Raw genomic sequence first — 72,089 nt, 5'->3', positions numbered from 1 at the left:
TTTGTTTATTGTTTTTGCATTTAGATAGGTTTTATAGTGTCTTAAAACTGTTCGGAACCAAAAAAAATTAATTACTAAATTAATGAAAACTTATGTTTTTATATTAGTCTTTTTTAATATATTAATACAAAATTTTACATTTAATATCGATGACTAGTCATAAGTGACAACTATCATACCCAAATAAAGTTTATGATTAGAAATAAAGGTCCTTTACTAGTTATTTACCCCTAATAGCCATAATCGCCCCCAAGAGGTTATTGTCCACTTTTAAAACTTATAACCCAACTTTTACAATAGATATATGATGTTTTCTGATTGTTTATATATTTTTACTAGATACAGCTATGAAGCAGAAAATATAAAAAGCTGTCCTTTTAATAAAAAATCCTTAGTTGTACAAAAACTAAAAATAATTTCAGTTTATACAGTCTGCTGTAAAATACTTAAAAGTTAAATATAAACGTAGAGGTTTTAGGTTATTTTTTATTACATAAATAAGAACTCATTTAACGACTAAAATATGTTATAAGTAAAAGCAATCCATAATTTTCTTCTTTTAAATGTTAATTTAAAGAAACTTTGTATTTAATTTAAGCGTTTCTGATTCTAAATATAACTCACTATGTATGTGTCGTAATCATAAACTGTTCTTATAAAAAATTAAAGTAATCAGAGACCTTTATGACATCACTAAAACATTGTAAAAAAACTTTTGATGATTTATGTTTAAAAGTAAAGGCCGAGCATTTGCTGATTATTATCGGCAGTCTAATGTTTAATGCTTATTAGTCAGCATAATTTAGCTCTATTCAAATTCTTTTCGTTGTTTGAACCTTTGACATATCGATTAATCAGCTAAGTTTTACAAAAAACAAAATTTGACCTCTGTTATGTTTACTTTAAGTTGTTCGTAATGACGTCAAAAACATAAATGCTATGTAAAAAAATATTTGTATGTAAATAAATGAAGTCAAAAAGTCAAAACGTTAGTGAAATAGCGCTAGAATGAATACTTGCAAGTTAAAAAAAAAAATCATTACAAATAATTTTTAAATGAAAAATGTTACAACTTTGAAGTATGAAATAAAACAAAAACTTGTATAATATTTGTAAAATTTAAATTAACATGGTTTTCTGAAATATACTTATAAAGTACATCCATTTTTTTATTTTAGAAATTTAAGAACTGTGTTTTTGAAAATATTACAGTTATTTGTAGAAATATAAAAAATATGAATTATTAAAAAATCACATAAAATTGAATTGAAAATAAAAGTAAAATAAAAGTGTAAAGTACTACAACAACTCGTTTAGTTGTTTAGTTTGATTCTTTTTTTATATGTAGCTAATACATAGTTATAATGACTAATTAACTACTAATTACTTTCTCATTACTTGATCTTACTAGGTATGTTTGTGTGCATCATGTTATTTTATTGTTACTTAAAAGCTCTGAAGATCATTTTAGGTGAATCAGTGTCAGCTAAAGTGACAATCTTTGAATAAACTTTTAATAACTAAGCTCTTTAGTATTTAGCACTCTTATGCATGCTAATAATCATACTTTTAGAATTAATATAAATTAAAGTATTATTTTTCATAATAAAATATACTTTTTAATTAAGCATAAATTTAAAACTGTAAAATAAAAGGCTCGTTAAGATTCTAATTTAAATTAAATTGTAAATAACATAATGTTGTTTTGACATGTGTCACTTATAAGAGTTAGCTAATAATTATATCTAAAAAGTATTTATAAATTTGACGAAAAATAACCAATGGCTATTAAACAAACCGTTATCTCAATAGCAAAATGACAAATTTAAATTGTTTAAATTTATTTTAAGAGATTGATTAACTTGGTTTTTTGTGTTTTGTTCAATCTACCGCTACTTATACATTAAATCAAACACGGTAAACTTTCAATCAACTGATAGAGCTAAACAGTTAATTAAGGTTATTCTAAGGACAAACAAAGTGCTTAACGTATACAAGTTTCTTTATCTGTAATCTTCAGTGAGCATTGTTTGTTCTAAATAGTAAATCTAATGTGTGAAGCTACTTAATACTAACATAACATTAAAAAAAAAAAAGCATTGAAAATAAAAACTGATAATACGTTTATTGTTACAAATAGTTTTTATTATTTTTCCTATTTTTCATAAACACAAAACATATGTATTCCTGATTATAAGTAAGTTTTATAGAAAAAGTTCCCTTTATAATTTTGATTTTTAGTTTTCTAACTTCTTTAATACTTTATAGATTTTTAAAATAGTTTTAAAAAGTATTGTGATTTACAGAATTTGTTATAAATATATAAACTAACATTACTTTAAAACATATAAAAATATTATCTACACAAAACTAATTGATTTTTTCTTATCTTAAAGAAATCCATTGTTAAAACTTTTAGTTTAAATCTAAAACTAAGTATACATTAAGTAAACTACTTTTTTTCTGTACTACTTTGCAATTATTACTTATTCATTTTAATATGGTTTGAATTATCTATGATTATTTCTGAGACAGGTACAAACAAATGTAAAACATTAAGTCATGAAGTTATTAAGACTGTTACATTTGTGTTCATAACTAAAAAGAAGTATTTGGCTGATTTATTCTAAGCTTAACACTAAAAGGCGATTTATTAAAACAAAAAAAAATTGTTAAAATTAATATTTTTTAAACTTCAATTAAGCTTCAATTTGAACTTGCTCAAGATAGACTCTTTGGAAAGCTACAAATTACAGATTAAGTTTTTAAGTAACAAAGTAAGAGTATTTTTCTTTTGAGTTGCAAGTAAAAAAAAACATTACACTTAGGTAGTTTAAGTATTTTGTATTTTTTTCTGAAAAAAGAACTTTTTGTTTTTTTTATTATTCATTAAAGTATTTGTATTGTTATGTTTATTTATTAAAGTCATACTTCATACTAAAGAGTAAAAAGGTTAAGAGTTAGTAAGTTATATATTTTTTTAATGAAAACTGAGTTAATTAAAAGTAAGATGAGCTCAAAGCAATAATCTGCTTAGAGCAATTAATATAGTTAACGAAATTTATCAGATTACTGATCTATATCGAATAAATTTGTACACATTTGAAGATAAGTAACATGAAATACAATTGTTAAATAACATAGTTTTAACTTATCCTGTACTTTTTAGTTATACGAAAACATTTGCTGTTGTAATTAGTAAAGAGATATCAGTTTAACTAATTTTAATAATTTCAAAAATACATTGGCTCATCAATGTTTAAACTTAGAAATCAATTAACTCAAACTTTTAACTTTCAGTTAAGCAAATTATTTTTTTCCAAAATACAATTTTAAAAGTTGATAAAGTATTTATTTAGTTAATAGTCTACTTTCTCAAAATCTATAAAATTTGTAGTGTAGAGTCTACACTACAGTAAAACTAAAATTTAACTACAGTGTGTTTTATAGATTTTAAAAGCTTTGGCATAGAGTATTGAGTCTTTAGCAATATACTATTATAGTTTATTAAACGACAAAAAATACGCTCAAAATAATTGGTCCAAGACATGGTGCACAAAAAAACTTTTTCGTTAATTTTTGATTTTATATCGGTAACGATTCTGGCCCTAAACAGAAGAACGTTTTTCACGTCAAAACCTAGTTTTTAAAAAGTATTTCTCTTGTATACTATTTGATTTTTTTTTAATTGTTTTATTGTTTGAGATATTTAATACAAATATTTTTAGCCTAAACTATTGTTCCTTATTCAAAAAATATTACCAGTTTATAAAAGTATAATATTCATACTAATATTAGTTTAAAAATTTCTTTTTACTACCTAATTTGTAAACTAAATTAAAAATTTCAATATTATATATGTTGTTCATATTTTTTTAGTCGAAATGAAAAGTATCTATGTTTTAAAAAAGCTAAAACTTTTTATTGGAAGTTATTTGTTATCAATAATTGTAAATATTCTTTTATTACTGCTAAAAACATGATGCATAGTAAAAATTTTAGCAGTATAAAACATAAATAATAAAGCTTTGAATAAAATATTTAGTTGATAATAAAAAATAGTTCTATAAAGTTTTATTAACGATTTTTTGCAATCTTAATATTTCATATTTCTAACGTTGTTTGAAATTTGTTTTGTAAAATTTATATTTGATTTTTAAAAATTAATAAGGTTACAGTTATTTCTCTAAAAGTTTTAATGTACAAAAACAAATAAAAATCAACAATTAAAGAATAATCGATATCAATAATTATTAATTAGATTTTTCTTAATTAATTTATAAAATATATTTAATAAAGTTATTAATCTTGGCCATTATAAAAAAAGTTTTTTTAAGTTTGAAATGAAGTAACTACTTTGTTTTTCTAATAAATATCAAATGTAATTTCTTTAACGTAATTGTTTTTTCAATGTAAGATTCGTTTTGAAAAGTTTACACCTTTTATAATTTTCTCTTTCTTTCTATCTAATTTTTTGCTCTTAACAAAACTTAATCAATGGCTTTTTTAAATTTAGTAATCGTTTTTTATATTATCAAAACTAATATCATAGTATTTATTTTCTTAGACTTTCATCAGAAGTTATTTAAAGTGAATAAAATTTGTTTTTCATCATATTCTAACAGTGTTTTTTGGTTTCAAACGTTTATTTACTAAGTATTATTAGTTTAGAAATTTATAAACTATTCAAAGCAACTGTAGAAAAACAATTAGTATTTACCAATACTATAATTGTTTTGGTTACTTAATTTTTAATACATTTTAAAATGTATGAGTTACCAGCATAAAAGTCTTTTAAGGTATTAGAAATTAATCTTAAATATAATAGAACTAAAACACAATTAAATGTGAAGTAAAAATACTTATATAATAAAGTATTAGTTTTTACAGCTAAAAAATATCATCATGTTACGTATTTTTCGTTTAAAAAAGTATTAAAACCCTAAACTTTGTAATAAAATCTAAAAAAACAGTTATCATTGTAGTTTTTCAAATATTCATCTATCTTAAAATTTACAAGGAAAGTGTTTTATGCATTTATTTTTATTTTCAATAATTCACAGTTGTTGCACTTATTCATTTATACATCAAATAAAAACGGTTGATAACACAAGTTTTTTATAAAACTCTAAAAAAAACTGCAAAATTATCACTAAATAAATATAAAACTGGGCATTTAAAGTTTTATACACTGAAAAATAATTTTATAAAGTGAGAGCATTAGTTAATATAGTATATGAAAGTTAACATGAGTTAAAACAAAGAACTAAAACAAACTGTTATAAACTAATAAAATTTATTTAATTTAAAGCAATTTAATTTTGACTAAAATATTACTAAAAATGCTTAAAATTATCTAATCTTATATTAAGTTAAAACAGAATAAGTTTAAAAATCTGAAAAACATTTTTTTTAAAATGTTTAGTTTAATTTTATAAAAACTAAATTAAAAAACATGAAAAATAAAAGCGTTCACCTTCCAAGTAAGTTTGAACTTGAAAATACCTGTGCCACAAAAATTATTTAGTTAATTAGAAAAACAAAATAAATTTATTTATCAATTAAAAAAACTATTGTTAAGCTTAGCTTAAAGTTGGCTAATGTTTAAAGTAAAGCTAACGAGAAAGATTTTAAGAGCAGAAACTTTTTTTATTATTTATTGATTTATTGACTAATTTTTCTTAGTCTTGCTTTAGATAAAATTCTAAACAGCATAAGCTTTTAAAACATATAAATGTTTACGATAAACAAAAACTTTTTTGAGGTACGTTATAAAAAACACTGATACTAAAATTCGAGTAGTTAATTTTAACATTGACAAAAAAATAACCATATATTAAGATAAAACTGTTTTGAAGTAAAATAAAAAATATCTTAAAGTGATACTTAATACTTATTAAGAAAAAAGAAAAAGTTAGTTTTTTGTTTTTTTGTTTTGAAAACATAAAATAAGAGTATAAACATTTTATTTATAATAAGTTGAAAATTTAAAAACAAACTACAATAAGTTTAGAGTTCTAAATGCAATTACGTTTAAGCTACTGTTTTTAACTTCAAGTCCAATTTTGATACATTACATTTTATTCTTTTTAATTCTTTGTATGTTATATAAGGTATACTATTTTATTAATGTTAAATTTTTTAATTGAACAATTTTATTTTAAGTCGGTCTTAAAAATTGTTACAATACTTGTATAAATAAATTTAAAGTATAAAACAAATTTTATATTAAATATTAAACATAAAACAAGTTTCGGTAAAACTTAAAAAAAAAATTGTAATATTTATTATACTGTAAATGAAATACTGATAAACAGTAATATTGTTGTTTTTTAAATTGTTTTATATAGTCTTTTTTTTGTGCTCTTATTTCGCCGTTGCTTGTAACAATGACCTGTGACCCTTGAGACATCACAAATTCTGAAACTTTTAAGCGGATTACAGAAGATACGTTGGACTTAAATCGAGACTAAATATCTTGTTAGGGTTGCAAAACTCAAAACTGACTGGAAAATATAATTAGATAAAAGTTTTTATAAATAATATTATGATCAAAATAAATAAAAAAAAAAACTTAAGTGCACTTAGTTCTAGGAAAAAGTAACGTATCAGAACAAAAATATTTAAGCATTTTTAAGAAAGTTTTAACAAAATAATAGTTTTTTATATATTTTAAGTTTAAAGTTAATCTAAAAATATACATATAAAGTACTAAAGAGATAAATTCTGAATATAAATCTTAACGAAACAATAACAATTAGATAACTTTTTGTACTAATTTTTATGCACTTTTTTAAAAACTGACTGAAAAGATAATAGATATGTACATATTACTAAATCTAGTCATTTATACTAGATTTTTGTCTTTAAAGTGTTTAAACTGCAAAAAAAGCAATTGAAACTAGCTAAAAACTTTAAAACAACTAAATATCAAACAAAGTTACTAAATAGATATAATATTTATATAACCAGTTTTTAAATTTTTACTAAAATTATGACTGTTTTAATAACAAAACTTTAAAACAAAAAAAAAAAAAAATATAAAAGAACTGAATAATTCTATAGGTATTCTAAATCTTTATTCCTGGTAAATCAAACTAAACAAGTTTTAAAGTTTAACTAAACAAGCTTACAAACGATATTCACTTATAAGTTTATATTTAGAAAAAACTTTTGAAAGGTTATTGATTTAAGTAAAGCTTACATAAATTTTCAACAACATATTTAACTATATGTGTGAATATAAATACATAATGTTTTTAACTACATGCATTTTGTACCAATAAGAATAAGTAAAAAAAAAAACGTGTTATAACAATGTAACTAAACGAAAGTTTATGTGTTTAGTTGATTTTATATAATGTTAAAAACACACATACTTGTTTGTAAATACTTAACATTTTTAACATGACAATGAAATGGTATTAAAAAAATATTCTATTTACTAAGTTGTAATCAATTCTTAAACTTCGTTTATCCACACAATTTTTTATTTTAAAGGTTATTTATCTTAAAATTTATTAATAAGATTTGTTTTGTAAGTTAGAATTCTAGGGTATAGATATAGTAGATGTTAATCAATATCAATTTATTTACTTTGAGTTGATGTTTATTAGTGTCAAAATTAACAACTTTTAATTTTATAGTTATGACAACTAAAGAAAATAAAGAATTCTACAGTTAGTTTTAAGCTGTTTTACTTCCGCTTATTAAAACTTGACAAATATTTATATGTCAGCTATTAATAATGTTTTTTATCAAGGTAAGTGATTAAACTATAAAAAGTGATAGCAAGTTATTAAACGTTATTATTTTTGTGTATATACTTAAAAATAAAGATTAAATAAACTAGTCTAACGCTATATCGTTGTTTACTGTAAGCTAAACTATCTTTATTTATTACAAAATCAAATGAACGTTTTTTTAGTTTAATTAAATCCGCTTATTTTGTCAGATATATATGCTTTGTTATTATTAAATTTAATTAGTTTTTTACCTTAATGCAACGTATATACAATTACACGTTTTAAAGTTCTTAGAAGCAGTTTGAATTAAGATAAATTAAAACATAAAATCTAAGTGATAATTAAAGTGTTGACTACTTTTGTATGATACAAAAAAAAATTAAAGTTAAAGAAAATGTTTAGTTGTTAATGTTTAGTAAACCAGCTTCAACTTTTTTCTAAAAAAGTAGCTCAAAGTTATTCATCACGTAAAAAAGGTGGTTATAACAAAGTTCATTTAAGTTATCACCAAAATTAAAATTTTGTTTTACGTATATGAAAATTAACTAGTTCTTTTAAATACCAAGTCATTATTCTTTGAAGCGTTTATAATTATGATTGATGCTTGCAGTACGAATATAATCTTGTGGCGTCGTCAGGTCGTGTAATAGAACAACTGAATTGAGGCATGGAGATTGTCGTCTACAACTGCAAACTTATTTTGAATTTTAGAACTGTTCATTAAAATTGCTCAGTTAAGCAAACTGTTTTGAACTACTTTTTTAGTATTTGACAATTTTAAGTTTTGATGAGACTTAAAATAATAACGTTTTGTAGCTTTATAACAAAATAAAACTACAATAATTTACACTAATAGTTAGTGATTATCTACTCTCCAAACAGCCTGCAAACTTTAAATAAATCTATGTTGTAACTTCATTAATTTAAAACTAAAAATATGTAAATATGTTCAAAATTAGATACTATGCAGGAATTTTGCCTTTAAAAGATCCTTCGATAAATAAAAATTGTACTTTTGTCGGAACTGATCTGATTTTTAAATAACCATACCAAGTCATAAGTAAAACCATGGTAAAATCAAAACTTTAGACAAATTTATCTTAATACATTGAGCATTTATTTTCAAGTTTGAATTTTTTTGAATGAATAGTAAGATTAAAATATCTATCTGTTAATTACAAATTTTTACAACTAAATAAAGAATCAAATCAGATAACAAAAGTTAATAACGGTTTACTACTGATTTTTAACATTTTTTTATTCTTAGTTCCTAAAATCTATTTTTATTCATTTATTTATTTAGAACAATTCGAAAGCCTAATATTTATACTAATGATGTTTTTAATAAAAATAAAACTCTAGTAAGTACCACAGTAGTATTTGAAAAAAACTTTTAAACTTAATAAACTTAACTATAAAACATTTTATTAATTAAGTACCAACAATTTTATTATTTTTTCAATAGATCTCTATAAACTTTAACAAAAGGTAAAATAGTAAAATTGTTAAAAATATAGTTATGGATTTCCAATACTAAAGTTTTGTTACAACCGTTTTTCTTATTTATGTTAAATAAAGTATTTTTACAGTTATCAAAATTTTTAGATAACAAAAACTTTCATATACAACCATTAGGTTTTGAAATGTTTTACAAACTTATTTGAATATTTTTTTGTAATTTTTTTTTCTGTATTAGTATTTAGTTTTTTGTATTTTAGATTCAACATTAGACGTAAAATTATTCTCTTAAAGTGAAATAAATTGAAGGATTTCCATTTAATTTAATAATAAAATAACAATTTTTGTTTTATTTTATAACTTCAATTAAACATTTTATGATGACAAGTTTTTACTTTCTACTTAGGTAAGTTACAAAACGCTATTACATCTATTGTTAAACAATTGTTATTTATTTAATTATTAAGTCTTATGTCTATTAAACTTGTGCAGAGCTCGGCAAGATACAGCCCACCAACGGCAAAATTTCTGCTATGCAATCTGACGTGATTGGAAATTAATGCAGTAGAAGAAAAAACAAGTTAATAAACATATTGTTTTCTGTTTGCTTGTAAACTGTGCTGCCTAGTTTATCTTTATTTTTTACACGTACGCTGTAATGTATTTTTTAATTTAAACTTATTTTTTCTAAAACAATGTACTTTCTAAAACGGACATTCTAGGACAAATAAGGACTATTTCATTTTACGTGACCCATATTTTTTTTTCAGTAAATCTAGCTTGTTCTTCGTATAAGGCTACTGACCTAAACTCTAAAGTCTAGGTTTTATTAAGTTTAGTATTTGTTCAAATGTGAACACATACTATACACAAATAAATTAAAAATTAGTTTAACTTCATTTAATTTATTAGTAAAAAATTGATTATAAAAATAGATTAGTAGTAAAAGCATGTACTTTTTTTAGTATGCTGAGTTTATCTTTTAAAAGTTCGATACTTGATTCTTTTTTTTAGTTATTCTAGTTTTAATTCAAGTAGTCGTATCATTTTTTAAACTTCTTTGATAAACAACTTTATATACGTAGAATCTTGGCATAATCTACATAATTATTCATTTTTACTATTTCAAACTTTATAAAAATTAAAGAATTATAACCATCATAGAGATTTTGAACTATATTTAGAATATTTTTTATATTGGGGACAAAATTATCTATATACTTTCACTTAGTTTGAAATTTTTAATACCAACAAAAATTCAAACAAGTAAACTAAAAGTTTCTATAAGTGTCTAATATAGAAAATGCTTTTATAAATAAGTAATAAAAACGCACTTTTTAGTCTATAACATTCTACGAAAAAATTTAAGATTAATTTTTTTTTTATATAAAAACATAAATTTTTTAGAAGAAAAAAATAAAGAAAACTACATATAAAAAAAATTACGTCTACGGCACTGTTCTAGTTGTAATCAATTATTTAAAATACTTATAATTTTGTAATGTTTCCAGCTGGCAAAAACACTTAAATCATGAAATTAACTTAATCAACTTAGATAAAATTTGATTTTTTCATTTAAAATCAATCCCAAATGGAACATTCAACCTTTAAGCTTAACTAGAAGCCAAAAAATAGAATTTTTTAAGTGATTTTTTATTTTCGTTCCGTCGCTTAACTCTTAAGTCTTTTTGTATACTAAATGTAGTTATAAAGAGTTAAGTCTAAAATGTAAATAATTTTTCTACTTTTTCTATTATCAGGACAAAGATATAAAAGATAAACTTTTGTTCAAGAATTTAATTATCAAAACTAAAAAAATTCAAAATGAAAGCTTATAGAAATAATAATACCTATTAAGTTTAAAAATAAAATGTTGTTATAAAAGATTTTAAATACTTTTTGTAATATTTTCTAGACAAAAAAAGTACTGAAATTATATACACATAATTGTACTGTATAAATATATAGTTGGTCACTTCGTTTTGTGTTTCTTACTTTTAGCTACAGAAATACTTTTAGCTTAAAAGCTCTGCTAAGTTAACAAGCGATCATTTTCTAATCGATAAATATCTTAGAATCAAATACTTAGAAATTAAATATAACAAAGATAAACTTATCTATTTAAGTTTTAGTAAATTTGATGTTTTTATAGTAGTTTATTTAGTTTTAGTTTGTTTTAAAAAGATATAACAGTTCTAAACACTTTTAATATTTTGTATATAAACTTAAAATACTAAATAGTTTTAATACACAATAGTAAATATCTTTAGAATATCTTTTTATGTTATTGAGTTTTCAAAAACAAAAAGCTTTCAGATAAAGTATTGATGTCTTATAACCGTCAACAAAATAATTTATAGTTAAAATGTTATATTAAGTAAAAAAAAAACTTTACCTAAAGTATCTTACTTTTCTTTTTTACAAGTAACGAAATTTGTAAACATAAAACTTCAAACAGTAAAAAATATTTCAATGTTTTGAAATTATAATAAATTCAGCTTTAGTCAGTTTTTAAAACTTGTAATTAACAAGTGCAGCCCGCTAAAGGCTTTACCTTAAAACTGGCCCAACGACTAAAAAAATTAACCCACCCCCAAAACTGAACAAAAAAGTTCAGACTGGCTGACTACAGTATTTTGTATCATTTAGTACAAAACAGGTTTTTTTTTATTTTTTATTACAGGTATTAAATAGTGTTTTTCAAACAAAATACTTATAATTTATAAACATTTTTATTTTAAAACGACCATTAAAATCAACAATTCGTAAAAAACATTGTTGTATTACTTACAAGTAAAATGCAGAAAATATACTAAAAAAAACTTGAAGATAAACTGACAGCTGAAGTATGCACGAAAATTTTCCGGTAGTCAAAACTGATTATTCTGTGCCCTTCCTCCTGCCTTGTCAGCGATCAAGTTTGTTGTGCCGCTGCGATTTAACATTAATATGATGCTCCGTAAGACGGTAGCAGTGACCTGTGACCCTTGAGACGAATAAATATTTGCATAAAGTTTTAATCAGATTACTGAAAGCACGCGAGACTTGAATCGGGACCGAACTATTCAGTTACGGTTGATACACTGAAGTTTTATTGACAATGGTACATGAAATCTAAGATTTTTTTGGAGTAGTTTAAATTAGTGCGATGGAAAAAATATACTTTTTTTTCAGTTTTATACTAGTTTAATGTTTATATTTTATAATGTATACTGCAAAGTCTTCAATAATTTTGTCCACTGTTATAACTTTAAATACTTGTACATTAAATTAAGGGTGAAAAATTAAAGTTTGGCCTATACACTCATTTTATGATTAAGTAACGTTAAACTGTTTTGAAATCAAACTACTTTAAGTAAAGTAACACCCTATATTTAGTTTGTAAAAATATTTTGACTGTACTTTTATATTATATCGTTTTTGGATAGAACACTAATGACTGCACAAAAACGCCTGAGGCAATTTTTGAAGTAACACTTTTCTGGCCTACTTAAAGTGTTTAGGCATATTATTTGAATCCGTTAAACTGTTTATCTATGTCTATCAATGTTTAGTGTAAAGTAAAGTTAATTTAACATTTTAATAAGATAAAGACTTTTTTTTACAAAAACTTTTACAGTTTAAATACATTTCTTATTAAAAGTCCCATTTTCATGTTCCTCAAGTTTGTTAATTTTTATTGTTTCCTAAGTTTATAAAAGACAAAACTAATTTATGTTAAAAAGTAATAATTTAGCAAACAAAAGCAAATTTTGATATTGTATATAAATAATTTTTATTGATATGTTATCAAAGTTTGCCGTAAAATAAACTATTTGAATATCAACTTTTTTATAATATTTTTTAGTTTAATCATATCTTAATAAAGTACTACTATAAAACTTTACTAAAAAGTTATAACTGTCCTCGACATATATAGTATAAGTAATTATACTTTTCTTCATTTAATTTTTAGTTAAAACTAAACACATAGCTAACATTTTGATATCAAAAAAAAGTATAAAAGATATTTTTAGCAGCAAATGTTTTTTTTTTCTTTTAAATTTTAAGCCTAATACATTAAGTTATCAAAAATTTAAAAGTTGTTTTCGAAGCATAGGTTTAGAAAAAATATTTTGCAATCTATTGGTATTATACTATTAATTTTATATTCATAATAATTTTCAAATAATAAAAATCCTGTTATATTTAATAAATTTTTCATAGAAATTAAGGTTTTATATGCTTTTATTTTGTTTAAATTTAGTACAGTTAAGCGAAATAAAAGACTTCTTAGTAAAATATAATAATTTAGTTCCTAAATTTAGTCCTTAATAGTTGAGAAATAAAATAATAAACCAATTATACAAATATATTCATTCAATATAGTGTATACCTTGAAAAAACACAATTCATATTCAAAACTTTGTTATGTTATCTACTTCTACTTATTAATCTGAGTTTGTACAGTTTTAGAAATCTAACATGTTATATGCAAATTAATTTGATATAAGCACATAATAGCCTAAAAGCAAGTATTTTACAGTTATTATAACGGTCTTTTACAGAAAACACTATTAGTTTCATTTTCATTTACAAGGTTAGTTTACTATTTTCTATGTTAACATATTCACTTATAATAAACGTTTTATGTAATGTTAAACATTATAACTGTTACTGATTCATGTACTATGTTTTACTATGTTTGTTATTTAAACTATTATATACATCATTTAAGTTTTTTAAACATTTAATTTCTAAGTTAATGTTTTTTTTTCTAAAATTGTATACATTAAATTTTTGCTGAGAATCAGTACAAAAAATTCTTTTTTTTTTTTGGAAATAAATCTTTTTTAAACTGTTAAATAACTTAAAAAAGTTTTGGATATAGTTTTTTTTAAAGGTATGCACTATATTAAAATGAATATATTTGTACAATCGGTTTATCACATTATTTCTTATCTAGCGTTTTTTTATTCATTAAGTGCTAAAAATTGTTATGGAAATTAGGTCAAAAGCTGACTGATTTTAAAAAACTCAATTTAAATAGTTAATTTTTGTGTTTAGATTTTTATAAAAAAGTTTACTTTTAACTAAAACTAAACTTATCGTCATGCGTTTTAATGCGTACGACTAAGTTTATTTAAACAAAACGTATAAAGATAATTAATCAACGACGGTTGCACCAAAATGATAAATAACTTAACTTAGTGCGATTGACAATAAGTAAAGTGCCATAGTTCTAACCAGGATTTAAGATATTGACTCGAAGCTATTTTCTAAAATCTACCAACAATTAATCATTTGTGACTGAAGTTTGATGGGCCGAAGGAAACCATGTACTTAGCAGCTAATTAAAATGCAATTGAGTTGAAAGAAAACAAACCAGTCGGCCGGTTTAAACCGATCGGCTTAAATAAATCGGGCAATTATGTGTATAAAAACCTCATTGTTGCAAATAATCTCGCTCTTAAACCTTAAACGAACATTTATTGTTAATTGTAGAACACTGAGTTATATTTTTGTTCTCTCGGTACTTATCATAATATTTGCATTGTCATTTTAAATATGATCTCATCAAAGGCCTTTAAACTTTTTTCAAAGCCTTCAAAGACTTTTAGAGCATTGTAAGAGTTAATTAGTTCACTTGTTATTGTAATTACTGTAAATCTTTGAGAAACAATTAATATTTTGTTTGCAAACGAAAACAATATTACCGGGATACTTGCCAACTTCATTTATTGCCTATTTGGTTTAAGGCATTTAGTCAACTCTTAATAAAAAATAAACTTGAATAACAAAAAACATTACCAGCACAACATAAAAAAAATGAAAATAGCACTTTAAATAAACAGAAAGCATTAGAATATAAAATACTTGTTACAACTTTTTTATACTTATAAATTACTATAAACTATACTTGTAAAATTTATACTTAATAAATACTTGTTTAAGTTATTATTTAAGAGCAAGCTGGTGTACATGATTTTACTGCAACTTTATAATAAAAACATGAGCTACATTAAACAAACAAACTATAATATTTTAAATATTTTTCTTCATTTAAACTATTAGCATACAAGTATCTACAAAGTTTAATAAACATACAAAAACGGTTCTTAGTTATAATTTGTTAAGTGAAATTTTCTAAGAATGTAGCAAAAGTAGGTAAAACAATACCGTTAGTTAGTCAATAAAAAAGTGTTTTTTAGAAATACCTTTTAAATCATTAAAAAAAACTCGATGTTTTTTCTATGTGTTAGTTTATTTTTTAATTTTTCTATAAAAAAAAAGTTTTTCTTCATAGAATTAAACAGACTAAATTAGCTTTTTTAAATTAAAATATTTTTTTTGCTGCATGGTATTTGTTGATTAATCTACTTTTCTATTTCATTAAACTTTCTCACTACTGGTAATAACTTGTAAAATTTATGTAAGCAAAATATATGATTAATTTTGCAACTAGCAACACAGTTTTTAACTTGAATTAATTATCTAACCATTAATAACTTTAATTTCTACTCGATACGGTCTTATATTTACTCAAGTTTTGTCATTACCAGTCTGCAGTAACTTATATAATTAATTAATGTTTTATTACTATAAATTTGTTTTAAACTTTTACTAATTGCCTACATTTATCAAAGTTTTTACAAAAAACACTTTATTTTTTTTATTTTATGTTGAAAAATAATTTTATAGTGTAAATGGTCAGCTACTTAGTAATTAGTATCTCATAAGACTGTGGGAAAAATGTAATTATGATGTCATAAGTAACTCTCGAGTTTTGACGTGTACATTTTTTAACATCGATAAACTATTTTAAAACTATTCAAAATCAATACGCTATCTTAACCAAACCCTGGTTTTTCTATCGAAATTTCTTAAACTAAAAAGCCATAAATATCTCATGTGGTCGTATATCAAATAAAAAGGCAGTGGACGGATAAAATTTTATGATAGATAGCAGATTTTATGCCTTTTTAAGCTAAAAACAAAGGAAAAGCAAATATTTGCTTGACTACCTACCCACTGTTGAAACAAGAAAAGTAAATACATTTCGGCAGTGCGTTTGTTTTAGAAACGTTTTAAGCCTAAAGAAAAACTGACATCGTATTTACACAAATGCTGCTGTTTTAATCTAAACTACATATTTTAAAGTCTTAATCTGACTATTTCTAAATTAGATTTATTAAGCTAAATTGAACAAATAAAACTATGAAGTGACTTGAGAAAAACTAACCGCACTTAGTTAGTCTGATTTTTAAAACTGTTAGTGTTTAAGAAATGTTTTCGATTATGTTTTCTTAAATAGCAGCAAAAACATCGTATGGTTGTATACGTGCCAAAAGAATAAACAAATTAATTGTGTGCTTAAGCATCTACTAAAAGTAGTCTTAAGCTAACTTGTTAAAAATATAAAGTAATCATTTAAAAACTATACTTTTTAAATACTATGGGTAGCACTTTAGAAAACTACTTTAATTTTTAACAACTTCGTACTTTCTCTAAGACAATAGAACAATTTTTTCTAAGACATATCAAATATTTTACGAAAACTTTCATAGCTAAAAGTATACGCATAAGCTTAGATTTATTTTATAAAAAGCTACTTTCATTAAAGACAATACTCTTTTTTATTTGAAAATTAAGTCGGAATTTTTAAGCAGCTAAATAACAATTGGCGTCTTTACCGAAAATCCAATTAAGAAATTTCGCCGGTGCCGTTTCGACTACAAAAAGTTGCAGAAGTTTATAACAAGATCAAACAACAATAATGTTTGTTTTTGTTCGTCTGTTTATTTATAGTTTAATATTCTTCTCTTTACAACATCAGGCTAGTTTTTTTATTTTTATTCAAATCTAAAACAAGGCGTCATCAACATATTTTAGTTTTTTTCTTGAGGCTTATTATACAATAAAATAATAGTTTCTTGCGATAAAACAAATGTTATAAAATTTCTAAAAATATACATGTTAAGTTAAATCTTAAGTTTAACACAAATCTCATATGGTAAGATATTAGTTTATGTTTATTTAAAAGATTATATATGGCAATAGAAAATTTAAAGTAAAGTACTTTTGATTTACATTTTTATTGGATCCTACACATTAAAAGTTTTTTTTTACTTAAGTATTTACAAAATAAAACTAAAGTAGCTTGTTTAAAAAGTACAGTTAATTCACTCATCTTTTGCTAAAATAAAATTTTAATGAAGTTTTAGCGTATCTAAATAAGCTTTTTCTCAGTGCAAAATCTTTACAGTAAAATACTTTAAATGTTTTATAGCATTTTAGTTACTATAAGCACAGAAAAATTTATCCTTAGTAACTATACAACTACTTTTCTCTAATTTTTTTTACAAAAAAAAATTAGTATTAAACTTTATCATTTGCTGTATAAGTTCAAACTTACTTCAAAGTATTAAAACTCTCTTCTTGACTTTTAATTTATTTATATTAGTTATTTTTAAGCAAAATGAATTAAATATATTGGTTTAAAATTTAGTACATAACTGCCTTTTTTTAATTTTACCAAACGAATATTTTGAAAACCATTTTTCACTATTAATTTTACTCAATAAACGTCAGATATCTATATTCTATTTAACTTAGTTTTGCTTAAACTATAAGTTTCATAGCTTTACACTCAAGAACAAAAACTTTTAGCAAATGCCTTTTTATAAGCTGTTGGTATAGTTTTTACAAATAGTAGCTTACTGTATAACTTCGCATTTAAATGAGAAAATACATGGTAGGTGTAAAGAACTGTGGTAGGCTTTTAACTAAACTGATGCTTAGCAGGCCCATTTGTCATTTAATGTTTGTACAGTACAGCTTGTTAATACCATATTACAATCGAATCTTTAAGTTTGAAAACCAAATCTAAACTTTTTAAATTCAGTATTAAAACAAAGAAAGTAAAAAATAATAATTGAACATGATATAAATAGCATATTATAAATATGATTACAAATAGCATTAAATAGATATTATTTTAAATTAAAAAAATTATGAACCTTTTAAGTAGCTTTGGTAAGCTTATAAAAATATTAACCTAAAATTAAAGTTCAATCTTATAGTGCAGTTTTGTGTTCAGTTTTTTGATAAAAAGTTTCGTGTATATTATTTGAGAACAAAACGTTATATATCTTTAAATTGAAGTATATTAACTGTACTTTTTAACTTGGTATTTCATAAATTCTAACATAGTTTTCAATTCTATTGGTTTTCTATAGACAAAAACACTCGATATACTAAACTAACTAGTACTATTATCTGTGTATTTAAAAAATTTTTTTTGAAAATTTACAAGTTGTGTACATCTATTTCTTAGAACTGAAATTTCAAATATAAAAAAAAAGTTTTATGGGTTTTTTTTTTCATGCAATAATTAAAAAACGTAATTTATTAAATATATAAATATGCATAAATATACTTTAAAATACGCAAAAAACTTTATAAAAAACACTTCAACTGAAGTTATGTTTTACTCGAGGTTGATTTAATAAATTAAATATTCTAGATACTGATAACGCACTTAAGACAAAGTAATTAAACAGTTGCTTCTAAAAGTTTGACCTCAGTTTAAACTTTTTTATTAATAATTTTGTACTTTAAGCTTATACGTTGTTTTCACAGTTTCTAGTCATCATAAGTACTTTTAATAATAAAACAGTTAAAAATGTTGTTAGAATTTTTGTTATATTAAACTTTATTTTGATTAAACAAAAACCTAAATAAAAAACTTTTTAATATGCAATTAGAAACAATAATAAGCCAACGTAAGTATTTTTTTATTTTTATAATAAATTTTAATAGTTTATACTACATTAAAAGTTTCATATCAAACTATTTTACTTATAAAAGAAAAAAAAACCTTTATCGTTTAAGGTACCTAAGAAGCAGTGCTTAATTCAAATGATCGACCTCAATTTGTAGTAAGAAAATCTATAGCTGCACAAAAGTCAACCGGTGTTAAATGTTTACTTTATTCTTTTTACTTAACAAAAAATCTAGTTTTTGTGCTATTATGACATCATTTTAAAGCAGTTCAGCAAGAAGAGACCTTTGACCCTTGAAATGCCACGGGTAAGCCTATGCATAAAGTTTTAAGCGGTGTACAAAAGGCGGAATTATCTTATTAGACTGAGTAGTTCAAAAAGATTTTGACAAGGAAATATGATAAATACAATTCGACTTCTGTGACGTGTAGATAACGTAAATTTTTTAGAATGTAAAACCTAAAAACAATAATTCAAATGCATTTTGGTCTTGAGGGAAATATAACCATGTGTTGCCTTCAAGTATTGCAATCACTTATGATTTGCTTTAAAAGCACTAAGCTAATCTTGCAGCAACTAATGTAATAAAAGTGTTGTGATCAATATGTCACAAGTGTTTTTTTCTATATTAGATATCAACTTTTAAACTTCAGTGCAAAAATAATATTTAAAATCAATAGTTTTTTTTTTGTCTAATTTCTATTAAAATCAATTAACTAAAAAAATATTAATCAAAGTTTTTAAACATTTTAAATATTTAAGTTTTGGGTTTAATAAAACCTCAGGTAAACTTATTTCTATAAAATAACTTTAGTGTTGTCCATTCTACAATATATAAGTCTTTAATTTGTAGTACATACTCTTTATTTTGTTTAACTTTTGTTGAAATGTTTAAAAAGTAAATAGTTTAAGTGGTTAATAAAAGATTTTTAGTCGTAACAGCAATTTTTTAAGTATTATACACAAAAGTTAAATAATTTTTCTAAAGATACAAATGTTTTAAGAAGCAAGTAAGAGTTTTTAACTTTTAGATCTTATCAAAAAAAAACTAAATAACTATTACTTTGTTTTGTTCAATGATTAAATAATATGTGATAAATTTTAAAGCTTCAATTGTTTAAAGTTTTAATAAATATTTAAATTGAATTTCACAAAACACAAAAACAACTTTGGCTCTTGTTTAGTTTTAACCAACAGTGACAAGACGGATGGTCGATAGAATGTTGAAAAAAAAAAAACTTTTAGTAAACGCATAAAACGAATAAACATCAATCGATGCGCTGGTGCGATCAGAGCCAAATTGGAAAGTGACCAAAATGTGTCAATCGGTTGGCATGTCAACTAGTACGGGTCCATTTGAAAGTAAAAATCAATAAGTCGCTGAATACATGAAACTTAATACAAAACATAATTCAAAATACAAAACTTGAGCCTAGTTTCAAGAAATCATTTTAAATAATTTCCAGCAACTCGTTATTTTTATTCGAAGAAATTTACCTTTTCACAACCAATCCTTTTCTCAAATATTTTCATAACCGAAATATAAACTTTTATTTTCATTAAAAAGGTATTTACAAATAATGTTGTTATACGTTTAAGCTAAAGTCTAAAGTAAGTTCAAGTAACAAGGAAAACGGACAAAAGTTTAATCTCAAGTAGCAACCAAACAAAAGGTTACTTGCAGTTTTTTCAAGAGCTTTATTTTCTAAGTCAAACAGAAAGTAAAAGTTTTACAGATCTAAATTGAAAAAGGTTTTTCTTGCTCACAAAACTAAGTAAAGTACTAGTAAAGTTTCTTTGTAGCTTAAGCAATAATACAGTATTTTCCGCTAACGCAGTCTGCTTCCTTGTATTTTGGGAGTCAAAAATCGATGTAAGTCGAATTAAATTGAATGTCATTGAATTTTGGAAAGTTGGTATGTAGGGCAATTTAGATAGGGAAATCTAAAACTTGAATTTGAATGACTCAGAATTTCGCTATGTAAAAGTTTAGTTTTTTTGAATAGTTTAAAAGTTTTGTTACTACAATACCTTTTTTATTTATTAAATTATAAAGATAAAGGTTTAAATTTCTTAAACGCAATATTTAAAATACTTTAAAAACATTTGAAAACACTAGCTTTTCAAAAGTTGTCGAGTTTTTGCCTCCTTATAGTTTTAAAATATTTTATATTTTAAAATTGTTAAAAGAATGTTTTCAAATTTAAATACTTTAGATGTTTATACTTTTTATCTATTTTTTTTTTTCTGTTTTATGTTTTAGCTTCAAAGGCATTTTGTCTTACTACATTCTATAAATTTCTATCAAAGGAGCATATAAGTCTTACATTATTTATGTTTTTAAGATTTTCAACCAGTGTCTACAAACAAGCTTGACATAATCTTTTTTATTTTTTACTTCAATTCTGTATTGTAATCTTAACGAAATTTGAACTAACGTTTGTAATCAAAACTTCTAAGCATGGTAACAACTTACAAACCTATTTGCTATACAACCACTATTTACATTAAAAACATTTAGTGGGTACGTTGTTATTTACCGCTTATTAATCATTACTTTTACTTTGATAAGAGCCTGGTCATTGTTTGAACTTTTAACGGGGCAATTAATCAGATTAAGTTTAAATAAAAAGTTCCTTGTTACGTCACTACAGATGATTGATGCTGTGCAGTGGTGAACTAATTGCTTACTTTTACATAAAATATCGGCTGGTAGCCAAAAGTATGAAAAACAATAACAACCTGACAACAAATAAGCAAGAAAAGTATTATTCTAGAGAGACTACAAACCACAATTGATGCTTGTAAAATATTTCTTATGGTCAACTAAATTGCCGTTTTTTTTTTAAATGTCTATAACTTAAATTGTCTTTATAACATAAACATAATATTGTTGACTTGTCCGGGATTCGACAAACTGCAGTCCGAAAAGTAAAAACCTACGGCCGGCGATGTACTTATCAGCCAAAAACGCACTTTTTAAAAAATTAAAAAGTTGTTGTGACTAAACTAACATTTGTTAATTAATATTGATGACTTATCACATTTGTTATTAAAAACAGTGTTTTTTATCTACTTTTTTCTACTTTTGTTTAAGTTAGCTGCGGTCTGCGAAACACTTTTTCTATACTGCGCAGTCCACAAGCAACCTTTTTAAGAATAATTACGTTAAATGATGTAAAGTTAACTTGCTTTTGCAGTTAAATAACTCCTAAAGTTATTAAACTTTTTTGTTGTTTTAGCCCATAAACACAGCTTATTTAAGTTTTTTAAAAACGCTTTTTAAGTTAATATTTTTAAAACTTATTTTAGTATAGTTAGTAAAAACAATGCTAGCTCTGTAAAAACCTTATTAAAATAGGAACTAACTTGTGTAACTATTTTCGTCCTGTGTCGTTTTTTTCATAAGAATAAAAATACAAATGTGTTTTAAAGTATTTAAACAATAGACTGTTACTTTATCAATTTAAGCTCAAAATGTTTGTTTACCCTGTTGTCTTCATTTACTGTTTGGACAGTGATTGAAAATAACTCAATTATCGTGTAAGTTTAGGAGATTTTTAATTATGTGTCATTTACCTTGTCAAAACATTGATTCAAAATTTGTTTTTATATTATGACGATACACTTCTTTGTTTATATGGCACCAGTCGTTTTGATGATATTAAAAATTAGACAGGATCTAATATCTATTTTATTAATATAAAATACATCAAAGTAATATTAATTTTAATACTTTGCTTTTAAACTTTGAAACTTTAGAATAACTTAAATTTAATTAGATCTAAAAAAAATATTTTTAGTCGTTTTATCTGTGTAAATAATCTGATGCTAACTAAAACAGCGTTTTGGACTCTAATAAATTATCTCAAGTTATGTAAACTTTAGGTAACAAAACGAAAACTTAATCTGGGCTAAACAAAGTTCATAACTACATTATTAATTACTAAGTAATTAATTATATATTTTTCTTAAGTTTAATCTTTTTTTAAACTTTAAGCTAGACTAATATAAATTACTACAAACTTTAATAAAAATATTTGAAAAAAAGATTACAACTGTGTTAAGGTAGAGCAAAAAGTTCTAGTTTATACAAAAGCTCTTTTTAAAAAACACAAAAATACTTTATTTTTCACAGCAAATGTCAGCAGCTTTTTATAAATTGCGGCCTAGATTTAATAGAAAAAAGTCTTTGCTGTTCACCTTAATTTATAAAAGTTGTAATTGACAAAAGATAAGCACTAATGATTAGTCTCAACATTTTTAAAAATATTAACATTTATTTAATAAAAAAGGTTTAAAATTGCTTGTTTTGCACACGTTTTTTTAAGTTAAAAAATGTTTCACGGGCCAAAAGTTTCAGCCTGATGGTTCACAGTCAGTAGTTTGCTGTCCCCTGATTTATAGTTATCCTATTTAGCTAAAATTGAAAATAATTTAGATTTGAAAAAAAACAATTGTGGGGATGGAATAGCTTTTTGAAAATAGTAATTCTAAATAAAAAAGCAATTTATCATAAAAAAATATTCAAAACACAGTGTTTTTAAGCTAAATGTTTTTATTTAGTATCATGAAGTTAAAACTTAAAAACAAGCGACCAAAAAAGTAAAAATAATCTTAGTTTATGGTAAGTTGTAAACCTTGTTAAACATACTTCTTTAAAAATTTTATACTGTTAGTGAAGTGCTTTTTTCTATTATATATATAAGTGTATACACATTGTTAATTTGCAACAAAAGATTTAATTTATTTAGAAAACTTATTTTTTTATACCTCATTTTGTACTTATACTATACAAGTCAGAATGCTCGATTTTTAAAGTCTGAAATGTAAAGACTTTAGGATAATAAACTCAAAAAATACTTGTTTTGACAACAAAACAAACTTGTCTGGATGAAAAACTAACAGTATAGTTATAAAATTTTAATACAAAAATAATTACTACTTCTACTTTACAAGCTACAAACACAAAACTTTGAAAGTTTTGCTAAAACTTTCATACCGAAAAAGTCAGCCTTCAAACTGCTATATAACACTTGACGTCTTTATCAAAAAATCCAATTAAGTAGCTTGAGCCGGTGCCTCGCTGGCTGAGATTCGCTCACGTACAATTAAGATAGCTGCAACTTTATATTGGGATAAGTGCATGCTCTAACAAAGTTGCTCTGTGTCTTTTTTTTTTCAGCCACAACCCGATCTGAGTTTCGATTGAAAGTAATCTGACTTTTTTTGAAGTTTCTAATCTGATTTTGACAGAAAAACCTTACACAACGCTCATACTTTGGTCGGATTAGGAGATCGTAAAAGCTTAATAAATGTATGCAATTCTGTTTTAATTTCACAAAATTTTAAAACAGGACTACTTTATAGTCAGAATTACTTTTACTCAAAAAGTATTAAAATACTGCGGTGAGCTATAAAACGACTAAAGTGATTAATCGTACAAAACAAAATGACATTTTGAAAGGTACAAACTAGATTGATCATGCTGAAAAGACAAAGTAAAATAAACTTAAACGATATTTTGCATCTTACTGTTTATCATAATTGTAAGCAACATGTTTTATGATTTTAATAACATTATGCTCTTTCTCGGTATTTGTTTAAAGATGTTTCTGTGCCTTTCTTTTTAAGTTGCCTAAAACTGTTTATTTCAAATTTATAATAAAGTATTTTTAAAGTTCTAAAAAATAATTATATCTTTACACTTATAAATGTTACCTATTTTAACGTATTTAAAAAAATATATAAATTCTGAAAAAAAAAAAAAAAATTTGTTATAATGTTACCTAAATTTACGTATTTAGTTTTAAAATTACACACGCGTAGTAATGCATACCCATTTAAGAAGCTAGCTTGACGATTAATTAAATTAATCGATTGAATTAATCAATATATTTTAAATATTTTTGTCTAAATTTTAGCAGTTTATAGTAAATCTTAACAATTTTCAACTTAAAAGTTAAAACTGCTCAAACCTTTATGAAGTTACTTATAACTTACACAAAAAAAAAAGTTTCACAGAAAATAAATTGAGACACTTGGTTTTAAGACAGATATTTATCTGGCGTCGTTGGGTCTTGGTATTCCGTAACGCCATTGAAACTGCACATTATGACGAAGTCAAGCGTGACCTGTGTCGCTTAGTAACCGGTCAAACAAAAGAAAGTCTATTGATATCAAGATTATGTTTATGATTTTCTGTGAAAATAAACCAAAAAATAAAAATAAAGTCCTAGAAATTTTATACATTATAAACTTTTGTACTTTATTTCAGCTATTTTTAATACAAATATGTTACAAAATTCTTATTTAAAATCCAGCACAATACTAACAAAGTAGTCCATTATGATTGTGTCATAACCCCATGCTTTAACTTTAGTTTTGTTTGTTTGTTTACACTTAATTTTTAAACGACATCTTTACCATACCTGTAACTGAGAAAAACATAGCTTCAAAAAAGGATAATCTTGTTGTCGCAACGCAAAAACTTATTAGTACACAAACAAGCAAAAAACGAAACATCATCGTTTTACAAGCTTCAATCACCTTTGTTTAAACTCAAAAGTTTCACACAGAACGGCCAGTGACTTTTGTGACGTCAAAATGCAGTGGTAAGAATGAGAACCAGACGCCAAACTGGCAGCACAATAAAGACCACCCAAGCTTGTTTCAAACTTAATTATTCGATTAGTCTAAAGTTAGTTTTTTTAATTTTAGTTCAAAAAATTGAAAATAGTGTAAAGCACAGTGCTAAAGTGTTCTGCTTGTGCATTTGAAAGATTTATCTTTAATAACATCGTTTTAAAGAAATAAAAAATAATTTAAGTAAGAGGTATATTGAACTAACTGCTTATTTTAAAGATTAAGTTCATTTCTTTTAACTATGTTTTTAAAAGTAATTTTTTTAATAAAATATTTTTGTAAAGTTTTTTAAAGTAATAAATGTTTTACTGTTTAAAGAGAATGATAATCACAAAGGTATTTTTGTGGTGAAAAACTATAATAAAGCATTTATAAGCCAAAATTAGTTATTACTGAATGTATTTTATAACCTGAATAAACAAGATAAAGTTTCCTTTAACAAGCTTTTACAAATTGCTGTTTAAACAAAAATCTAGTTAAAATTTTATGACACGGCCGCTTTTAAAACAAAGCTCAATCTTTCAGATTAAAAGGCCTTGAGCAAACAAGTTGTTTGAAAATTGACTCATTTTCTAAAACCAATCTTGAAATAAAACACTGAAATTTTCTGATACATAGTTTTATTGACTCAGATGTATGTACAGCTATTGATGAAAGTCTGTTTTGTATCAACAATTGAATTGTATTTTCTTTAAAAACCAGTTGTGCTAAACTATGTTTTATTTTAAAACCTTTTTTTCTGAGAATATTAAAACAAAGTACACTCTTTATGAAATCGATAAACTTACAAATTTGAATTTAAGGACGTTGCACTTTATTTAATTAAAATAGTTTATTTCTTTCTTTACTTTTTTATTCTTTGTTTAAACATACTTACAGTTTTAACTATAAAATATCTTTAGTTGTTCGGATTATATTTTAAACTTTACTAAAAGTTATTGATATAACGATACAATAATACTACATTTTGGAACGTGTTAATTTAGATTTACAAAATTTTAATTAGAACTAAAGCTATATCAAACACTATATTATTGAGATTATATCAAAACATTTTAATTTACAAACTTTACAACATTATCTTTATAAATTAAATGTTTTAATTATTGTAGTTTAGTAGTAAAGTAAAATTTCTACTATAAAAAAATGTGTTTTTTAAGAAAAAAAAAGGTTTTTGTATTTAAGGATAAAAAACTATGTTATGCACAACATCTTTAAATTACTTATTTTGTTTGTTGCTTAAGTTACATACTTTTATAACTATAAACTAAAAGTTTTAAAAAAATCTAAAGCTCGGCAACCAACTAAATTCTTTTAAGCAAATCTTTTTCCTTTTATATATTGATTTATTGCCGGCGTATAAAGTTTGCGCACTCCCAAACAGAACAAAAGTTCGAAACAAAAACATTAGCCATAAATAAAAGAAATTTTCCAGTTGAATATTTATGCACATTTATAAAAGCTAAAGACTATAATGAAGCATTTTGTCAAGTGTTTTAAAATGTTTTTTTTTTTATTTACATTAAATCTATATTGTTTTGCTTTATTTTTTTTGAGTACTTTTTTTTAATTAATGTAATTGTTAGTAAAAACAATAATATAAATAAGTTTAAAGTTTGCTTTTTAAAATCTCGATATATCTAAATCTTATACTTATGTTTTTCTTGTTAGTCATCACCTTCAAATTGATTGTATAAAAATATTATGATAAAAATTTAAGCTCCTTTTCAAAGTTTATAGTGATTATCAAAATTACCGTTTTAATAAGGATTTTAGTAAAAACATTAAAAAAAGGATATTATATCTAACCAAACCTGTCTGACAGGCAAGGTAATTTCTTAACGTGTTTTCAAAACACATTTAATTGTATCTACTTTATACACAAAACACGTACTATCACTGTCAGTTTATATAAAAATGATTGAAACAAAAACGAAAGAAGAAACATATAAAATGGTAACAACAGAAAACTTAGTACTATTTTGATGGTGAAAAAAAACTTAAATTAGCTAGTTACAATACTAAAAGACAAAAACTTGTATACTTGAAAAAAAAATGTACCAATTTAAAATTATTTAACATTTCGAAATTAAAATGTACTAAAAATAATTTCAGTATCGTTTGTTTAGTACCCATGAAAGTACCAGTCAAAATTGAATGTGCAATATTAAACATGGTTCAAAAGTTACGCCAAATTTAAGTTCAGTTTGCGTGTAATTGACCGTAGTACTTTGAAAATGAGATCTTAGAAGCTGCATCGAATGTTGATAAATCGAATCCAGGTCAAAAGATTTTATTACAAAAAGTGCTACAGAAACTAGATAAAAAAAAAGCTTTTAGATGTTCTTAGAGAGGTAGTAGTTTTTAAGAATGTTTGAAAAGTTTCAGTTTTGATGACTTTTTTCTGACCGAAAGCGTTTAAAGGTAGTAGAAAAAAGCAAATTTTCAAGAAATTTCTTTTGTTTGAAGTGTTATATTATCAAGTCCGGTGTTGACGCACTACAAGGACCATCGACCCAGATTAACCAACTTCAAAACTGTTTGCTTTGTCTTCATTTTTCTATGTAGCACAAAAACACACAAACTTTCTATAAAAGCAACACACACACAAGTGCTGCCGCCTTTTGTTTGATAATTGCTCTCGCCGAGTGGTAAAAAAAGCAAAAGGTGACAAGCACTTGTGCCTATTTTTCACCGAAAAATACATTCTTGCCGGTAATTTAAAATGTAAAGCGGACAATGGAAAAAAAGAACCTTGTTTATGAGTTTATCAATTATTAAAAAGTAGTACAACGTTTTTACACACTTAAAAACGACGTTTAACCATAGATAAGATGCTCTCTTTGTGCTCGCTTACAAATTCACAATTGATCATTTACTTATTGAACTTTTACTTAATAGTGTTATCAGTTTTAGAAATAATAATAGTAGACTAGAGAAACTTTTTGTGTAAACAAGTTAGTGTGTAAAAACCCCATCTAGTTAATAAGTTTTTCAATAAATATTATAACAAATCTATTAATTAAAGCAAGTGAAAGCGTTTAACAAACTAAACTTAAACTTAACTTAAACTTAACTTGAGAGCTTTGAGAAACGATTGAAGCAAATTTTAATTTGTATTATAGCCAGCTATGAAACTACTGTAATTTAAAAAACATTAAAAATTAGTTAGAAACTATCAAAGATGAAAACGCAAAGCAGCATGATTGTTTTAAAAAAATTAGCTTGTCGGGCTGCAATTAAAAAAAAAAGTTTACATTTAACAAAAGACAAGAATATCAGCAACATTTGCAGTCACGAAAAACGGAAAATTTTAAATTGTCAACAGCTTGGTTACAAGTGTTCGGAAGTCAACCTCATACCTTCCACGAAATCCACCACGTCATTAAGCTCCTCCTGCACCCTTCGTTCTCCCGTCGCCCCGTTCTCGTACCTTCCCACTTTTTGAGACGAGTTGTGGGCGTTTCGGCTTCCGAGCTGGTCGTAGTACTGCGACGCCACAACGTCGTCATGGTTGTTAGCCAGCACTTGGGGGTGGTCGCTCCCGTACGCGCTATCGTCTCCCCTACCGACAAAAGTGTCGTTGCTTTGCAACTGCGAGTCGTACTGTTGCGAATGAGGTTGGTACGAAGAAAACGCGTCTTTTGATAAAAACGTTCTTTCGTAATTTTGTTTTAAGGAATTCGGAACCATATCAAACGACTCCATTCTCCCATCGTACAAAACTGAATTTCCACCGCTTCCTCCGTTGTACAGCGTCGTTCGCGACCACGAGTTGGAAGCGACTCCGTTTCCGTTGCTCATGCGACCTCCTGAAGAGTTAGTCGGTGTTTTGAAAATTGTAGTTCTGGTTTCAAGGTCGCTCGTAACTCGCAGTTCGTAGTTCGGCTGCGCGTACTTGATCTTGCGCTTGCTGTTGGACTTTCTGCAGGACTTGAAAGGTGACTTTGGTAGCTTGTGGTTGCAAAAAACTGCTACAGTTGCGAAGACGACAATGATCAAAAATACTAGTACCACAGCTCCCACGATAATGTAGATGTTTTCGGTAAACAGTGACTTAGAGGTGTTCTGTTTTACACTTTCGTCATACTGGTTGCTATTTGCTTTCAACGTACTCCAGTGAACTGAATCTGAATTAGGACCTACCCCCTTTTCATTTCTAGCCTGCACCTTGAAGTAGTAATGGCTGTTAGGTTGCAGGTTTTCAATGGTTGCAGTCAACGCGTCTCCGACCACGGGAGCCAGAAGCCAGTTCGAAATGTCCTGGCTGGCATCTTTGGTGTAATGAACCAGGTACCCGTTCAGGCGACCGTTCGGGTTTTCAGGCGGCTGCCAGTTGAGCCTGATCAGCGTCGAGTCTTTTTCAAAGGGGACCACGGTGAGGTGCTGGGGCGGGGAAGTCGGCTTCGACTCCAACGTCTTCGCCGTGTCTATCATGGACCAATCGCTGACCTGCTTGTCGAACACGGCGCAAACTGAGAGCTCGTAGAACGTGTGGGGCTGCAGGTTCTTGACAACGAAGTATCTCAACGTCGTGTTGTAATAAAGTGTTTTGGCATGCTGAACGTTGGCGTTCGTTTTGCACTTTATTTTGTAGTAAAAGCCCTTTTCCTCTTTTTCGTGCAGATTGTGGTTGCCCCAAGAAACGTTGAGTGAAGTTGCCGAAATGACTTCGATCGCAACGCCAAGTGGTGGGAACAGTTTATCAGGCTGATGTCTTTTCTCCTGCTGAGTTTTCACTTCCATCATGAGGCTTTGGCTAGGTTGCTGTTCCCCGCTTAACGCTTGTATGGAAATTCGATATACCGTGTTGGGATTGAGCTGCGTGATTCTGTACCATCTACTAGTTTTTCCCAGCTCTTGTTGGTGCTCATTCGGGCTCAGTTCTCCCCAGTGAATTTTGTAGCCTATTGAAAAAGCTTAAGGTTATTAAAAATGTTTAAATAAATAACTTAATATAAAATCCCATGTATAAATAAACCTTCTTAAAGTCAAAAACTATTTTGTGATCTATCCATACATACATTTAGAATTAAACTAACTACTTAAGTTTTAATAAAAACTTAGAGTACCTTAATTATTTAAATTTTCTTGTTTAATTTTACGAGCACTTAAAATAAAGAAAATATTCTTCAAGTTTTCAAGTTAAATAAAATACATTAAAAACATATAGAATAGTCTATAACTGTTTTTTGGCTTATTGTAGCTGTATAAACTATTCTAAAACGTTTTGTCTACATTATTTATTAGTAAGACATCTTCAACACACTTTACTAAAACTTGAATTAAATATGTCCGCTTATTATGTTATTAAAATAAAACTAATTATAATTAATAATTAAAAAATTTTAATAACTCTATTTAAAAACTTTTTTTTTTTCTGAGAAAATGATATTTAAGACAAACGATCTACCAAAGATAAACTAATTAAAAAAATTATAAGAGTTTTAAACTGTTTGATGCTCGAAAAATTATCAAAAACTTCTTTTTTAGTTACAAACCAGTGACTATGCTTGGATTTTTAGGTGCTCGCCATTTTAGAGTGATGCTGGAGGCATCTGTAGTTTTACGGTAAACATCAGGCTTTTCGAGTTGGTCTGCAACTTGGCGTTGAAGATCATCCATGGTTGAGGTAGAGTGGATTATCTAATTGAAAAAAATACAAACATTGATAATACTTGGACATTTTGTTGTTTAGTGAAAAATAATTACTAATACAATAAGCTTGTTATACATTTAGAGCAAAGTTATAACTTCTAGGTACATAGTAAAAATATTTTTAAAGTTTTTCTAAAGTTTTCAAAAATATTTTACCTTGCTAGAAACGGGTCCAGTTCCAGCTTCATTAAAAGCCTGCACTCTAATAGAGTACTCTTTGTTGGGTTCTACATCGAAAATTGTGTAATTAAACACATCTGGACCAGTTTGAAAAGTCGCACGCTTCTTCGAAAACCTTTCTCGCATCGAAATCTTGTAACCAGATATTTTTTCTGAATCAACTTCATCCCACTGAACGTTGATTGTCGATAGATTTGCCGGAAGAACGGCTACATTTTTTGGTGCTGCTGAGATTGAGGTGGGCAGGCCTTCGGTAGTAAAGTTTAATGATTCCGAGAAATCGCCAACAAAATTTTTGTCTGATTTTCTTGCGACTTTAAGTTCGTATGTTGTGCTTGGTTCAAGGTTGTTAATTCTGTAATTTTTGCTTGTTGTTTCGTGTCCTATCACATTCTTTGAACTTCGTATAAGCCATTTGTAAGCAACCCAGTTGATTGTAGAGCTTGGTTTTTGAGCATTTTCAAAGCAGTATACTTGCGCTGTCAATGCTGTCACTGACTCCACTTTACAGAACATTTCGGACTTAAAATCTTTTTGAGAAGGAACTTCAATGGCTTTCGAACTGCTTTCTTCACTACACCGAGAGTAGTCAATACTACAAGCAGAAACTGTAGCTTTGTAAATCTTTGAAGTTAAACCAAAGTCATTTATAGTAACGTTGTTACCTGATGCTGCAGCATAAGCCATTGCCGTGTTATGTTGGTCATCTGTTACAGCAACAAGGTAAGAAACTTTGGAATGTGAAGTTTTCCATGTGATGCTTAAAGACTTTTTAGAGAACTCGGAAACTTCAACGCTGTTTGGTTTTTCAACAGGTAAGATGTTAGTTGGATTTAGAAGCACATTGTGATGCGAGCAGCCTACTTCATTACAAGCCAAGCACTGGTAGTAACCTTGTTGTTCTGCACCTTTCCGTATCACCAGATCGCTTGATGTTTCCTCCAACATTTTTCCATTTCTGTACCAACGAATTCTTGGAGCGGGAGTTCCCGAGTACTGACACGGCACGACCAAAAGCCCGCCGCTTTTCACCTTGTACACGTCCGGAGTTGAAAAGATGGTGCGGTTGGGCAACGAAAGCACCACGACCTCAACACTCCGCACTTGCCAAGACCTCGTGTTAGTGCACTGGTACTTTCCCGCGTCCTTGGCAGTCACATTTCTCACCACGAGCACCGATCCTGCTGAAAGTTTCGTGTGGTCGGCGTACTGGTCTCGCGTCCACACGAAGCCGTCTGTCGCCAACGAATCGGGGCAGTGAACGCGCAAAACCTTGCCTTCTGAAACCCAAACTTTAGTGATTTTTTCTTCCAGCTCTTCTTCGTTTTCAGCGGTCACGTTTCTAGCCAACTGAAGCTTCATCTTGCGACTTGTTTTTGTTCTCATCCCGCGCAACTTGATCTTGCATTGGTAAATTCCTTCTTCGTTCGCAGTCGCCCCAACCACTTGCAAGCTGCCGTCGTTCAAAACGAACGCTCCTGTCCTGTCGCCTGCCGTATCGTCACTCGATCCGACCAGCATCCCGTTTTTGAACCAGCTTACCGACATGGGGCGCCAGAATGAACTTTTCAAGTTACCGCAGGCGATCCTCGCAACTCCTCCAATCACCATCGTCGTAACTTCAGGTACATCCGGGAACGTCGAGGGCACTTTGACGATTTTACCCTCGCCGCTTGAAAAGGCGACACCGTGCGGAAGTTCCGCGACGCAGCGGAAAGTTTTACCCGCCATTGCTGAGCTCGCGTCTATTGTTACGGAATAGTTTTCGTGTAGAACGATCCCGTCATCTAACATCTCGTCGTCAGCGAACCAGGTCACTTTGGAAGGCATTATCTTCGCAACGTTGTCGTATTTCAGCGTCTTCATTCCGAGTTGACAGTCGAAGGTGATTTTTTCGCCATCGCTCGCAATGGTCGTGGCCGGTTCGCTGATGAAAACAAATTTGTTCACTTGAGTCTTCGCGTCGGCGTGACTGGTATTCGTGAAAAAAATCTTTAGTATTACTAATACAAAGGGAAGTTTCATTATTTATTATTTTAAGTTTTTATTTTTTTTACATCTGAAGATTTTTATTGTTTAAGGTGTTGAAATGTTATGAATTTAAAAACAGTATTTCATGCCATATATTGGTAGTACATACACTAAAAAAATTACTTTTATTAGAAATAAAACGAAAAAGCACTTGATTGATAATATATAACTAATATATATAAAAATATTTCGTTTGTTAAAAACTTTTTTTTTAAATAATTTTCTATTAAGGTGAACTGATACTCCAATTTTCTGAAGAAGTTTCTTAATAAGATACTTTATTACTATTAAATTTATTAGCACAATTAACTTTAATGTAACTAAAAGCTAAACAACTATTCTTCGATTGCGGTGATAACTACGATTAAAAAAACATTAAATTTATTTTTGTAGTACAATATAATTTTATTAAGATAAACTTTAAATAACATAAATGCAAGCTTTTCTATAAAAAACTTCTTTTATATTTTTTTTACAAATAAAATTATTTAGAATACAACTTAAAGTTTTTAGAGATTTAAGCAACTTGAAAAAAACAATGGATTTAAATGTCAGCTTCTGAATATTTACTGCATGCGTTGGATATTGGACCAAAAAACAAAACGCAACAAATTCACAAATTTGTCGATTTTTCTGTTTGAGTGCAAGCGGCACGTCGACCTTTGCATGCAAACTCGAAGTAGCGATTTTTTGCAAGCTTCATCTAAAAAGACGCGTGCTTGCGACGATCTCATTGGCTAGTTGGGAACGCAGCCAGGCGTTACTAATACTGCACCTCTTTACTGTCAATAAAACCACCACTTACTTTTCTAAAACAATCTTCTTCTTTTTTCGTTTTTATTTTTAACACTTAATTAACTCACTAATCACGACTGTTTCATTGATCAATAAGACAAGCGTTAAGCAAAAACTATATTTCGTAAAAATATGCTATACTCTTTAGTTTAAAACTTTATAACTTTGATATTAATTCATGAAAGTCACTTATATACACAAGCTTTTCATTTTAAAAAAAATCAAAAAAAATTACAAGTAAGGACCTTATTATGATATGAATAAAAAACTTGAATTAAAACCATTATTTTTTTGACCTTTGTACTTCAACAAGTAACTATTTATATGTGAGGAGTTGATGTTATCTTATAACGGAAATACTTTTTTAAACAAATAAAGCACTAATTGTAAACAAGCAAAATTGTAAACAAATAAGGTAAAAACTAAAAACTATTTTTTTCTGTTTACCTTAAATATTTCTATTCAGTTTCATAAATTTTTTACAGAAGTTTGCTAAGTCCTCAGTTTTAAATTTAAAGAAGTAGTAGTATAATTTTTTAAAACATCCATTTTTTCTTAGATCTAAAAGCATTTAAAAATAAAATTTTTGCTATTTGAATATAAGGTTTGTTTACTGTTCGTATTTCTATTAGCTCTACGATGTGCTTCTATAATCAATTAGTTATAATTTTTTTCAATAACTGATAAATTATGTTTATGATGCAGTTTTGAGTCTTTGATGTTGCTCAACACAAACGAATGGCTGCGCACGGCCGTTTGATTGATTTGTTTTTGCAGTTTAAATTAAAAACTGGTACCATTAATCATTGTTTTATTTGTTATTTTGCCATTGATGTCGAAACAAGTTCGTCGTATGTATCTAAAGACAGAAAAAAAAAACGTTGATTTAATTCAAAGATTTAAATTATTAAACAAAAGTTATTACTCTTCTTGTTATTCTGTTTTGTTTGTAAACACAGCTCGAAGTTTAAATCGATTTTCTATCTAATAAAATGATTTAAACACAGTTAAGTAAATATTCTAGATTTCAAATCATAAAAAATAAAAATCAAACACTAAATATTTTCATCGGAAAAAATCTTCATTCAGTTAATATTAATATTTTTCTTAACACTTTTGCTTTTGTTTAAGTAATTTTAATTAGTGTTAATATTTAATTTTCTAGATATTACTTTATATTGAAACTAATCAAAATAAATACGAAAACCACTATTTTGGATAAAAACAATATTTTTTTTAGTAATCATTAAAATGTTTATAACTGAACATATTTAGTACAACAAACACTATTCTGCTTTTATGCTAACCATAAATCCAAAATTATAAAATTTGCAACGAAAATCTGAACTTAGCAAAATACACCTCAGTTTCTACACAAACGCAATCACCCAATGAAGCTTTCATTTTAAATTGATCGCACTAGAAACAAGCCATCGAAAAGAGGCGAAAACTTTTTTCTAGTTTTTCATCTCTCTCTCGGATTATGCTCTCTCGTTTTTCAAAGGAAATGCACGGTGAATGAAAAATCAGAAACAATTAACTCGATAATTGCTTAAGGCCTAACATTTTAAGCTTGATTAAAGTAAACAGTATTTTGTATACCAGTATGTTTTATTAAACTTTAGTTGTTATCTCGTACTGCTGAATTAAACTTTGTACCTTAAAACAATAAACTAAAAAACTTAAATGATATATTTTTATTGAAATTTAAATATGTCTGTATTACATAAAACTATTTTAAACATATAACAAGTCTTTTCACTTTTTCTACAGTGTTCTTTATTCCGACAAAACCTTTTATGATGGTTTACTATGTGACCTTTCAAATGTTGTTGTGTATTCAATAACATTCGTAACAATATTTTAACATTTCTGGTGAACTTAAGAAAAATAAAAAAGATTTTGTGTGTATATGCATAAAAACTTCTCATTTCTTGAAAACTTTAGTCTATATAAGTCATTAGTAAGAGATTCGGATGAGCTATGCAAAAAAAAAGTAAGATAAAACTTAAGGTAAAAATGTTGTAAATTTTAAATAGTTTAGAGGTTTAAAACATTTACAACAGCATCAAAAACTTTTTTTTTTTTTTTTGAAATGTATTGCAAATAAAACATATAGGTATAAAGGTTATGCATATTGAGTTGAGTACTTGAAAAATAATAGAGCAACAAATTTGTTTCAATCTGTCAAAAAAACAAAAATTTAAAAATAGGTATTGCATAAAACAAAAATGTTAAAAACTATACGCAACTAAACACTCTATAGGAAAAATAAATATTAAACATAGATAACTAAAATAAACTGGTTTAAAAGCACATTTTATACATACTAAAAAAACTATGTAGTGAGGTTTTTTTATCTAACTTAAACGCTCAACAGCAACCCGTCAGAAACTCGATTTTAACAATTTTTGGGTTTTAAGTGGATGCTTTATTTTTGGAATAAATAACCAAACAAATTAGAATGGGACTGTAGATTATGACGTCACAATACAAAAACTAATGCATGGGAAGCACTCGATAGTTCGAGGGTTAATTGGTGATCATGCTTGTAAATGTAATTTCTCCAAACAATTTGCTCATTCATTATCAACAAGTTTCGACAAATTCAAGAGCTTTTGTTAACGATTGTTTTTCTGGTTACATTTAGGAAAAATCTTGAATTTGTGGATTAAATTTTTGTATTTTTAAATTTCTTTTTCGTTTTTTTACTTTTGTAGGAAATAGTTTTAAACATAATATACTTTCTTAAATTTATTCTAAACTAACTTTAGTATTCAAAAAACTAAAACAGTTTTTTTTTATTCTGTATGGTATTGTGTTTCTTGTGTTTTTGATTGAAACTAAACTTAGATAAAAGTACTTAAGTTCTATTAAATATAACTACCATAATTTTTTTAACAAGCAAAAGCAATTTTTCATGTTTGTATGTAAACAATGTGCGGCAGGCAAAAAGTACTAAGTAAACACATTAAGATTAAAGATAGCGTGTTTTATCAACGGAAGGTACAAATTAACTCGGGCAAAATCATCACAGAAATGCGTACCTAATTGCAATTAATTTCTTGAAAGGTATCTAGATTCTGGTTTAAATAAACTTAAAATTAGTGTTTGATTGCGTCCAAACAAATATTAAGTACAAGTAATGCAGTTTATCTAGAAATTGCTTTACCTAATCTAAAAAAATTAAAAGTTAAGAAACTAATATTTCTTCTATAATCTTAAAACTATTAAAAAAAAGCAAAACTTTTAAAGATATCATGTCGGAAAGAGTCTTTTCCCACTAAAAATTCGTATTTTAAGGTTTTTCTTTGTCTGATTTTTTTTAACAAGTTTGTAAACATGGCAAGAAGATAAGTTACACTAAAAGGCAAAGACTGGCGTGAGGCACGCTATCAAATAGATGTAAATTCGATTAAAAGCCTCTCTCCGCTCATCGATTTTAAAGCTTTTATCATTAAAACTGTTGTGAGCCACACACTGATGTTCGTGCGTGTTCACCTCACACCAACAAATAATTTGTATTTTAACCTATTTTCTGCGTTATGTCAAACATTAGCTGGCTAATTCAACAAAACTGCTTGTATCTGACGTTGATATCAATAAAGATTATCTTTCGGTTATATCGTTGTACAGATCGTTTGACTAATTTCTTTTTAAATTATTTTTATTATGAACCCACTCTTAATCGCTTTTCGTCTCAGCTTTTTATAATTAATGATGCTCGTTTAAGCTTCCGTGAAAGTTTTAGATTTAACGTTTGACCTGACTTCAATGTGTTTGCTGGATCAACAAAAGTTCTAATATTATTATAAAAGTATTAAGAGACTGTGCTATAAACATATATTTATTTTGAACGTGTGTGTTTTTTGAGGCAATTGAAATAAGAAAAGACAAAATAAGTGTAAGGTGGAATTTATAAAATAAAACAGTTTTCGAATGTTTTTAAATACTTGAATACTAATAAAATATGATTTAAAGTTAACAGACTATTTTTTTTTAATAAATTAGTAATAGTGCAAAATAAAAAAATCAATTAAATGTTAAATCGTTTTAAAACAAGAGTCTTAAAAATAATAATAAGAACTATTAGACTTAAAGTGTTTATTTATCAAAATAATATATTTAGGATAAGTCAGTTTATACAAAGTTTAAAATATATTAAGTTTATATGTTTTAAGTTTTAGATACAGTTGTTTTATTTATTTCTTTAAAGTTCTAGTAAAAACGTAATACAAAAAAAAACCTTGAAAAATTCTTTGTTTTTAAGTATTTTAAAATAAAAATAAAAACAGTTTAAGACTCTCAAAGCAGGTTGCACACAAATTGTGTTAAAAGGTTTTTACTGTGCACAGAATTTTTTGAGAAGTCAAAAACTTTAAAAAGGTACATGCTGTAGAATGTTTTCTTTTCGGCTTTAGTTAGTTGTAGACAAGCTTCAACATATCTTTTAATAAAAAATACTATTCACAAAAAAAAAGTTATAAACAATTGCATGCATAGAACTATTCGATTGATGATGTGCACAGTTAAACAGTTTAAATAAAATTAGTTTGACAAAAAAAATGTTTGCATAGTAGTCGTAAATTACTCAGTGTTTTCTTGAATAAGTTTTTTAGTCAATAAATCAATAATTATACAAGCTCTCAAGCAAAGTTTTAGAATAAAACGCTTAAATACAGTTTTAAAACCTCTAATTAAACTTTTTAATTTATGTTTTAATTGTAGGTGAAGTTAAATTTTAAGTGTGGGTAAAGTTAAACAAACTATTTTAAAATTTACCTACAAAATTTTAAAGTCTTTAAAAATTAACAAAAACTTAATTTGTACTGTCAGATAGAACATATCAGCTAGACTATTATATTTCCTTAAAGGTTACAAGGATTTAAAAAAAAAACAATTTTAAAGAACTATTTGGATAAATTATAGTTTGTTTGTTTATTATATTTAAACTATTAAGTACAACTGAAGAGTAAATGGTTACAAAAACACTTAGAAATAAACTTTCTGACCGTTGTGCTTTGAAAAAAAGATAGAATAAAGAAAGTAACTAGTCGTGATGAGTAATGTGAAAATAATATCCCTGAGGTAATAAAATTCTAAAGCACTTTAAACTCATTAAAATGTAATTTACCGGCAAACTAAATAAACCCACTGTGTTTCACTGTGATTAAAACCTTAATCGTATTTTGCTCAATAATTTGCTAATTTAAATTAAAGTTGATTTGCGCATCGAAGCAGACTGTTATTAATCTACAATGTCAATAAAGTTTAAGCTTTTTGATAAAACAAAAATTCATTTTGGATCTAAAAATCTAAATTTCTATTCTTTTTTGAAAAAAATGTTTAATAAAAGATAGTTTAAAAATCTATGAACAAAACTTGATAGAAATTTTTATAACTTAGCAAAAAATATAATACATAATGTTCAAAAACATTTTTTGTAATGTGAACTATTCGAAAATGTTTTAATATGTTTAAAAGTTTGGCACCATGAAAAATGATATAGACAATCTATTTAAAAATATTGTTTTAAAACCAGTTTAATGTATTAGTCTTGTTTAATAGGCATATATAAAGTTTAATACGAAGTTTTGGTTATATTTTTTCAGTCTAAAAGCTGTACATAAATATATTTTTGCATGTATTTTACATAGATCAAATGCTACAAGTGACTTTGATGGTTTTAATGATTATACATTGTAGCGAACAGTTTATGCCTATCGATAAACAACTTTCAACTTGTAAGATTTATAAAAAACCATGTTTAGTTTATTTGATAAATTCAAAGAAAGTTACTTTATTAAAACCATTATTTAGAAAAGACGATATTTTTTTGTTTTCTTTTCTTGATCATTCCTCAGCTTTTAATTTAGGATTGATGTCTTGTATAAAGAATAAATAATGCGAAAGTAAAAGGGCTGTTTCAGACAGTAGAAACACTAAACAAATACGTTTTAAGTTGCTGAAATATTACAAAATCAAAGCTGGAACTACTGTCAATTGAAAGTTTAAATTAATTCTAGATTTTTATTCAAATATAACTTCAACAACTAGTTTAGTATTTTAATTATTTTTAACGTTTCAAAAGAATTTATAACTTAATTAAACTCATTTATTGGATTGATATTTTTTACAACAAATTGATTATAACTGTTTTCTGAATAAAAATAGAACAGAAATCAGTGAAAAAAATAACGTGAAAAACTATGTTATTTATAATAATTTAATATATTTTTTAGTTTATATATACGAAATATTATGTTATATACTAAATAATATTAAATACGGTTAAAATTTGAATGTTTCGATAAAAAAATACTTTTATTCTACTTTATTTTGATAAAAAACAAAATAATATTGATTAAAAACAGTTTAAAAGTGCAATTAGGTACTAGCAAAACAAAAGTTATAACTTAGTCTGTAACTTAAACTATTTTTACCTTTTCAAAACTAAAATGCTTTTTTAGCCCTTTTTAATTTTATAAAGTTTTTATATTTAAAGTTTTATTTCAGTTTCTTTATTTATTTTATTCTAAAAGTATTTTACGTTATATGTAACTGTTATAAGGATTTTAAAGGATAGTTTTAATTATAAGTTAGTTTTTTAGACTTAATTTTTATCGCAATTTTTTATCAATATCAGTACATATTCTAAAAAAAAAATAGTAAGAGGACTTTATAGTTTTAACAAGTAAATGTACTTAGTTTAAAGTTATAGCTCATAGGGATAAGCATTATAAAGAGTACATTTTGTACACTTAAATTTTAGTTAACTTCATTTTTATTTGTGATAGTTATAAAACAAGAAAGTTTGAAAGTCTTATAATTTGTGTTTTAGTTTCCGGAATAACTAGTATAAATCAACACTTTAGCTTAATCTTGATTACTTTCCCACATAAGATAACATCAAAAACTTTTTTTTAGTAAATGTTAAAAATACATGTACTAGTTGTAAATTAGATTTCAAAATATAAGCTCGTTATTTTTTTTGCATGATACAGTCAATCTTATAAAGTACAGCTTATTAAACTTGAAAACTAAATAGAAGTTTGTTTTTTAAATGATAACCATTTGTAGAAAACATAGTAATTTAACCGATAGCTTTTATCGATAATTTTAATTAGTTTACACTTTATAGTAAAAAACATATATTGATTTTATTTTTTTAACTTATTACAACTGTTATAATACATTGAAAGTAATAAAGTTTAATAACCTCAAATTATAATGATGCTAGTAAAGTCGATAAAAATGCATACTATTACATTTTATGTTGCAAAAAAGAAACGAAATTTAAAAAAAAAACTTATATAAAAGCAATATTTACAATAACTTTCTACATAAAAGCTTTGGGTTTCCGTATTCATATCAAACATATGTACTGATTAAACAAACTTTTTTGCAGAAAAATAATTCGAAATTCAATTAAAACTAGAAAAATTAAGGAATTTACAAATATTATCTTGTTGATGGCATTAGTACTTTTATATTTAGACATGATACCTTTAAAAAAACTCTTTTAATATATGTTTTTTAAATATTGTATGTAACGAAAGACGTTTACATTATTTTAGATACCATTTAATTGCAATTAATTTATTTTTTTCATGTAACAGGTTTATTTTAACTTTTTTTTTCTTCTTTCAGCAGTTAATAAAATGCCGAACAAAAAATAAACTAGCCAAGTAAAAAAAAAATACAAAAGGTTTTATAGAACAAAAATTGACTTCTTAAGTAATTAAGTGTCATTCTATATCATTTGCTAGGACTAATCGATAGTTAAGTTTCAGTTTAGTCATTTTAATCATTTTTGCTTCATATACTAATAAACTGATTCGTTTTTTAACGAAATTAATAGTATCAAAAAAGTTATAAGTAGTATCATTATAGTTTAGACAAAATTTGAAATGTTAAATGTGGGAAAATACTTTTTGTTGGTTTAGCATGTTCTTTAACTCTGACAAACAGTTGTCGCTCGATTTCTCCAACATATTGGGTATCCAGATCTCCTGAATATTGAAACCAATAACCGAAGCCACTCCTGCATTACTTGATAGAATTATTTTTTAAGTTCAACTTTTATTGTTTTAAAGGCTGCATGTATTACATCAACACCAATTTTATTAGATGTTTTTATAATTTTTCTACTAAAATTTTCTGAAACTTTTTTATGTAAGATATTGTTAAATATTGTTGTTTTTGAGTGTTTGACTTAGATTAGACTTCTAATTATTGTGTTTTTTTAATTTTAAAGAATTTTCAAATTGCTAAAAACGAACATAAATCAGACTGAATATAAAAATCGATTTTTAATTTTTGCTTCAATTAAGTTTATAAACCTAAAAGTTTAAAACAAAATGAATAGAAACAAAAAAGCTATGAAAGTATGTTAAGATTTAATCTTGACCATTTATTAAGACCAAAATGTTTTATTATTAGTATTTTTTAGTAAGTACATACAGTCAAAATAAATAAACTTCTACATGATTTGAGAATTTGAACATTTCAAAACTGTAAAACTTTGACAAAAGTAAATTTGTTTATATGTGCAAAAAGTCTACCGATCGTAAGAATGATATGTTTTTTTTCTGTTCAGTTTCAGCTGCATATTGGTAGTCTAGATTTTATGGACATATGACTTTATAATGTTTTTATGGTAGCCTCTGTTGTTTTGGTTTAAAGCGTCTTTTAAAGAAAATTAGTTACCAATTTTAATGTACTATATGCCGTGTTTGTTTTTATTTCAGTTCCAGTAAATATTTTAGTTGTGTTTCTACGAACATTTTTTGATTTTTTTATCTTAAGTATGATTAGACATTGTATCTTTTGATAACTTTTATGATTTTTGTCTCAACTAAATTCTAAATTTTTAGACTTATGTGTTTTTTTTTCTGTAAACTTTAACATAACGATTTTTTTACCAAATGTTTTTCTTTGTTTTGATCTTTCTAATTCTTTGTTAATTCTTAAAATTAAGGTTTTTATTTAGGTTATATAAATATTTTATCAGGTTTCTCTTCAACGACTGCAATGTAGATAAATTGAAACTCATTAAATCATCAGTATTTAATGGATTTATTTGAGTGGATTTGTATACTGTGTATTGAATCTGTTATTTTTTATCTTATGATTGTATAAGGATCTTTTATTTATTTTTATACAGAAACAATAGCTTTCTTGCGTTAGTAAATTATGTTTTAAAAAGGTCTTTGAAATTTGTGTCAATCTATTCATGAAATTAATCGGCGTAAATTTCGTTATCAGTTTAACAAACTAAATCATCTGAATAAGCAAAACGTCTAAATATTTTACTGGATCATTAGTAAATAAATTTGCTAACAATAAATCAAATGATTCTAACTGTATCAGTAGTTTTTTTAGTGGATTACATTCATTTTTATATAGATTTTTAATTTGTTACTGATAGTTGCTTTGGTAACAACTTCGTCAATATTCTTGGGAAAATTTTTAACAATTTTAAACTAGTGCAGTATTGCTACCAACTGTTAGTTAAATTTAAATTGACTAAGGATATTACACAGCCCGGGCGTTTATTTTTTCTTTATCTATTCGAAAGCTAAAATAACTTGTTTGAACTTCTATTCGTTTTTAATTACTAAATTTATAATTCCTCTTTCTCTTACTAATTTTATTAAGAAATGATGCTACAACACACTAAAACCCTGTTAGATAGTTTTCCCTAATAAGTTTTCGCAACGTAAGACTCGGTTTTTACTAAGATTGTTAAACTCTAAATGTTCTAGGTAAAAGACACTTGATGGTATACATAAAATTTAAATTGATTAAATTAATAAATTTCAAATATAGAATTTTAGACTCCTACGCTTTTTAGAATTATCAAAATCTAGAATCTGTTTATCTAACTTTATACATTGTAACATAAGAAGTTTAAAAAAATCAAAGCACGAAATAGTGTTCTCATACACAATTATTACTGTACATTTATAATAGTTGCAAATGTAGTTGTTAGGTATTTTTAAAACTATGACCTAAGAAGAAAACGGTTTAAACTATTTTAAATTAAAAGAATTTTTATTTCGTTAACTCTGGGCTAAAGCTAGGTAATACAAAAAATACAACAGTTTATTCAGCTAGACAAGGTCTTACTTTAACATACAAAACGTGTAAATCAACATGGTTATGATTTAAAAAAAATATAAAGACAGTAAAAGCAACTTGGAAAATTAATCTTTAGCCATCGTGAACTTTTTGTCCCTATATTTGATAAAGACTTCTCTATTTTTTGTAAGTAAATACAAATAACTACAATGACATATGTAATACTTTCTGATAGTTGGTAGCCTTTTTATAAGTAACGGTCAAACTTTCATATAAAATGTTGCTCACAAGACAGCACAAAGTCTTCAGCGGGCCACAGTTATTAAAAATGTTTGTGGTGATTAGTGGAGAAATTCAGTTTATATAAAAAACGTGTTAAAAGAATAAAGCGCTAGTAATTACTAATTGTTAAATTAAGTGCGTAATTGTAAATTTTTACTACAAAAACTTTTTTGATTGTTACTAAAAAGTATGTTTTAAGCTAAAAATATCTATTTGCGGCCTGAATTTAAACCGGGAGATGCAGTTTGCCGACCCTTGTATCATTATAAACTTTAAAAGTGAAAAGCTAATTCTGATAATAATTACTTGAAGTAAATAATTTGGTCCTACAAACTTGATTATTGTTCCAACCAGGTATATTTAATTTTAAAAGGTAGATTGATTAAACACTTTTATACAAGTCAAAAAAAATGTTAGTTTAATCTTATCTTCTTTTATCGGATATATGTAACTATTTTTCACTATACTAAAAACTAAAACTTTATAATAAATAAAATTTAACTTAACGAATATAACAAAACTTTGTATGTTTTTGATAAATTAGTACCAACAGCCAATTAGCTAATAATTTAATTATTAAATGATAATTAATAATATTTTATTGTAATTAGTTTATAATTTATTAATTGATATTAATAAGTAGAAATAAGAAACTACTAATATTGTTTAATATAAAGTTTTATAGAGAAAAAATCTAATTATATATTAGAACAAATTAAAGAGAACTCTGACAATAATGTAATATAATGTTCTATAATCTAAAGACAAAGATATCTAAAGCTAAATTAGAGTTAAATACTAAACTTTAGATATCCAGAAGCACTATAACCAAAAAAACATCCAAGTGCTTCTGTAAAAAATATTAATCCAACTAGATCACAAGAACATAAATTTTGTAAATAAAATTTCAAAATGAACTATGATTTAAAAACACGCTTAAAAACTTTAGTATAGAACCATCTAAAATTTGGAAACTAGTAAATGACATCGACAATAAAACAAAAGAAAATTTTCTAACAAATTAGAGGTAAATGATAAATTTATTATAAAAAAAAAATTGATATAGTTAATAAAATCAACAATTATTTTGCTAATGTTTTAAAACAGACATGTCCAAAAAATGCACTATAAACTTATCTAGTAATCTAAAGTTAACAGAAACAGTTGTTTTTAGTTAAATGTGAAAGAAATAGATTACTATTTTTTTAAATTCAGATAAAAAAATGTTACGAAAGTTGCAGTTCAATGAATTTAAAAGTAATAAGTAAGTATCTCCGGTAATAAGTGTTTTAGCTTATGCACATTAGAACAACATGTCTCCAACTATCTTAAGATTAGCCAAAGTAATACCAATATTCAATTCAAGTCACTACCAAAATCATAAGCTATAGGCCAATTTTAACCTTATCCAAGTTGATCATAGTAATTGAAAAAGTTTTATACAAGCATATTTATAGTTTATTTTATTGAAGACTACCAATTTACTTTCAGTAAGGGGTAATCAACCATCTTTGCTTTGTCTGAATTTGTTAAATTAGTTATGTCGAAATTTGATAAACGTTTTTAAATTAAGCTACAAATTTATATTACTAGATCTAAGTAAAGGTTTTAATAATGTAGATAGAGAAATATTCCTATAAAAAAAATAATGCTATTGGTTAATAGAAAAAAAAATTGTATTATAGAAAAGTACCAGTAAATATTTAGAATTAGTACTTCCTTGATTTCATAAAAGTAGTTTATATTATGATTTGTTAATAAATTTTGTATTTTTACTTTAATTTATATAATTTAGACTTAATAGTTACAAATACTATATAGTTTTATAACAGTCGGATTTAACATTAAATATTTTGTCTATTATTATCAATTAACCTATAAAAATGTATAGCAATTATCTTTATTTTTAATGGACACATGTATATACCTACTTTAGCTTTTGTTCTTTCCTTACAGTATTTATTTTTTTACAGAACCCAGTTGAAGTTACTCGTTAACACACAGAAACATATGTTGGTACAATAAAGGAAGATTACTGTATAATTTGTTATTATTATATATACCAGTGAACTTGTTTCGCTAGGATCTTTTGTTAACAAACGCTTAAGTTATATTTCTCAATAGTTATTGTTAAATTTATAGGTATAGATATATATCAAAAGCTGTAAAATTTACATAGCTCAAAAATGATAAAAAGAACAGTCTTTTTTCTGTCAACAAATATAGTTTTACTTTTACGGTTATATCTATTTTATAAAACTAATAACAAGTTAATACGTCGGAGATATTAGGCTAAATAAATTTTTTTCTACCAATTTTCTTTCAACTTAAATTAAACTACGTTATTTTTATATTCTATTTGTTTAGTTTAATTTTTGTTGTTTATTAAACGCCAAACAAAGCGCTCAAAATATTAGTCCTAGGAACTGGTGTACAAAAAACTTTTTTAAATCGAGTCGTACACCACTTGATTATAGTTTCGACGTCTTGTTTAGAAAAACACACACAAAATAAAGAAATTTCTGGTTAGTATTACTAAATATTATTAACATTAGAATACATATAACAGCTTTAGATGAAATGAAAGAAAAACAAACAAAAAAAACTTTATAACCAGCTAGTTTATTAATAATAGTTTTGGCAAGAAGGCCACCCCGCTATCACGCTAGTTAATTCTTATAAACCTCTGTTGTAGGACAGAACAAATTTTATTTTAAAGTAAAGTAAAATCTAGCATTTTTGAGAAAAAAAATACTGTATTCATTAAAGAAAAGTCGTATATTTTTAATTGAAAACCTTAATGAAATGAACCGAAAACGTAAAGAAATAGAGTAAAGAAACATAATGTATACACAAACCATAATAATTTCAACAAAGAACCAAAGCATAAAAGTTTTAAACAATTGTTACGTCATGACTTTAAAAACTACACTTGTCTTAGAAAAGTTCATGAAGTTAAATATATATTTGAATACAATTTGTAAATAAGTGCTGCATTCAGACTAAATAAAACTACAACATAAAAACCAGATAAAAAACATTCATGAAACTAAATTTTGCGTAGTATTTGCTTATAAGAAAAATTTCGCAATTTTATCGAAACTTGCGTAAAAAACCTCGCGAAAAAATGTTATGTAATAAAATTTATTCGGCTCGAGTTCGTAACGCGACTTCAAAACACGAAAAAATCTCCCTTCCAGCCACCAACAACTAGCTTCAAGTTGTTGAAGAAGTGTTGCTAGCAAGCTGGCGCTAGAAGCCGACTAGAAAGTCCGGGGCAGCGAAGGCTCGGGCTATCGGCCGTACGCCCGGGCCGTTTTGCCCCGGACTACAAAAATGTGCTCTTTTTAGGGCAAACCCTTGACTTTTCTTTATATGCTCAGTCAAAAGAGCGTGTGTTCAGAAGATCCACGCGACCTTGCCGCAGCCTGAGAAAAAGACCCGGCACCAGTTGAAGTAGGACCGTGACCCCGCAGCATAAAACTCCGTAGAAGGCCCCCACTCAACAGGGGGCAACCTGAAGAAGCAAACTTGCGGGGTCTAAAATGAAAAAGGGCTCTTTGTAGGTCCTACAGGTGCCGGGGGCCGGGCAAGAGGAGGCAGAGGTCGCGAGGAAACCTTTGTGTGCAATTTGTTCGTGGAACAAAAGAAGCGCGCCTTTGAGGGAACAACTCCCTCGAACGAAGAAGAGCCGCCGTTGGAAGCCAGCGGCAGACAAGCGGCACCCCTGCGTCTTTAGCAGAGAATAACACAAAAATGGATTGAAGGTGAATCCCCGCGCCGGACAGATGGAAGAAGCGGATGATGGCTGCGGGGAAGAATGGAAAATCTGAAGGTTTTTTTTATATCTACCCAGAAGATCACTGGTAAAAAACTGGAACGTCGACCCGACCCGAAGGACGCCCACGACCCAGAGATCTCGACGGAGGAGCAGCGGAACCTCGAAGCAGCTGCCATGCAGCAAAGCAGTTGCCTAGAGGGGAGATGGCTGAGCAAGGTCGACCCATGGATGACCCAGGTTTTCTTCTTTTTACTGGGTCAGCAGCAATCCATGAGGCGTGCGCTTGCATTCCCGGAGAGATGAAGGGTCGTGGGGATGATTTACTCACCCGAAAGTGACTTGCTGAATGGAAATTACTATTTTGAATGTATTTTGCGCGTGGAACGATTTTGGAAGAATGCTCGTTTTCTATTACATTTTTATACTAAACTATTTAAATAACTTATATCGCTGCGGACGAAATGAAGGAGGACTAATCAACGGAAGGTCATTCCTCGTGGCTGGAAAGAATACAAGATTGTAAGCAGTGTGAGAGGCTGCTGGAAGGTGAATGAAGTTACGAGGAGTCCGAAGAAGAATGTTTTTATTTTATAATTTTACAAATAATAATAAAAAATATTAACAAAAAAAGTCTTGTTTTTATATATAAAATAATAAACTAATTAAAATTATTAAGTATAAATCATAGTTATACGAATAGTGTAACTGTTATGTTTTATACAACATGAACTATAAAACATGTTTAGAATACTAAATTAAAAACAAAATACAAAAATTAGAGAACATTAGAGAAAACTTAAGCAAAATAAGTATTAGGATTTTATTGCTGCTTTAGAAAATACTATATTAAGGATATGGTTAAGTATGAAGGATATAGAACTAGTATTAAACAGTTCGTATTACTTCAAATAGTTGAATAGTAGTTGTAAAAGTTTAATAATTATATAAGCTAACATACTGTAGGTATGCAAAGCGCTAGTCTACAATATAAGGAAAGTAAATTTTTTAAACTTATTGTTATAAACATTAAAGCTGGTGTCCAAGCGTCTGCAAGGCCGTCAAATTAGAAGAACTTGTAATTGGAAGCCGCTTGTTTTTTATTCTAAGACTCCTTTATAGTTAAACACTTATAATCTCAAAGTGTATGATAATTCGACAACTTAAATAATACCTTTAAATGATAAATAAAATTAATAGCTACTGTGTTTAATTTATAACAGGGGTCGGCAAACTGCGGCCCACGGGTCAAATGCGGCCTTCGAAGTGTAAATATGCGGCCCGCGAAAGAAAAATCTGCGGCCCGCCAGCATGTAAATGTGGCCCGCTGAGAGAAAATATATTTCGAGTTAATTTTTTTCGGTAATTTAGTTTAATTTGATTATATTCGTTTTAAGTCCCTGTATAACATTTTGAAACAACTAGAAGACTTTACTGTTTGGCTTCAACATTTTAAAATGACAGATTAGCATTAGATCAGTTTCTTTCAGTTTTATAATAATTTTCTATTAACAACAGCAACTTATAATCTTAAAAAAAATGTTAAAAGTACTTGGATTCAGTTATTTTTAAAATACTTATTTAGTAAATAGACTAAATGCAAATGTTTTACATTGAGTACAAAAGTAATGCACAGTAATCAACTAAAATGTCATTTCTTTACTGTTTAGGTATTTTGTTTTACATTTAATTTATATCTAAGTTTCTTTTAATAATATTTTATCAATATATGTTTACTTGAGTGTACACAAAAACATTTAAAATAATACGAAACAAGGTTTTTTATTTTGACAATTTTTGATTGTTTTAGAAGTTTTCTGTGCCCTTTAAGTAAATTACTTGCACATCCATGTACATAGACGCTCATTTTTAAACTACTTTTTTATTTAATAATCAAACTAGATTAAATTAAATTTAAGCACAATTTTCTATCATATTATATTTTTACACATAATATCTAATATATTACAGACACATTTAAAATAAAATATATGACATAAATTAAAATGATTTTTGTTCTGTATTTATTTTCATTTTTCAAATTAATATTTTTGGAAAATTAAGTTAGTTTATATGCGGTGAAAACTAATATAGACAGATGCCCTTTTTCTAACTACTTATTTAATACAAACTAGAACTAGGGATATTAATTTTGTTAATTCTTTTCATTGTTAATCAAAGTAGTTCAAACTTAATCAAATAAACAGTTTACCATCGCCACACAGTTGTAAAGTAAAATTATGATGTATGTTTTGTTTAATTCATTATTTTGGGTTTAGTTATAATACGTGTTAAATTTCAAGTCTTGCAGGTGCTATTGTTTGAAATAATTTTTTTTATTATTGTAAACATATAAGTGTGAACAAGTAGTGTTGCCAAAAAACCGTGAATTTTGAAAAACTTCGAATTTGACAATTTAAGCTAAAAATGTCTAGAAAAACGTGAAATTTGAGAATTTTTGAAAAAACCTGGAATTTTTAACAATTTTTATATGTGAAATAATTAAAATTTGATTTTACACAAAAAACCTATCATATAATTTCTTCTCAACTTTATCTCACAGGCATCTCAACTTAAAGCTCATTTAGTACCATTAACTATATTTTTACTTCAGGAATGTTTACTTTGAAAAGTAACTAGAAGAAAAAAGAAATCTACATACAGATTTTGTTTTATTCTTGTTGTTAAATTGATTTTGAAACTTAACTAGAATTTAAACTCTACCATAAATTCAATCTTAATATTAAAATTTGTATTGTTTTCAAGTAAAAATTTTAAGCAAAAATTTGTTTTTATTTAATTGTTTAAATGTTATTTTTGATGACTGTTACATATCTTTTTAGATTTATTTAAGCACTGACGAGGTCATTAACCGAAACTTAGTTTATAAAATAAAGTCTTGGAAGAATAAATTCATTAATCTCCTCTAGTACTTGAGATATCTTTATTTATTTAAACAAATTCAAAACATACATAACAGTTGTTTCTTTATGTTTTTAGCAATTTATTTAAAACACCTTTCAAGTAGCTTGATAATAATCTTTTTAACGTTGCTATACTATTTTACAGAATAATAATTGATTTAAAATTACCTTAAATCTTTGCTTCCAGCACAGTATATTTTTCTCTGTATTAAACTATACTATTTTAGACAGTTTTTTCTTAAACTTAATTTATACTAAAATTAAGCCCAACAATTTTTACTTTAAAAAACCTGGAAAAAATTTAGAAAACCTGAAAAAAATATTCATTTTTTTAAGGGTCAAAAGTAGCACAAAAATTTTTGTTTGACATATGTTATGTTTATACAACACAGGAAAACAAGCATTTGCAAAATAAATAATAATGGTGGTTTTATATACATTGACCAACTATTTAAGTTTTCTTATATTTAATATCCCTTGTAGGTAAACACATTTTTATAGTTTCGCAGTATAACGTTCTTTAATTATATGTAAAACCTTGACAGAAATTATCATAGTCATTATGTTAGCGCACAGTAATTAACTAAACTGTCATCTCTTTTCAATTTAGGTAGTTTGTTTAACATGTAGTTTATACCTAAGTTTCTCTTATAGATGTTTTATATCTATATGTTATACTTGAATGTACACAAAACCACTTAAAACAACATAACAGAAAGAAATAAGGTTTGTTTCATTTTACTTTTGAATCATTTTGATTTATATATAAGTTTTCTGTGCACTTTAAATTAATCCCTATACACACTAATGTACAGAGGTGCTCAATTTTGAACCAATTTTAAAAATAATATTTAAGTTAGTAAAAACACCTCTAATAAGTATTCCCAGCTCAGCAGTAATAAGTATTTATTGTAGCAGTGGCATCATCTTAAAAGATCAATTATAGTCCTATTTTGATTTATGCGGCTTTTTAATCTTCAGACATTTTCTAAATACGACTTTTTGTTGTCATTGAAGAAATAAACAAGATACATACTTTTACTATCGCCAACACAAAATATTTAAAAACGTATTTAACTCTGCACGTGTCTCTTTTTTAGTAAAAAATTTTGCTACTTTATACCTCGCCTTGATACACTTTTCTGATCTGTCTATAGTTACTGAAAATAACACTGAAGCTACTGCATACTTTGTTGAAAATAGTTTACGCGTTTTTTTTTTGTTTCCAGCAATAACTTCTAACCAAGTTTTGTAATTCTTATAGTTCGTCTTTTATTTCCCATTTTTTGTTTTTTAAATGCAATATTTTTATTGCAGATAAAGCAATTGATAATTGCCACAATAAAATAGCTCTTCTTTATTTAAAGCTTAATGAATTTTTATACTTTTGTTTAAAAAATTTAAGAAACTTTACTCTCTATTCAAGCTGAGTTATAATAATATTTTTTTGCTGTATATAATTATTTCACTGCTAATAAACTTTGATTTTTTTAATTTAAAACAGGGTTTCCAAACAAACAGGTTAGTTTGAAAATTTGAAAAACATACACTAGGTTAAACCTGTTTTTGACATTTTTCAAACTCAGGGGTGTGTGTGAAATTTCTATTTCAAATACTTTAAATAAATTTTTGAATTCTCAGAACAATTTTTGCGACTGTTGGCAGTTTAATAATTGTTATTTTTACTAGTCAATTACATATTATGTGCTTTTTTATTATGAAGTAATTTTATTTAGTTATTTAAGGTTTTGTTTTTAAAGCAAGTTTTTAGATTTTTAAACTTTTAATAAACTTAGGCTGGTGTGATGTAACCCAGACATTTTTGCTTTCAAAGTTGCAACTATGTAAAAGACTAACTAATTGCTAATTAGGAACTTCATAAAAGTATTCAAGCTTTAGTTATGTTAAAAAATTGATTTTAGTTTTTTTTACAATACAAGTAGGTATTAATTTCATTTAATTAACTAGTTACTTAATTTTAAAAGAGTGAAATATACCTTAATAGCAAAGCTATTTAAACAGATTAAATTTTTTTTAATGAGAAAAACTGGTAGATAAAATAAAAAAAATTATAAAAGTGGCTGGTACATGTTTTATAAGCTCGATTTTTATAGAGAGTTAGTTTGTAAGTAAAAAAAAAGTTAAACTAAATAAGTGTTTAAGATAGTACATATTTTATTGAGACTTTAAGTATATTAGTCTATGTAAACTTTATTCCATTAAGTATTTATAATTCAAACTAGAATTCTATGTGTAGCTAAAATTCATATTAAACAGTAAACTGAATAAAAAAATTTATTAGTGTACTAAAACTTAAACCAAAAGATTATCTAAAAGTCACTAAAACTGCGGCCCGCGAAGATTTTGAAAACTTGAAATTTGGCCCGCGGGTACCATTTGCCTGCCGACCCCTGATTTATAACATAAGTTTGATACAGTAGTTTTTGATAAAAAATGTTAAAAGAAAACAATATAAATAATAAAGTCATTTCGCTTGACTGAAACTCCAACTTCCCTCTCTAAGGATAGCAATCTAGTGCAGAAGAAACTGCAGTCGTAGGCAAGTTGTTAGTAACTAAACTCGTAACCGCGTACGGCAACTGCTTTTATAACGAATTTGCAGCCGAAACGTCATAACTAAACTTGATGATTGAATTTCCGTAGTTTTAACGGAAGATATAATTAAAATAATGTGTAAACACTGTTTAAGAAACCAGGAACAATTCGCAATTTCCATAACAATGCCTTGTATATAATAATAGTATTTATTCCAACTTTATTTTATTTCTAGTGGACTCTTGACGAACGATTGTTTTCAAGGCATGTCGTTATAGTACGGTAATCTTAAATGCAAAACCGAGTCCATTCGTTTATGTCAATGCTATATTTGCCTTTTTTGTGTAGCTCTTATCGTTTATAGCATCCATTTCGGTTAATTAAACTTTTTCTTAAGTAGCATTCCTAAATATAACCCTAGTAGTTCAACGTTAATGATTATAGTCTTCCTAGCACTGTTAGTATCTTTAAGGTCCACGTAGAGACTCTTTAACAATGTTCTTACATTCGATATACTTGACTAGAGAGTCGGTTTTTTTAATTTTTTGGTGTGAAAACTGCAGTCAGCTTTATAAGAATTCTTTTGAATGAGGCGGGACAATGCATAATTGACTTGGGCTGCTTACTTTAGACGGAATGACTCCTGTTGCCTACCTTTACGTCAAACTGTGACTTTCTACCGGTAACCGTAACTCATCGTATCAACATCAACGACATTTTATTTGATTGGTTTTAGCCCGTGTACACTTGAAATTGAAAACAAGTTATTACTAATGTAGCTAAAATTAGTTATTACTAATGTTATCTACACTTCACTCCACTTCTAAATGAAGAGCAAAACTGTTTGTGTTCGGAGCAGGACTTGTTGCAGAACGATTACTTGAACGATTACGATTGTAAAATTGATACAACTTCAACTAAAAACTTTTTTTTTAAGTTTACACTCGATTTATTTTCCGTTATAGATGCCCAGTGTAGCGGGGGTTTGGTTTTAAGAGTGGCCCTTACTTTACCCTTTAAGTATTTATGAATAAGGCTGCTAGAAGGTGAAGGAAGCCACGAGGAGTCCAAAGAAGAATGTTTTTTTATCTTGTATAATACTTTAAAAAAAAAAAGCTTGTTATTATATTTAAGATATTAAACTTAAAAAACCTGCAAGTCATTTTCAAATTCGCTGAATCAGGAAAAATGCTGACTTGGATACAGTTTGACGTCTTTTTCTTAAAAGTTTATTAGTAGTGTGTAGCTTAATGACAAAAACTATTTATTTTAAAAACAAATGATACAGTATTTCTTTTATTATACCGACATTAATCCATTAACACACAGAAACATATGTCGGTATAATAAAAGTAGTACTGTATAATTTGTTTTTATTATTTGTTCTAGTGAACTTGTTTCACTAGGATCTTTTACTAACAAACATTTAAACTTATTGAACAGAAAACTACTTATATAAATTAATTCCTAAGGCACATTTTCGAGCGTTGATTACTTATCAGGCTTAAAAACTAAACTTGTAAATTCAAACACTGACACATTAGTCAATCTCACAAATTGTGACAGTAAGCCACTGAATATTTTAACATACCAATTTAATGTAGTTTAAACGACTTTATCTATTTATAACTTTGCTTTTACGTTTTAGTAAACTTTTTGATATTTAAGTAACTTCTTCAAATAAACTTACATTTACCTAGTATATTATAACTTGTTTTTAAGCTAAAATTTTTCTTATACTAAAATGTATGAGAGAAAATTTTAGTACTTGTTTATGTTAAAGATTTTTAAAAATTCGAACTATAACCTCTTAAGCTTTATAGATTTAATCACCTCATTATTGTTTTTTTTTTATAAATACTTTTAGTCTTGAAAGTTTTTCGTAACAATCCATAACAGTTTTTTGTTATTATAGCAAATAAAACTTTTTGTTAATTTCATTACTATTTATTTGTTGTCTAATTACTAGACATTGAATAAATTTTTTTGGCAAAACTATTTTTTTACTAAATATGGTAACTAACTTAAAGTTGTCCAACCTAAAAGTTAAAAAAAGAAAGTCAAGAATTTTACAGTAATTTAAAAACTATCATTTAGTGCCTAAAAATAATTCTAACCAAACAAACTCTATTATTCTTAACTACTTAGGAATGGATCATTGCAGTTTGCAGCCATCACTAGCAAAGCGGATAACAATTAATCAGATGAAATATTCAAATTACTTCTACAACTATTATTGTTTTATTTTACATGAATTATTCTACTAAATCTGTTATGAAAGTGAAGCTAGATAAGTGTTGGAAAAAACTCAATCAATTAAAAATTAAAAACTAAAACAGCATCTGTTTCTACAGTGTTGTTAAAAATCATTTCTTTTTATATATTGCAGTTTTGTTATTTGCAGTTAGTATATTGCGTTTTTTCGAAACTACAGTGCTGATATCGTTTAAGATAAAAAAATTAAACTTGGAACCTATGACGAAATTTATTGCTTGATTTTATATTTAATCAGTAAAACGAAAACATAAGAATTGATATTTTGTTTGGACAGCTTTTTAAAAACTCTAATCAAATTTATATATTTATTCAAATTTAAAGTTTCGTTATTTAAATTTCAATATCAAGAGAATTTACAGAAAACTTATGTCCAAGACTTTTTGTTTTTAAAGTGGTTTCTAAAGGTCCGTCTTATTCGAAACTATCATATGTTTTTTCAAAATTACTTTAAGCGTAGCGGTTATATTTACAAACTGGTAGCTGTTATTTTTTTCTTGTTAAGTAGCAACGACAAAAAACTAGACCTGGAAAAGACATTAAACTAATCCGCTGAGTTTGAGTTGATAACCAAGAGGTTTTTTTACACCAGTTTCTTAGACCTAAATTTTTAAGCTTTTTTATTTTTGTCGTTCAATAATAAACAAATCAATAAAAGAAAAGCGTTTGCTTGAAAACACCTAACAGATGCTAAAATCTTTGGTCTATGTTTTTTTTGTAAAAATACAGAAGAGCACTTTTATTTTATTTTATTTACAAAAAGTTAAGAATTAAATTATAAGCTAAATTAAACAAGTTTTATTTGATAAATTAGTTTTAAAATAACATTAAAAACCTTTATTTCTCACGTACATTACAGCATACTTGCCATATTTATATCAAAAAAGTGCTAGACATAACATTTTATTTGAAAACAAACAGTGTTTCTTCAGTATCAACTTAGTTATTAATTTAATAACTCCTTATTTATGGAGTTTCTAAATGTCTACCTCGCAGAATAGTGTTTTAGTATCCTATCATACAAAAGAAACTATGTATAAAGAAAACTAATAAACCGCTTTTTTTAAATGCTTTTTTTCCGGGAAAGCTGATGTTAATTTTATATTTAAGTAGAACACTAAACTATATTTTCCTATTAAGATATATTAGTTTTGAGCAATTTTCATGAAGATTTGTTAAAAATTATCAGTTAGATTTGGACATAACAGACAAAAAAAACAGAAGAACATATTTAAAAAAGCTATCATATATGTGAGCAGAGTCCAAATCACAAATCTATCACAAATCTAGTCCAAATGACGTCGTCGACCTAAATAACTCATATTCATTTTAACTTACTCTTAAAGTTGCAGAGTTAACTTAAGAAGCGACAAGTGTATTAAATGTGTTTCTAATAAAATATTTATATTGAATGTTTAAATAAACTAATGGTTTTAGAATTGATAGAACTTAATTAAACAAAACTATATAAAAAAATTACTAGTGTTCTTAGACATTAATAAATACTATTTTGTTAAATTTACGGTTTATTGTACTATCTATGTTTTACTATTATTTACGTTTTAATATTCGACAAATCTCTAAACGTCTCTATAGTGTAGCGCAGACATATTTTTTGTTAATTTAATGAAATAATAAAACAAATCAGGCGTGCCATTTTAAGTTAAAACAAACTAAAGCTTGTAAAGCATTCGTGGTCAATTAAAATAACAGCTCATTAGAATTTTGGCCACCCTGCTATAGCGTAGTATATGTTTTATAAATAGTAAAAACTAAACATGTCATTTGTAAATCTAGTAATCTTACAATTATTTACAAAAATTACTCCAGCTTAACATTTTTAGCTAAAACCAACAAAAAAACTATAAAGAATTCAGTTTTCAGTTGGTACAACAACATTAGCAATTTAACAACCCTGTTTTAAAATTTAAAAAAAAAAGTCGAAATGTTGCAAATTTTTGATAAATATGTTAAACTTGCACCTAAACATTTACACCAAGATATATAATTAAAACTGATAAAAGAATAAGTTTTTTCTTCTATAAAATTTAGAAATACTTGAAATTAATAAAACTGATACCTTTTATTGATGCTTATCTAATAATTTTCAATAGCTTGATTAACAAAAGTTAATTTAAAAAAATAATAATTAAGAATTATTAGATATTAAGTTTAAAATTTCATCGTTTTTGTTAAACGGCAATTATTTTTTTAATTTTCTTCCTTATACATACTTTGAATTTATATTTTGAAAAATGGTAATCATACACACGACGAGGGTTACTTTGGCGCGAAAAGCTTTTTTTGCAGTTAAAAAAAGTGTCCAAACTTTAGATCCAATTACTTTCATTTTATTCAAAGCTAACTTAGATTTGAAATGGAGAACGCTCCTTTGCCTTTAATTCAAAAAATCCATTAGATTGGGGGTTTGAAATTAGTAGTGGAGTGGAGCCCCTTCAAAAATTTAAATTTTTGATTTTTTTTTGCTTATTTTAGCTTTTCTCCAAATATAAATGAAGATTTTTTTTAAATTTACTTATTAAACTAAGTTTTTATGATGGAAATATCTTTATTTACTTTTATTTTTCTTTTCAAGATATCCCCAAGTATCCCCAAATAAAATTTTCAAAAATATTCAAACTTATCATGGCTTTACTGCAAGTTTATAATATTTTTCAAAAAGTTTTTATTATCAAAATTATTATTTAACTAAGTTTTATATTTAGGAAACTTAATTTTCCATTTTTTTTAATATATGAATTATGACCTATGCAAGTTTTACAAAAGTTCATAGCACTTGAGCCAGAAATCCCTTGAATTATGTAAATTTATGTAAAAGTTGTATAGGTCATATAACAAAAATAAAAAATGGGAAAAGTTAATATTTTCTTAATATGAAACTTCGTTAAATAAGAATATTGATAATAATAATTATTATTTGAAAAATATTATATATTTGCAGTAAAGCTATGACTATTTTGGGAAATTATGTGATCGCTTAAAAAATAATAAAAAAAAAACCATCATAAAAAACTTGGTTTAAAAAGTAAGTAAAAAAAAAACTCTTTTTTTACTCCAAGAAAAGCTGAAATAAGTAAAAAAATAACAAAAAATTAAAATTTAAAAGGGGCCCCAGTCCCAGTCCCCACTACTAAATTCAAATCCCAATCCAAAAAATTTAATTTCAAGTTAAAGGCAAAGGAGCGTTATCCTGAAAAATAATCTAAGTTAGCTTAATAGTTAAAAAAAATAATTCGATATAAAGTTTGGACATTTTTTTTAATTTAAAAAAAAACTGTTCGAGCTAAAGTAACCCTCGTATGATAAACTAGTTTGATTTCGAAAGCAGTTGAACACTGAATGTATGAAATATATTTTCAACAACAATGATTTGTAAACATTTTTGAAACAAACTTTAAAAAAAAAACATTCTTTAAATCTACCACTATTGTTTAATTTAGTGTGTTATTAAAATATTGAAAGTTTAGAAATGACTCGTCCTGAAGAAGGTAAGTATTTAGAATTTTACACTATTTTTAAGTTTAAACATAAAAATGTTAAGTTAACTTTACTAAGTTAAATATACTTTTAAAATCTATAAACAAAAGTTACTACATGATAAAAAAATTATCAGGGCTGCTTTTATACCTGGCGTTTAATAGTTTTTAAAAATATTGAAAAGAACCCGCAAAACTTATCATTGAGAACTTTTTTTTGTAAATTAATAAATTATAGTAATTAATATGAAAAAATAAATACAGATTAGATTAGAAATAAATCTATATTCATATAAAAATATAAATTGTTTAGAGTTCAAGGTATTTAGTATAAAATGAAATTAAAGTAAGATTAAAGTATCTTTTCAGTAATTTATTAATACTAGGTAATTAGAAAAAAATCCTAAACTTAATTTTCAACTAGAAGGAACTAAGAAATTTTATTTAAAAAAACCTTGAAGAAATTTATAAAAAACTGATTGCCACCCTGTATGAATACTTATTATTGGTATCAGTAATTATTAATTTATAATATATAGTTTTTAAGCTGTTTATACTTGAAATAAAAAATAATTTACAACATCTTATTATATATTATTAAACTACTTTTAAGACTTTATCTCTTTGTTGATGAATTTTCTTTTGAACTGCTGTTGATTATTTAATTAGTCTTCTGCTTGTTGATTATTAGTAAACTTTAAATTTTTTCAGGTGACAGTGGCAGAAGCTCTTCTGAAAAGGTGATAATAAGCTCAATTAGTGTTCTAAAATTACTAATAAGCTATATGGTATTATCTTATTTTGTTTCTAAAGTTGTTAAGTTCTGTATATTGTGTTTTTGTTTTAACTTAGCAAAAATCCTAGGTAAAAACGTTCTTTTTGTTGTTTTTAGTTAACATTAACATTTATAATTTTCAAGTTTGACTTTTTGAATTATTATCACTTAATTATTAATATTTTAGTTAAAGTTTGTAAAACGCTGATTACTTGATTCTTGTACTTTTGACTACCTTCAATTAATATAAGATTGTTGAAGCTATTACCTTAAAAAAATAATTTTGATTATGATATTTTGACTTAAGATTAAATTATTAATGTTTTAGACTTTTGACTTTTTTTTATAGTGTTAAGTCAATAGTTAGTTTATGTAAATACATTTCTTTCTACAAACAATAACATTCAAGTTCACTTTATATATTACTATTTAACATAAAGTAGTTTATAAAAGTATTGACTATAATTGTACATTTCCTGATATTAACATGTTGTATACAAATTAAAAAACTCAGCTTGATGTTTTCATTTGAACTTGTACAACTGGAACAATGAAAAATTATGAAGTGGAGTAAGAAGAAAATATATCTGTGAAGTTATATCTGCACCACAACAACTGTGGATGCTTGCTGTTTTAAAATGCAAATATTTTTTGTGATATAATTTTGTCACTATGTGTTTGATTAAAATAAAATTTGGCTCTCAACTGAAAAACAGTTTGTGTTTAAACTTATTAAATTAAACAGTTGCCACTGTTTTTCATTCCTGATTGTAATAGGGAATGTAATGAGTATGTATTTTTGTATTTTAAAAAAAGTTTTATTTCAATACAGGATTCAGACGGCTCTGTTGAAATAGAAACTCAACACACTAAAGAACTAAGTGTTGAATCTCAGGTACTTTTAGTTGATAAACTATTTCATATTAAGATAGTTAAAAGGATTGAGTAATTAGAAAACTCCTCATATAATATGATATTTTTTTAGATTCATATAATATGCTATAAATCAACAATTTCATTTACTAATTAGTGTATGTATCTATATATAATATTTGATTTAGTTTTAAATTAATATTACTTCATTTATATTACTGTTTATTCTAAAATCTTTTTTTAATAACTCTTTTTAAACTTAAGGGCATAGGGAAGGTAAATCACCTTATTCACAACTTAGTCTTATTTTATTGAGTTTTAACTAAGCTACAAGTTGCTTTTTACAGATTTTTTTGTCAAAAATTTTTAATTTTTTAAATTCTGTTCCAACGAAATTTTCCTAAAATTTTGAGGTATTTATCTCAAAAAGCGTAGGAGAATATAGATTTTTAAAGAACTAGTCTTTTTTGCCGTTTTAGTTTGTGCCTCCCATAAGGAACCTATTTTTGCCTCCAAATTTGACATATGTCAAAAATTGTTCTGAGTTTTAGAAATCAATAAAAAGCATCTTGTAGCTTAGTTAAAACTCTATAAAAGTGAAAAGATCAAATTGTGAAAAAAGTTAATAACCCCCATATGCCCTTAAATATTATTTCAATTTATAAAAAATATATTCTACAACTGATTTAAGGTTTTATTAATGAGCTTTAAAACTTAAATGACAGAAAACAAATTTCATTATGCAAATTTTTGATTTGTTTAGTTTTAGATAACTTTGGCTTTATTTAATAAAAAGTATTCTTAAATCTACTGTTTTTACACATTTAACAAAATTAGTTGCCAATAACAGTTTAGACTTTTATTTCATGACTGAAGTTATAGTTTTTTATTAAAGTTTTATTTTAATAGATTTTGTTTGTTGTGTAATAATTATAATTTCATATTTTTTTAAGTATTTTTTTTAGACTTAAGAAGAATAACTATTCTAGTTTTAAGAATTATGTTTTTAAAACTTTACTATTTTATTACTGAATTAATGTTAGTATTAGTATTTATTTCTTAATTCAATAAAGCCAAACAATTGTAAAATCCTTATTTTTGATAAACTTATTATGTTTAATAAATTGTTATCTTATTAACTTAAATAACTTAATTTAAATAAATTATTTTAAAATAAGCATTGTGTTGTATATTTGTAAAATAAAAATTATGAGTTAATAATTTTCGTTTTGATTTAATTTTTTTTTGTTTTATACAAATATTTTGACATAAACTTTAATTTTTTGTGTTCTTACTAAGTTGCAAATGATATCTGTAAAATATTTTAGTAATAAAATAATTTTTACTGAAGTCTAAGACTATTTATCATTTCATTGTTAAATAAACATGAATACGCTGTTATTTGTTGTTATATATTTCATAGTTTTGGTTTTAAGATACTTAGCATTATGATTTTTATAACATATAAAAATAAATAAATATTTCACAATCTTAAAAACTATTCAAAACTTTTTTCAGAAATCAACAGAGAGTAGCTCAGCTGTAGATAAACCAAAATTCAAAAAACTTAAAAGAAGTAATTTAAGAAAGTAAGTTTTTTACTCTATCATCTACTCACCAGCTGAATTTTAGTAATTTTCATTGTTGAAAAGGTGAAATAAATTAAGTTGCACATTAAAAAAACATAGTTTATTTGTTTGGAATAAGTGTATACCTTTTTTTGTCAATTTAAAATAACCTTTACGTTATGTAGTTGAAATTATCAATTTAAACAATTAAGTTGTTGTAAAGTTCATTATCAATATTATGTATTTTTATAGTGTTTCTTTTAAATTAATTTTTAAAATATTATTTTTCAACAGACGTTCATCTAGCAGAACTAAAGATGAAAACAAATCTAAAAGAAAAAGGAAAAAACACCGATCAAGGTTTTTTTATATAAATTTTTGATAATAAAAATTAAATAATAATAAATTAATATAAAAAGTTTTAATATAAATGTTTTAGATGTACAAATAGTTTTTTTTTTAATTCAAAAACTGATTTATATAATTTTATTATAAAAAGTTTTCTTATCTATTCGATAAAATATTTTTCTTAAAATTTGTTATTACAGTAATTTACATTTTCAGTTACATTTTCAGCCACATTAATCAGTTTTAAAAAACTATGATGATGTTTGACCAATAATTTACTTACTAAAGAAAATAAGTGGAAATTAAAGACTATTAAATGTAAACAAATTTAAAATGTTGATATTTTTTAGTGAGTTGATGTACATTTGAAAAATACTTAGATTTTAGTTTTGAAAACTGTAGCAGCAACAAAACCAAAATTTTTAGATCAGGAAGTAGAAAAAGATCCAAATCAGGGGAACACAAGCATAAAAGGTCAAGAAGCAGAAAGAGGTCTAGAGAAAGAAAGAGACCAAAATCCAGGGATCGTAGTAAAAATTCCAGATCTAAAAATCGTAAAAGGTCTAATTCTAGAGATCGTAAAAGGTCCAAAGATCGAAAAAGATCAAAGTCAAGGGAGTACAAGAGATCAAGGTATGAATATATATTACTTAAAAAAGTTTTACGTAGTTTTGTTATGAAACAGTTATGATAAATAGATGAAACCATAAATGTACACAGGGTTGCCACTTCACTTGGAAACCTTGAACTAGAGAAATTTTTAAAAAAACTTGGAATTTTGAACAAAAATTATAGGAATAATCTGGAATTTTTAACAATTTTAACATGTTAAGTAGTAAAATTTCCATTCGAGACAAAAATATATCATATAGATATAAAAATTGTCATGATCAAATTTTTTATTTATTTAAAAAAACATTTAAAGTAGCTTAATAGTGTTTTTTCAATGTTTTTATAATATTTGAGACAGTTTCTCACCTTAAACCTAAATTTAAACTAAAAATAGACCCAAAAATGTCTCTTTTTAAAAACATATAAGTAAATTTGGAAAACCTAGAAAAATTTTTGAAAAAACGAGTGGCAACCCTTTTTGTATAGCATTGCAATTGATATGTTTAAACATAATTTTCTTGGACAATTCTGTTAGGTTTATATTAGATTCAAATACTTACATTTGTTGACATTTCAACAAAATTGTGAGCGCCAGTTACAACCACATTCATTGTGAGGTTTTAAATAACTTAGAAAAAACTGTAAAACTTCAAATATCGAAATAAGAATTACAATAACCATGTAACTTTTAAAACTTGCTACTAGTTTTAAGTTAATACTTAAGTCGTCAACACAATTCATTTTTAATTTTGTTCACAAAATTATTTCAAAAGTTTATTTGCAATCAGTTTATGTAAAGTGAAACTGCTTAAAATTTTCGGTCATGGCAGTTACTTACTTTTTTACTAAATCTCTAAGGCTCTATAAAAAAGACTAAGTAAAATAATCATAAATTTTTATAATAAGTTTTTAATAATATTCCTTTGTTTATATAAACATATATTATATATTAAAAATGTTTCAATCTTCAGTAAACACATTTTTTAGCTTATTTGAATATTTTGTTGTTGTTTGAGAAATATTCTAATTGATTTAGTACAATAATCTTAAATGTACTGTTTTTGATAATATGTTTTGAACAAAATTAGTCTCACAAACAATCTTCAATAAGATATTTAGAATTTTTTGTAGCATAATTTTAAACAGTCTGTAACACAATTTTGTTTTGCAGTATCTTTTTAATCTATTGTGTAACTTTCAAAAAAATATTAGTAGAGTTTTAGATACGAAACAAAAAATGTTAAATTAGTATTTTATGTTTTTCATACAAAATCTCAGCTTGAATATAAAATTATAAATCCTGTCAAACAGTTTGATTATGACGTCATTACAGAAATCGTTCTTCGTCACGTGACAGAAGACACAGGAGAAAACATCGCAGATCGAGAAGTAGATCACAAAGAAGGTATAAAATATTTTTTTTAATATGCTTATATTTCGTTCTTTGTGATCATGTTTTAAAAATGTTTTAATTTGTTATAAATTTTAAATTATTCTATATTGTCTCCACTCAAGTGTTTGGGTTTGAAACAAAACAAATAAAATTTTTGTTTGAAAGCATTTTAAATGTATAGTTAAATTATTATGCTTTAGTTTTTTATACATTTATTTTTTTTATGTTTAGTTTTTATACATTTGCAAGGTAGTTGATAAAACTTTTCCAGCGCTATCGTTCTTGTTTTTTTAATTCGAGCCAAGTTTATTTTTATTCTTAACTTTTGATTTATTTTTATTCTTTGGGTCAGTTTCTAAACATTTTTAAATAAATGTAATTTTCTAAACAATATCAGTTAAACTTATCCGGATACATATGATTTTGAATTTTACAATGTTTAGTAAGTAAACAAAAATATTTGTGCATTTTATTCTGTCTTGTGCCCTTATTTAATGGTAGTTTTAAACTTCATACTGATTGAATATACTAAAAGGTGCAATTGTCTTTAAAATTGTAATTAAATTTATTGTTTAAGTAGATACTGGTATTTAAATGTTTAAAGTTATAAATGATTATATCGTTTTTAGTACTATACCTAATATAAATGGTTAGTTTTTATCTGTTACTGTATAGTTATTAAAAATATAATTTGTTTGTATAAACGTAAAAGTTGTTTATAGTTTGTGCTTTTTACATTTTATTGTTTAAAAAAAAATCCTTTTAGCGATAAAAATCTTAATAACCTGAAAAAAAAACTATTCGGTGACAAAATTTATACTTCAAAATAAATTTAACATAGTTTTAAATTTTGTGTTTATAATTATAAGGATTAAATTACAGTAACCTCTCGCTTATTTACGCACATTGTGTCTACAGAAAAATTGCGTAAAGATATGAGAGATCGTAAAGAAACGAGAGGTACCAAATATACTTACTATAATGGCTGTTTTTTAATGTTGCTTCTAGTTAAAAGCAGACTAGGCACTTTCCCACTTTAAACTATTTGTTTACTTTATTTATAAATATGAAAACAACAGATAAAACTATACATATATTAAAAAAAAGGATTTGAATTTCTTTGAAATAATAACAATACGAGTAGAAATAATTTTACTATTTTAATAATAAGTAGAAATTATCTTTATATTTATTTATATGTGTCATTTATATTCTGTTCTACTTAGCAAATTCAATTTATAATTAAGCATTTCTTTACAATTATAAAATGGTATTTATTAATATATAGGGCAAGAGTGCTGTATTATTTTTTTGTGTTTTAAACTCTCATTATTTCATTATACTTTCATTATTAAACACAGTCATGTTTATTTCAGAATTTTGATTTAATCTCTTATTGTTAACAAAATTTCTGATATACTGAGGTATAACTAAATTTTTATCAATTCGTCAAGGAACATAAATTTACAAAGTCTAAAGATATAGAGAGGTGTGTTAGCATTCAAAAACATATTTTAATTTAAGAATATACATTAAACCTAATTTGTGCCTATTTATTAACTAAATATTTAACCTATTTTCTGAATTTTATAGAAATCTGAAATGCGTAACTAAACGAGAGTGCGTAACGTCACGAGTGCGTAAAGATCCGAGAGGTTACTGTAATTAGATAAAAATTGATTGTGAACTTGTAATTTACAGTGTTGTTATAACTTTTAAAAGCTTCTTGTTAGAATTATGAAGTATCGTAATTAAACATATTTAACAGATATGTTAGAGTTAACTAACTTGTAAGTAAATTAAAAATAATGTACATTATATTTAAAAAAACTTATATTAAAACAGGAGACGGTCAAGGGAGCGAAAAAGGCGTTCAAGGTATTTTAATATTTATACTTTTGTGTTTTTAAGGAAAGTTTTTTGTTTGTTCTAAAATATTTGAAATTTTTTTCAACAACTTAAAGTTTAATTATTTTATTTCAAAGTTCTTTTGAATCTTATTTAATTAATAAAAATAAAACCTTAAAAAAAGTTTATTGGTGTGTGAAAAGCATATGTATCTAAATAAAAACTTTTTGACCTTAGAGTAACTTATTTTTTAAACGTTTTCTATAATGAATTGATTAGTCTTCTGTTAGCATATTGTTCAAGACTAGATTTTTCTAAATTTTTTAATATAACGTTTAAGTTTTCTTAAATATATAGTTTTTAAACGTTTTTATAAGGATTGATAGTTAACTTCTATTAGTACAAATCAATACAACTTGTCACAGGTCTTCGTCGAGAAGTGATTATGAGTTTGGTCACAATAGAGCCATGGATGAACAAGAAAGACTGGCTAGAAGGCTGGAAAGAGCTAAAGAACTCACTAAAATCAAACACAAACTCGGTGCGTTGTATTTTTGTGTTGCGTTGCTCCTTTGTTCGCACTGCATACTTTTTTTGATTTTTATTATATAGTTAATATATATTTTTACAAGCTAGGTATATATTTGAATAAGCTCTTTACATTTCAGTAAATTGGGCAATTTTTTTAGTTAAGAATATGTAACTATATACAAGTTAGGTATAAAAAATTATTTAGTATTTTACTTTAATATGTGCTCACTAAATACTATTTGTTTTTTTATATTTAAAAAATTAGTAAATTGTATAACACTTTGAGATTTTACAGTCTATATTTCATCTGTACATTCAATCATTAAAAAAATACTCTAGTCTTACATTTTAACTTAGGATATAAAGTTAAATATTTCACATTACAATTATTTATGTAGCTATATAAGGAAACAAAATACAAGTTGTAATTTTGCAGGTAAAAATTCAGAAGGCGGGTTTAGCATCGATATGGCGGCACATGAAGCTAAGGTTGTTTATTCATAAATTTTCAACAGTTCTTTAGTCCACGAATATTGTTCGTAATATTAATCGTATATAAATTTTTCACCAGACTTTGTAAAATTTAATAAATTTAGTTTCAGTTAGCGGCTCAAAGTATACTTTCAATAATGTTGTAGGCAGGTATATCACTTAATTTCGTTCATGATATATGTATTACCATAACTCACAATCAACTTTAGATACAGGAAATTAAATAGAAATGCTTTTTCTAAATCCTTTCTTTCCGGTCAGTACAATCATAACAACAAATTAGTTTGGCAAAGTTCAAATGAGCTTATTTTTTTAAACGATATTAAAAAAATTTACAGCATTTTGACTTTGTTAAAAACAAAAGCTTTAAACCTTAATTAAAACATAAGCATAGAATGTATTGTACAATATAATAACTTAAAGTAAGTTGGTTATAAACTCGTTGAAATAAGCAAAATGTCAAGAAAAAGATGAATTTGTATAAATATAAAATTAAAAACACAATACAAGTCCTAACTAATATATTATGTATTTCAAACTGCAAGAATAGTTCAGGGGTCTAAAAACTGCAACTGCAGGCAAGATTCGGCACCCTTTTGAAGCTTAAAAACTAACTGTTAAAAGCAGTATTGAGAATTTTGTTTAAATTTTTACAAACATACTATTATTTTGACTTAAAGTAAATATAAATGTCGGATCATTTCACAGCAATTTAGATTTTACATGCTTTTGTAAATATTTTTAGCATAACTTAAAAAAAAGACTTTTCAAAGACATTTCCTAGTCTTAATCCCTTCACTTGTAAAAGATTGCCACAGATATAAATTTACAGTCTGATATTATTTTATACATATCGTTGATAGTATCATATATTTTTCTGGTTTTACATAAATGGCTGTATAGAATTGACTGTAAAATTTGTGATATAGGTATCAAATGTAAAAATACAACAGGTTTTTTAGTAAAGCAGAAAAAGTTCTATTTTTTAAATTATGTTTTCTTTTTCAACTAAAAATAGCAAAAAAATATATAAATTTTATTATAAACTTGTTTTACAAAAATAATGTTACTAAAAAAGTATTTCGTTGAATAGAATTTTCATTTTAATTTTATTTTAATCATGTATGGAATATTACCCAAAATTTTTAAACACCTTACCTTACGTAGAAGTCAATAGTTTTTTTTTTTTTTTTTTTTTAAAAACATTAAAATTAATAAATTCAATCCCTGTTCTTATTTGTTATACTGAACATATTTTAAAAATTAGTTGTTTAAATTTTTAGACTAAAAAGTAACTTTACAGGCAAAAGCGGAGTCGCTGGCGTTGAAGGCGAGGGTGTTCAAAGACACGGGAGTTCAGCTGCCCTCATTTTACAATCCTCAGTTGGTCAATCCGGCAATGTTCGCTCAGCAGCAAGCCAAAAGAAACAAGCTGTGGAGCAAAGCGAAGGTATGAAGTTAATTTGTATTAAATTATAAATATATGTTTTTACTTCTAGTTTGCAATCTTAAACTATTTGATCTGAACTGTTTATCTAAATTAACTAATTGATAAAGCTTATTTGTTCTGACGAGAAACTCAAGGACTGCATTTTAAGTTTGTTTTAAAGAAACATCAACAAATGAGTTTTAATGAACTCACAATACTGTGTTGTAGGAGAAAGAGGAGGAAACGGAGGAGGACAAGCAAGCGAACAGAAACAAGATGATGAAGACGAAAGCGGCTGGAGTTTGGAGCTCGCTGAACCTGGGCGATGAGAAGAAAAATCAGAAGTTTGCAAAACTAATGGGCATCAAACAGTCGCAAGTTAGTGTATTTGAATAACGGTTAAGAGTGTAATGAAACTTTGTAAGTTTAACTTTTGACTATTTAATGTATATTTTTTAATTTTTAGTTATCTATTTGTCAAAAACATTAAAATCTTAGACTTTAAAAACATATTTTTAGCCAACCAGTGACAAGATGATCCACAAGCAAGCCGAATTGTTCAACAAACTCGATGAGCAGTACACGCAAGCTAGAATCTCCACTCACACGCAGGTACGACTATTTGTAAAAATAATAATTATCATTAGATAGTAATGATCTGAGAGAACATCTTAGGTTTATAATGTTTTTTCTTCTTGTAATATGTTTAATAATCTTTAGTTTCAAAAAATTTTCGTAGTATAATTTTTTAACTGTTTTAATGGCTAATAATGTATAATAAATATAATTACAAAAAGTTAAAGAATGAGAGTAGTCTTACGTATTTTAAACAAACTTTTATAGTCGGGTAATGCCTTTTTAATTAAAGTATAACATAAGTTTGTTAGTATTTAAAATGTTTCTCAAGTTTAGTTGTTAGTTTGTGTACTTTCAACATAATCAAAAACTTAGTTGTTTTTGTTGAATTTACTAAAAGTATTAAACTTTGTGAGTAAATAAAATTTGCACTAGAGGTAACTGCAAAGTTGATAACTTAAAATTAGTTCAATATAGCATACTACTTTATAAAGTATTTTGGTTTTTATTTTTAAAATTACTATTAATAATATTTGCAGAGAGGTGTAGGCCTCGGGTACTCAAGTGGAATGGTGAACCCCAACATGTCTGCTGCCAGGCCTCAATTGCCTTGATTATATCATATTTTTATATTTAGTGTTCTATACGAGCGTCTTTAGTTTCATGTAGAGAAAGATGTTGTTTTTTAAACTAAAATTGTTTTTAGAGTTTTTAAGCAGTTTTTTAAATTTTAAAAAACAAATTACGCTTTTAAATAAGTTTTACAGTTGTTAAGTTGTGAGTTTTTACGGAACGACTTGAGAAAACACTTTTTTTTTTTTATCTCAAATTATAAAAACTACTTGTTAAGTTTGACTTATGTAAGTAATTACTAGAGTTTATATAGTTTTATTGAGCTTATTTATTTTTGTGTGAAATTAATGAAAAACTTTAGTTGAAGCGTTTGAAACATATTATTTGTATTTAAAAATAAATTTTTATTGACTTGACAATTTTAGTTATATTTAGAAATAAGTTTCTGCTAACATTTTGTTGTATATAGATAACATTAAAAGATGAATGTTAAAAATTTTTTCATAACAACAAAATTAAACGATATTATTAAAGTAATTAGATGTAAAAACTTTCAATACATGTTCTCTAACATATTCTTTAAAATAATGTCTTCTTTTACAAGCAGTATATGTAATTTTTTATTAATTTTTAGATTTATTACAAAAGTTTTATTACAACAAAGTACATACATTCGAATTGTTTATTGAATTCACTAGTATTTTTACAAAAAAATTGGTTTAAATGTTACAATAGTAATAAAGTTTTATTATTTATTCAAGAGTTTTTGTAGTTTTAGAATATTTAATAGTAGACTAATCTTTTTTAAATTGTCCTTATACTTTTTGTAACATATCCTTTATAATACATAGTCCCACTTATTATCAATCTAATAACCATAAGAGATATAGAAATAAGTATTTATTAATTAATAGCATTGCGAATTTAAATATAAAATTATTCAAAAAGTTTATAAGAACCAAACTTTTTAAACCTTGTGTTTATTTTTATTATCAATTTATAAATAGATTTTTATCAGTTACTACTTAGAATAACTCCGACTTGTTTTTTTTGCGAAACCTTTTTTTTCATAAACCTCAAAAATTTTTTTTTACTTTTTTTTGTTTTACCTAAACATTGTGTTTTTAGATTAAGTTTTTCGAAATTTAAGCTTGTTTAGTAGTATTTTTTCAGCTTTTGGCTAGTATTAGTTTGTTATGCAGTTTTTTTATAAACTCAGGCTAGCTTGCTATAGCTCTCTCTTTTTGCTTCAAAAAGTAGCTAATCTCAGTAATGATTATAACAAATTTAACAGTATTCTTTCTTTATTACACTAACACATGTTTCTGTGTGTTAACGGGTTAAAACAGTTCAACAGAGCTATAAAGTTCAAGAAATGCTTAAATTTATATTTTGAATAGT

The 72,089-nt window shown here is 25.8% G+C and overlaps 2 protein-coding genes across 2 annotated transcripts; one reads left to right on the top strand and one right to left on the bottom strand.

The window, feature by feature from the left end:
* Window positions 1-27,523: 27,523 nt before the first annotated feature.
* On the bottom strand, window positions 27,524-33,499 carry LOC145843420 (neogenin-like). Its single transcript, XM_082950899.1, has 3 exons — window positions 31,427-33,499; window positions 31,114-31,258; window positions 27,524-30,519 (listed from the first exon to the last, which is right to left on the bottom strand). Exons 1-3 carry the CDS (start codon window positions 33,473-33,475, stop codon window positions 28,946-28,948), a joined length of 3,768 nt encoding a protein of 1,255 aa, XP_082807025.1. The 5' UTR covers window positions 33,476-33,499; the 3' UTR covers window positions 27,524-28,945.
* A 26,091-nt stretch (window positions 33,500-59,590) lies between these two features.
* On the top strand, window positions 59,591-71,101 carry LOC145842118 (uncharacterized). The gene is made up of 14 exons (XM_082949504.1): window positions 59,591-59,682; window positions 60,382-60,410; window positions 61,278-61,340; window positions 62,837-62,907; window positions 63,181-63,246; window positions 63,661-63,867; window positions 65,180-65,251; window positions 67,085-67,117; window positions 67,513-67,628; window positions 68,055-68,107; window positions 69,414-69,560; window positions 69,768-69,917; window positions 70,059-70,151; window positions 70,655-71,101. The coding sequence occupies exons 1-14, from the start codon at window positions 59,664-59,666 to the stop codon at window positions 70,727-70,729; spliced, it is 1,194 nt and encodes a 397-aa protein (XP_082805630.1). The 5' UTR covers window positions 59,591-59,663; the 3' UTR covers window positions 70,730-71,101.
* Window positions 71,102-72,089: the final 988 nt, after the last annotated feature.

Source organism: Thalia democratica, chromosome 8, assembly GCF_965202585.1.
Source record: "Thalia democratica chromosome 8, ktThaDemo2.hap1.1, whole genome shotgun sequence".
NCBI lineage: Eukaryota > Metazoa > Chordata > Thaliacea > Salpida > Salpidae > Thalia > Thalia democratica.
Note: the sequence above shows the minus strand (reverse complement) of the source record. Positions and strands in the feature narration are given on the sequence as shown.

Bases quoted from the DNA above. Each gene is read 5' to 3' on its own strand.
- LOC145843420 (XM_082950899.1), bottom strand. From the start codon at position 33,475: ATGAAACTTCCCTTTGTATTAGTAATACTAAAGATTTTTTTCACGAAT. The intron at 31,259-31,426 runs GTAAAATATTTT...TTTTTCAATTAG, and splicing joins CTGGACCCGTTTCTAGCAAG to ATAATCCACTCTACCTCAAC. The intron at 30,520-31,113 runs GTTTGTAACTAA...CTTTTTCAATAG, and splicing joins AAATCCAAGCATAGTCACTG to GCTACAAAATTCACTGGGGA.
- LOC145842118 (XM_082949504.1), top strand. The intron at 67,118-67,512 runs GTATTTTAATAT...AACTTGTCACAG, and splicing joins GAGCGAAAAAGGCGTTCAAG to GTCTTCGTCGAGAAGTGATT. The intron at 69,561-69,767 runs GTATGAAGTTAA...ACTGTGTTGTAG, and splicing joins AGCTGTGGAGCAAAGCGAAG to GAGAAAGAGGAGGAAACGGA.